General features: G+C 48.5%; 3 protein-coding genes across 7 annotated transcripts; all 3 read left to right on the top strand.

Annotated features, from left to right (window-relative positions):
* Positions 1–18,524: 18,524 nt before the first annotated feature.
* On the top strand, positions 18,525–22,780 carry Krt14 (keratin 14). Of its 5 annotated transcripts, none has more exons than XM_036196695.1 (8): positions 18,525–19,092; positions 20,282–20,364; positions 20,893–21,049; positions 21,206–21,367; positions 21,451–21,576; positions 21,671–21,891; positions 21,983–22,047; positions 22,534–22,780. In XM_036196695.1, exons 1-8 carry the CDS (start codon positions 18,574–18,576, stop codon positions 22,629–22,631), a joined length of 1,431 nt encoding a protein of 476 aa, XP_036052588.1. In that variant the 5' UTR covers positions 18,525–18,573; the 3' UTR covers positions 22,632–22,780. The 5 variants fall into 5 exon arrangements, with proteins under 5 accessions (XP_036052588.1, XP_036052590.1, XP_036052591.1 ...); XM_036196698.1 differs by lacking the exons at positions 21,983–22,047; positions 22,534–22,780 and adding an exon at positions 22,173–22,185 and having other exon boundaries at positions 18,574–18,764; positions 18,867–19,092; XM_036196699.1 differs by lacking the exons at positions 21,983–22,047; positions 22,534–22,780 and adding an exon at positions 22,173–22,185 and having other exon boundaries at positions 18,935–18,949; positions 18,982–19,092.
* Positions 22,781–31,887: 9,107 nt separating this feature from the next.
* On the top strand, positions 31,888–36,534 carry Krt9 (keratin 9). Its single transcript, XM_036195310.1, has 8 exons — positions 31,888–32,149; positions 32,198–32,508; positions 33,653–33,735; positions 33,865–34,021; positions 34,279–34,440; positions 35,043–35,168; positions 35,280–35,503; positions 35,850–36,534. The coding sequence occupies exons 1-8, from the start codon at positions 31,888–31,890 to the stop codon at positions 36,532–36,534; spliced, it is 2,010 nt and encodes a 669-aa protein (XP_036051203.1).
* Positions 36,535–36,918: 384 nt separating this feature from the next.
* LOC118588763 (keratin, type I cytoskeletal 9-like) lies at positions 36,919–41,399 on the top strand. Its single transcript, XM_036195309.1, is given in 9 exon segments — positions 36,919–37,005; positions 37,112–37,194; positions 37,324–37,485; positions 37,740–37,902; positions 38,507–38,632; positions 38,744–38,967; positions 39,315–39,510; positions 39,512–40,136; positions 41,380–41,399. Coding segments are annotated over 9 exon segments (1,686 nt in total).
* The last annotated feature ends 19,549 nt before the right edge of the window (positions 41,400–60,948 follow it).

Below are 60,948 nucleotides of genomic sequence, written 5' to 3'. Positions count from 1 at the left end.
TCCCTTGAGATGGAACTTCTTTGGAAAGGACATCTCTAATTTCCTGTGTAGGTCGTAAAAGCTACATACCAGCTTTCTGGGAGACATGTGGGAGCAGGGGGACAGGAACATCCCAGTCTGTCAATCTGTGATGTTTCAACTGATCATATCAGTGTGTTACTCCGGTTCTTGGCCCTGGTTGTTGCTTTTGGTTTCTACCCACTGGGGAGTTTTTTGTTTTTTGTTTTTTGTTTTTTTGGGTTGACATCCAGATTCTTCTGGTCCAAAGCTAGAGTAGTCGGTAGCTATCAGATGTGAGGAGGGAAAGAGGACCTATGGAGACTTCCCTACTGCTTAAGACTTCTAATCCATGGCTGGAGAGATGGCTTAGTGGTTAAAATCACTGGCTGATTTCCCAGAGGACCTGGGTTCAAATTACCAACATCCACATTGCAGCTTACAACTGTTTGTAACTCCAGCTCCAGGGGATCTGACATCCTTACACCAATGCACATAAGATAAGTTTAAATAATAATAATAAAAAAGACCTCTCACCCTTCCTGCTGTTTTCTTGAGATAGGGTCTCACCATGCAACCTAGGCTGGTTTGAACTTGGGATCCTCCTGCCTCAGCCTCCTGGATACTAGGATTGCATGAATGCACCACTGCAGGTGCCTGCCAGACTCCTGTTTCCAGCTCACCCTTACCTCATTTTCAGAGATGTCTCAGGTCTTCGCTGGCAGTGGCCTTCTGGGCTTCTGATGTCTGATCTGTTTCATTCTTGCTCTCTGCCTGGTGAACACTCCATTTTCTTTGTCCAGATTCTGACACTTCACTGCTGTAAGCCCCTTTGCCCTTTGGATTTTTTTTTAAACATTTTATTTTAATTTTTTTACATTTATTTTTATTTTATATGTGCTGGTGTTTTGCCTGCATGTACATTTCTGTGAGGGTTTTGGATCTCCTAGAACTGGAGTTACAGACAGTTGTGAGCTGCCATGTGGGTGCTGGGAATTGAACCCGGGTCCTTTGGAAGAGCAGCCAGTGCTCTTAACCTCTGAGCCATCTCTCTAGCCCCCATCCTCTGGATTTTTCTCTTACTTTTTGTCCTCATGGATTTTACCCAATTACAGTCATCCTAGTGGTGCTTAGAAGGCGAAACTGAACCATGTATTTAGTTTGTCATTTTAATCTGAAATCCCTGCTTTGCGTGATGAAACCATATTCACCTTTCAAGGTTGCTGAGCCTGAGTCACTATTTTACAATAAATAATTTTTGTTAATTATTCAGCAAACACATCTCTCTCTTTATGGTCACCAACCCTGTCTCCTAGATTATAGGGTGAACCTATGAGTCATACTGAGCCCTAAACCCCAATACCCCAAAGCAACTACCGGTAACAAGTTTCTTATTTTTACACACATATGAAAACACTTATGTATGTTATAATTACAGCTACAATCCACTGAATCCATTTTGCATTCAACTTTTTTTCCCATGGTGCTGTGTATTTACTTTGAGAGCCTAAGAATGCTAAGCAAGCAGTCTAAGACACGGTGACATCCCTGGTCAATTTTATTAATATTATAAATGAAACACATTCCTGTATTACTAAAAACTTTATCCATTTTTGGTGTTCTTTCCACCATTTGTGGCTGCTGTTGTTATAGGAAGAGCACAGCAGTGAACATCTTTCTACATAACACTTTCATAAGTAAATACTTTTGGATCATTCCCTTAGGCTAGTTCTCGGAAATGTAATTACTGAATGAGCAGATAGAAATGTTTCGAGGTTCTTGATTTGTATTGCCAAATTGATTTAAAGAGGCATTGTGCCAATCCACCTATTTGCCAGCAGGGAACAGGAGTGTCATTTTCAAGACATGTCTGCGCCAACTTTGAGCATTGTCTTCCAAGCACTTCCTTAATCAAGAGATTCATCTATCCCTTTCAGAGCTGATATATTCAGGGATCCTTATACAGAGACACAAACGTGGACTGTTGAACAGCTCCTGGCCTGGTGCACATGCTCAGGAATTGTTCAGAACGAGACGACAGAACACAGGCTGTGGGTCACACCTTACCTGGGTGCAGTAGCTATTGTAAAGAGTAGCAAGTACCACTGTCAGACAGTTTGCCTCTTATCCCTGGACCCTTGGGAAGTTCGTGGGAAGGGCTGCCACTACACAGACAGGGAAACCGAGGTTTGTATTAGCTAGTTTTGCATTATTATAATGAACTATGTGATGCCAGGTAACTTCATAAAGGTTATTATTTTGGCTTATGTTTTTTTTTTAAGCTGAGGAAATAATTTAGTTGGGTATGGTGGTGCACACTATTAATCCTTTTTTAAAAAAGATTTATTTATTTATCATGTATACAGCATGTATGACTGCAGGCCAGAAGAGGGCACCAGATCTTGTTACAGATGGTTGTGAGGCACCATGTGGTTGTTGGGAATTGAACTCAGGACCTCTGGAAGAGCAGCCAGTGCTCTTAACCTCTGAGACATCTCTCCAGCCCCTGGCTTATGTTTTTAGGGTTCCATTGGTTCAGAGTCCTATTGGCTCAACCTCTGGTGATGACATTCTTGCAGGTGGAAGCCCCAAGTGGCACAGGACTTCACTTGGTAGGACACTCAGGAGTGCCTGTATTTATGTCTGTGCATCTTGTCTCTCTTCTTTTCTTTCTACAGCCACTAGAATTCAATGATGACCTTATTTAAGCCTGGTCATTTTGCACAGATGCCCACCTACAAATACTGTAGTTGAGTTTAAGTGTCCACCTTCCTAATACCATCACTATGTAACTGCAGGAGCTGAGCTCCTGCCCGAGTCCGGGAGAGAGGTGGCATGGACAGTATTCAAATCACAACAAGGCCTAAAATAATCATGAGGGGTGGGGGATGAAGCATTCTTGGGGCTTGGCAGTTAATAAAACTCCGTGAAGAGCTGGAATGGCGTTTTCCCCATCCATTGCTGCATTTTGCAGACATAAAATAGTTGTCTTCTAATGAACAGTAAAGGCTGGGCATATAGCCTGTTTGGTAGAGTACTTGCTTAGCACACACAGAACCCTGGGTTCAATCCCCCAATAACACATAAATCAGGGCTCACCCTTGTAATCCCAGCACTCAAGCGGTAGAGGCAAGAGGATCAGAAATTCAAGGTTATTTTTGGCTATGTGATTTGAGGCCAGCCTGTATCAAAGAACAAACAACACACACACAGCAGAAATAGGGCCTTGATTCTAGAAGCTTCCTTTAGACAAGGGAACCTGCTTTTCCACCTGGAAATGCCTGCTGATCCAAGTCCTAAATCAGCCCTAGCTGCTTCTTGAGCTCCTGGGCCTGGATGAGGAGACTGAATACTCACGATGTACGTTGTCACTTGTCTGTTTGAACACACCCTCAGATTCCTTACGCCTGAGTTAGTGTCAATGTTTGTGAAACACTGTTTTAGATAATTGCTAAGACAAAGACTCGCGTAAGAGTTAATGATAGCTCGCAACTCTCCTCTGCTGGCGCAAATTAATGAGTGGTGAGTGTGTGAGGTTTACTTTCTTTGGGTCTTTTGTTTCCAAGAGCTATAAAAAGTTCAGTGTTTCTTCCCAGTGTCTGAGAGAAGCAATTTCTTATGCTAGACCGCCTACTGCTGTGTCTTAAGACCTCCGACGCTCTCTAAAGACAAACAGAGGCGAAGCTTGGTGTTTTGCTAGTCAACAGCTAGTCAACAGCCGCCTTAGACTGTATCTAGCAAGTAAGGATGGCTCATTGACAATGGGTGGGGTGAAGCCATGGGGCTGTGGTTTAGAAGTCTGTTCTCTCAGGCTTTCATGGAATCTTCTCAGAGGAGTTTCTGGAGGGCACACTCATCACACGGGCACAGGGCAGCCTCCATGAGATACTGGAGTTGTAGAAGACAGGTGCTCATTGAGTCCTGGGGGATGGAGTTCTTGACCTGGCCCTTCCTCTACTGTGTCATCTGGGTTGCCATGGAGACAGCTGTAGCAGCTCTGTGTCCATTTCCCTAGCAGTTGAAGGCTCCTCATGGGGATCTTGTGCAGATGCAGGGATGACAGGCAAAGACGGCAGCTGCTCTGGAGACTTCCCTTCTGATTCCGCTTCTTGTTAACACATCTGGCCTCATGGGTCCTTCTTCTCCCTCCAACTATAACATTTTACACATAAAGTGGAATCACCTTTCCTCTCCCGCTTTTCTCTATGACAAAATAGAACATATAAAAAAGGAAATCACTTATCTGTCGCTTGATGCCCAGAGTTTTAAATTCCCCCAGACTACTTTCCATTATCTATGAATATGTACAGAAGATGATTTTCAAGTTGCTCAGGGGCTTCATTGAATGTCACATAAATAGAAAAAGAAATCAGTGCAAAAGGACTTAGGAGCCCGGAGCTGTGGCTCAGCTGCCATCCCCCTAGTCAGGAGGCTGAGGCAGGAGGATCACTTGAGCCCAAAGTTGTTTGGCTGGTTCGTTGGTTTGGTTTGGTGTTTTTGTTTTATTTTTGTTTGGAGGTACTGGGCGTTGAACTGAGATCCCCACGCACACTAAGCAAGCATTATACCCAGTCTTTGTTTTTTTTTTGAACTGGCCATAAACTCGGGCTCCTCCTTCTGCCTCTCAAATGCTGGGATTATAGGCCTGAGCCATGACACCCATTCTCACAGTCTCCTTTAAATCAGGAAGCTGACGTGGCCTTCAAGCAATTGATGCTTTTTTTTTTCTTTCTATTTTTAGTATTTTTGGAGACAGGGTGTCATGGGGCTGAGGCTAGCCGCACTGCTCTGCTGAGGAAGGCCTTGAACTGATCTTCCTGCTTCTATTTCTTAAGGTTTAAGATTATAGAATGCATCATTCTGCTTCATTAGCTAGTTCTTTTGTTTTCAAATTTTTTAAATTTCTTCTTTTTTTATGGTGTGTGTGTGTGTGTGTGTGTGTGTGTGTGTGTGTGAGTGAGAGAGAGAGAGAGAGAGAGAGAGAGAGAGAGAGAGAGAGAAGAGAGAGAGATGTGGAATGAAGGAACTTAGCTAGAGCTTTGAACACTCTGGATTCTATACCGAGCTCCATTCCAGACCCTGTTAAATGTCTGTAGTCTATATTCACATGCAAGATTTTGCGCATATATAGAGAATATGTTTACTTTCTCCTCTTCCTGTCTCCCTTGGACCACATCTTCCTCTCTACCGGCCCCTCCACTCACATCGGCCTCCTATCCCATTCCCGTGTTAATCTGCACTAATAGCCTTGTGTGTGTCCTTTCGTTCTTTAGTTCTTCATACAACACATACAATAAACAGCTACATAAGTGGGGGGGCAGTTGTTGTTTATTTCACACAGGTGAAGTCAACATACCACAGGGGCTTTTCACAGAATGTGTCCCTTTCCACAGCACTTAGAGGAATCTCTCCTTGCCATCTGATGTCTGTCCAGGACTATTGCTTAATACTCCATACTAAATCAATCCTTCTCTCTCTCTCTCTCTTAGTGAGGTTTGTTAGTCACTTTGGGCTACACAATGAAACTTTGGTTCTAAAAACCAATCAAGGATTGGGGATTTAGCTCAGTGGTAGAGCGCTTGCCTAGCAAGCGCAAGACCCTGGGTTCGATCCTCAGATAAAAAAAAAAAAACAAAAACCCCCCCCCAAAACACAACAACAACAACAACAAAAAACAACAACAACAACCAAAACAAAACAAAACAAAACAAAACAAAACAAAAACCCAAAACAAAACAAAAGAAAATCCAATCAAACACTGGTTGTAATGCCTGTAATTGTAATGCTTGCTTAGCACACAGAAGGCACTTGGTTTAGTTCCTAGTACCTCAGAACAAAAACAAAACAAAATCGCCAAACCAAACCAAACCAATTATCCAACCAAACAAAAACCCAACCAAAAGCAAAACCAAAAACAGTTTGGCTGAACTAATATTCTGGCTTGCCAATCTACAAATATATATATTTTTTTAATTTACGCATGTGCATGTGTGTGCACCTGAGTACATGTATGTGCCAGCAGAGGCCAGAAGAGGCTGTCAAATCCCTTGGAACTCTAGATACTGGCAGTTGTGAGCTGTCGAGCGGGTGCTGGGAACTGAACTTGGGTCTTCACAAGAGCAACAAGGGCTCTTAACTGCTGAGCCATCTCTCCGGCTCCTGCCTTGTCAATAGAGTGGATTTTTTAATTTGTGTTGTGCTCAGTATGACTTTACAACCTAAAAATGATGCCCCAAGCAAAAGAATAAAGCTGAACCAGGAATGTAGACCTCGTAGGAGCTGGTGTGGAGCAGGGGGGTGGGGAGTCTGAGACAAGCGAGAACGTGGTAGACCCAGCACCTCTCTGAGTCTGTCTTCTCACCGGTACACGTCAGGTATTTAACCTACAGGGGCCCACATGAGGATTCAGGCTGCAACAGGTGGGCAAAACCCACCAGCTTATTCACTGCTTCCCGCTCCTTTTTGACAGTTTCTCGATGGCCCAACCCGTTATTGCCTCATTTGATTCTTGCAGCAAGGCTGCAGATAGATATCTGTGTCCTGCTTTCTAACGATGAGCCAGAGCAAGCACCTCCTCCCTGTTACCACCATCAAGCCTCGCTGCCAACTCACCAGCCTGATTCATCCCTTTTTACAGGTGGGGAAACTGAGGCTCAAAGAAGTTGAGCAACTTACCCTAGAGTTCATGACTGGTAGGCAAACTGAATTCTGGCCTGGCTTGATTTGATTAGACTTGAGGAGAAGTTAGGTTTGTAGAAGCAGACTGGTGACTCCGGTCCAAGTCCACTTCAGGTTGCTCCGGGCAGGTGGTGTGCTGGGCTAGGACAGGTGTAGAGTGGGGCTACAGTGATAAATCAGGTGCCACCCCGGCCTCAAGGAAAGATGCTTACAGCATCACACAGGTAAGGTGCTCTTTGTCCTCCTGCTTCAGGTGCCTCCTAGTGTGGGGGTGGGCAGTGCCCGAGGTGGCTGGACTTTCTCAACAGTCTCGCCTGGGTTGATTGTCCCTTTCCCACTCCTCCTCGGGCGAAGTGGTGGGGGCTGGGCGCTGGAACTCACCAAGGACTAAATGATGGCTACTGTTTGCCTCGTCTGCTCGGATGGTCACAAGAATACTTGCAAGCTTAGTTGGGTTCTAGGTGATGGTAATAAAAACCTCCTATAAGCTGACCTGCCTGGGCTGGGTTCCTCCTGCCTGCCTTCTGCTGTGACTCTAGGATAGGAAGGGGGGGGGAATGAGACGTGGTACAATAAAGCCTTGTGAGTGCTAGCTTTTTGGAGAGAGACCCTAAGAGAGTAGTTTTACCTCTAAGCTAGCCTGAAGGAGAACTGTTCAAGTTGGGTTCACTTTGCCCATCAAAAAATTGATGAATAGTTGTCAGTTTTATATTTCCCTTTCCCACCACCTCTACCATCTCCACCATCCCCATCAATAAAACCTGTCTAACCTAGTACCATTGTCTCATCACCACTACCACCACCATCATCACCATCATCACTATTCCCTCCCCCACTATTACCACCACCACTACCATCACGATCACCACCACAATCACCACCACCACCACCACCACCAGCACCATCATCACCACCACCATCACTATCACCACCACTATAATTACCACCACCACCACCACCACCATCATCACCATCACCACCACAACTACCACCACAATCACCACCACCACCACCACCACCACCACCACCATCACTATCACCACCACTATCATTACCATTACCACCACCACCACCACCACCTCCCCCACCCCCACCCCCACCACCTCTAGTACCATCAATACCATCAGTACCACTATCTCTAGCTCTTTCAAATGCATTCTTTGTGGGTTAAGTAAAGATGTAAATAAAATCTTGGGACACCAAGACGTCACCCACACTAGGACTGATGAAGAACAGATGCACCATGCGTGTGAAAGCAGAGGGGTCACCAGTGCATAGTGACAGAGAAGGTAACTAATAGAATACTAAGGTCAGAGTCCTTGGAAAAAGACCAGCTAATATCATAAAGGAGGAACCCCACCAGCTCCCTTGGGACTTCCTGTATAGTGCTTGGTGTATCCGGTGAAGGCTGGGTGACTTCTCCTTCCTTTCATCTAGATTATCTTATCACTAAGGCCACCAACTCTTCTCGCTCTCTTTACTTGTACCTTCTCATCCTTCCCTTTATTTGAGTCAGGGGCAGAGCTGTGTTGTTTGTGACTTGTTTCCCTCTTAGTCTGTTTATGGCCTGAGCACAAGGCTCCTGGGCATGCTGGAGCCTGCTTATACTGACTCTTCAGAGCCAGGGGTAAATCCTCAGGAACTTTGTGAACCGATTATTAAACATGGTCAGCACTAGCAATTAAATTATGTAAACATAATTTAAGTAAAATATACTAAAACAAAGGTAGTAAATCCTTGGAACATATCGCTTCTAATTTATTTTACTAGTATCTATGCTTCCAAGGTTACTTACAACTATTTTTTTTTAAAGATTTATTTATTTATTATGTATACAGCATGTATGACTGCAGGCCAGAAGAGGGCACCAGGTCTCATTACAGATGGTTGTGAGCCACGATGTGGTTGCTGGGAACTGAACTCAGGATCTCTGGAACAGCAATCAGTGCTCTTAACCTCTGAGCCATCTCTCCACGCACCTTTTTTTTTTTTTTGGTTTTTCGAGACAGGGTTTCTCTGTGTAGCTTTGAGACTTTCCTGGAACTCGCTTTGGAGACCAGGCTGGCCTCAAACTCACAGAGCTCCTCCTAGCTCTGCCTCCTGAGTGCTGGGATTAAAGGCATACACCACCACCACCTGGCTACTTACAACTATTTTATTAATATAGCAGACATGATATATAACGGCATGCACTGTACATCTCTTCCCAACTTTACCTTGACTACTTCAAATTATCCACGGTGGATATTAATCACAGTGAAAACAACAAACAGTACACGTTGAGGCTTGAGTTACTGTTTTATTTTTTTTAGATTTAGAAGTTGGATAGAAAAGTGTTAATAGTGAAAATTATTCTTTTTGTTCTGTTTTGTTGTTTTTAAGACAGTGTCTCATGTAGCCCAGGCTGGACTGGAATTCACTATGTAGCTGAGGATAACCTTGAATTCCTAATCCCCCTGCTCTCACCTCCCAAATGCCATGAGCCATCATATCTGGCTTATTGAAAACTGATGGGGCTGGAGAGATGGCTCAGAGGTTAAGAGCACTGGCTGTTCTTCCAGAGGTCCTGAGTTCAATTCCCAGCAACCACATGGTGTCTCACAACCATCTGTAATGAGATCTGGTGCCCTCTTCTGGCCTGCAGTCATACATGCAGGCAGAACACTGTATACATAATAATAAATAAGTAAATCTTAAAAAAAAAAAAGAATTTGCTCTGGGTTGGGGATTTAGCTCAGTGGTAGAGCACTTGCCTAGCAAGCACAAGGCCCTGGGTTCGATCCTCAGCTCAAAAAAAAAAAAAGCAGAAAACTGATCTTAGAAATGTGTCATGTCTGTTGCCATTAAATTGGAAACAATAAAAATTACCAGAACCAGTCGGGTGGGGGTGGCACATGCCTGTAATCCCAGCACTTGGGAGGCAGAGGCAGGTGGATCTCTGGGAGTTCAAGGCCAGCCTGGTCTACAAAGCTAGTCCAGGACGGGCTCCAAAGCTACATAGAAAAATCCTGTCTCGAAAAACAAAAACAAACAAACAGAAAAAATTACCAGAACCATTTTTTTCCAGCATTCAAGCTTTTCTGATTACCTGTAGAAGCCCTTTAGGGTTTTTTCTTTTTCTTTGTATGTGTATGTGTGTTTTCCTGCATATAGATCTGTGCACCACATGTGTGTATGCTGCTTGCAGAGACCGAGGAAGGCATCAGATCCCTGGGACCAGAGTTACTTCTGCTTGTGATCTGCCACACGAGTGCTGGGAATTGAACCTATGTCTTCAGGAAGAGCAGCCAGTGCTCTCAAGCTCTGAGCCATCTCTGCAGCCCCATCACTCAAGTTCTTGACAAAGGATACATGTGTGGTGGTATTGTGTTCCCCAAAATATTGTGCACCCTAATAAACTTATTTGGGATCAGAGACAGAACAGCCGCAATATTAAACATAGAGGATAGGCAGTGGTAGCACATGCCTTTAATCCTAGCATTCCAGAGGCAGAAATCCATCTGTTCAAGGATACAGCCAAGCATGGTGACTCACGCCTTTAATCCCAGGGAGTGATGGTAGAAGGCAGAGAGATATATAAGGCGTGAGGATCAGAAACTAGAAGCGTTTGGCTGGTTAAGCTTTCAGGCTTCTAGCAGCAGTTCAGCTGAGAGCCATTCTGGATGAGGACTCAGAGGCTTCGAGCCTGAGGAAACAGGATCAGCTGAGGAACTGGTGAGATGAGGAAGCTGTGGTTTGTTCTGCTTCTCTGACCTTCCAGCATTCACCCCAATTCCAGGCCCTGGGTTTGTTTTATTAGTAAGTACCTTTAAGATTCCTGCTACATACATGTCCACTGGCATTCAGGTCAGAACTACGTTTGGTAACCACAATCACAAGTTGCAGGAGTTTGGAAAGGTGTGGCAACATAAGCTGGTAGAAAACCGCAATGGCATCCACCCACCTCTTCTAGTAATACAATTTACCATAGATGTATGATCCAAGTGTAGATTCCTTTCTTTCCTGGGTAACTGGTTGTTAAAACACTTTTCTGACACACAACTGACTTTATTAAAATTCATAGATTCAGGTACCTTGGTTTGGGCTTCCCCAAAATTGACCTTTGGTACCCAGCCTTGGACCTCAGCCCTTCCGACTGCGGACACCCTGCTCCCCCACAGTCCTAAGCAACTTCCCTCAGTCTTGGGGAACAGATGGACTGCAAGACTTTGGATCTGCTCTCAAAGTCCTGCCTGGTGGAAAAGACTCCTTTACTTTTTACTCTTGAGGTAAAACTACTGAGCTTCTGTCTCTCTGTCCCCATCCTCCAGTCCTGGTGGCTCAGGATTCCTGACACAGCCATTCTGACCCTGGTGCTGACTCTCTAGCAACTCACCCTGTGGTGCTGGAGTTCCCACAGCCCCACCCCTGGCTGAAATGCCCTCCCTGCTCCACCCTCCAGAGCTTTTCCTGCTTTCTGACCCTGAGTCAACGTTCTCTCTTCCAGATGCCTTCCATGTGCCACCTACCCCACCTGGCAGCCTCCCGACTCTGGCCTCCATTCAGCCTGCAGAATAAAGCTTGTTCATTCTCTACCATCAGTCTGCCTCAATGGCAAACAATGGGGCTCCCGCATTAGACCAGAGTAATTACAGTGAATTAATATACTAAGTACCTACCAGGTGAAGCACTTTTGCAGCTCTCTAAGGCATTAAAGTGAGCTGTAGGAGGACTCAGGTCACAGAGACAGTAGCAAGGCTGAGACTGGGGAAAAGCCAGGTGGCCTGAACTGATAGGGTGAGCCCTCTTGGGAGAGAGGTCTGAGCCAACACCATTCCTTGTCTGAATAGTGGCAAGTCCTCTACCTTTTCCTTTCTACTTGTCCCTCCAGGTATGTTCCATGAGGACACCATGGCGGTCTCGGTCAACAGCCCAATAACACCACTTCCTAGAGCCCTGAGGGAGTCCCAGTGTCGTTAAGATGGAGACTGAGAGTCTCACCACCTTCTTCATTCCCAGTCTCTGCTCTCAGTTTCATCAGGCAGGTCCAGCTCTAAGCTGAGAGCTGCAGCCAGGCTTAGCTGCTTGTAATTTCCATCCGGTGAGTTTCTTGTCTCCTTTTCTCAGCTTAGGTGCTTCCCTGAGCAAATGAGACGTCATTCTTCATGTGTTCTGCTGGTTTGGTACTCCACCGATCCTCCAGCATCAGCAAAAGACCCTCATTCCCTCTGACCTTGACTGGTCAGACTGCCTCCCTTCACTCATCTACTCACCCACTGCTCTTGTCTCTTCTGCCTGTTCATCCATCTATCCATCCATCCTCCATCCATCCATCCATCCATCCATCCATCCATCCTCCATCCATCCATCAACCATCCATCCATCCATCCATCATCCTTCCATCCATCATCCATCCATCCATCTATCCATCCATCCATCATCCATCCATCCATCATCCATCCATCCAGCATCCATCCATCCATCCATCCATCCATCCATCCATCCATCCATCCATCCATCCATCCATCCATCCTACTTTCACTCGTTTACTTATTCTTGTGCTCCCTGCCCCCACACAATCAAACCCAGAGCCTTAAGCATACTACACAAACATTGTAACACTGAGCTAATCACCTGGATCCCCCATCTCATCCTAACATTTCTGCTTCGTTGCATTTATGCATCCATCTGCCCACCCTTCATCCATCTACCCATCTGCCCACCCTTCATCCATCTACCCATCTGCCCACCCTCTATCCATCTACCCATCTGCCCACCCTCCATCCATCTACCTATCTGACCATCCATCTGATCACTTATTTATCATCCATCTTACCTATCCACTTTTTCTACACTCCCTTTTCTTCTCTTCTTCCTTGATACCTTGCCCTCCATCCCTCTGTCCTTATTTAGCATCTGCTCAATGCGAGTAGAAATCATATCTTAAAGCCAGGCAGAGCAGAGGTTGGGTCCTAAGGAGAGTGAGGGAGTTGGAAAGGGGGACAGGGCAGGTGTAGAAATTAAGACAGAGGCTGGGAGGTGGATGGGGATGGAGGTGCCTGCGAGGAGCCTGGCCTGTTGGAGGCTTGGCTCACAGTGGAGTATCATGGCTAATGGGTTGGAGAATGAAAGCTGCATGTTCCCTGTGCTAGAAACCAGTGGGTGGTTAGTAACCAGATCTGTTGTTGGATCTTAGTCATCTGACCACCCGTGTTCTTAACCTTGATATGATCCTGGGGTGCAGGCAGAGCACTCTATGTATTGTTACCCTACCTCTCCCAGACCCTGGTGGCATTGTTAAAGATTTTCACTTTGGAAGTGGAATCTTCTATATGTCTTTGGACACATCCCTTTAGCCCTCTGAGTCTTATATTCCCATTTGTAAACTTAAGAGGTTGGTCTAGAGTCTAGGCTGAGGTCTCTTGGGGGAGGAACCTTCTAGCAGAAGAAAACCTGCCCTTGACAAATGGGGTTTGAATCCAGGCTAAGCAGGAGTTGAACCATATGAGGCAGAAGTTGAGATGTCCTCACAACCCCAATCTTCATCTTTAGTGTGAGGCACAGTCTCTGTCTCACAGCCTTTGTAGCATAGTTAGGCAGCCTGGACAGGCTTCAGGTGCCAACGTGCTTGGCCCAGCATATTTGCTGAGTCAGACCAAGTTCTTATAAGGACATATGACTCAGATGGCCAGGGTGACCTGGGATACCAGCAACCAGCCAATGGCAGAGCTTGCTGGAGGAAAGTGGACTCTCGGCTTTGGGGGAGTTACTCTAGGCTTCTGATTGGCTCCATGCCTACATCCCTGTCTGCTGGTCTGTTCTGGGCCAAATGTTTTAGCCATCCCTGTCCTCTGCAGTAGGGGCTGCTTGGGTCCCAGGTTCCCTGAAAACGAGAGTCCTGAGTGCTAGGAGACCTCTCTCTGAGGCTTGGCAGGGAGGGGGTGGTGGGGCTTAGGGGCCTGGAAGAGAAGGAAGGTCCTTTTATCAGGAAAAATAGGGAAGGCTAGCCTTGGGACTGGGGACCATATTTCACACCTGTGTCTGTAGAGGACTTTACTATCTATTTCTTTCCCATGGGGCTGGACAGGGCCAAGAGAAAACAGAATGAGGAAAATGCTTGGACCAGACATGGTGGTTGTCTATAATCCCAGAACTAAGAAGCTGAGGCTGGAGGATCACTGTGACTTCAAAGCCAGCCTGGCTACATAGTTAGAGCCTGTCACAAGCAAACAGACAGTCAACTAAATACCAACAGCTCTACCACCCCCAATCTACTCCCCCACTCCTGCCTTCCACATAACAAAAGAGAAATAGGTAGAATTTCTCTAAAAGGAAGCCAGCATGGGAATGTTCTAGAGTGGGCAGTGAGATGGTTCCAGGACACCCAATCTGACTTGGGGTAGAGGAGGGAGCCAAAGAGTGTTTTCTCTAGGTGTGGACTTCTGCCTCCCCCAGGTCTGTTCTGGAGCCACAGCTCTTTAGGGAGTCCAGAACAAGTCAGATTCTTGAGCCCAATGCGTGATAAGAGTTCTTTCCCTTCATTGACAGAACCATATGCTAGAGGTCAAAGATGAAGGGGAAATCAGACTCGTGTGTAGCCTCTAGGCCTCTCCTTCACAATGTTTATTAGGATAAAATAGAAATTTTCCAGGCCTGTGTACACCATGAACTCAGCGGCAACAAGACACAGCAAGGTATCTATCTATCTGTCCTCTGACCTAATACGATGCTTGGAAGGATGCCGCAACGTCTGTGTGGGTTTCTTGGCAAATGCACCCATCTGGTCATGAGAAACCAGGGAAACAGGAACAGAGAGATTCTACTAGAGAGCCAATCAGTACTGTTCAAAAGGTGTCCAGGTCATGGAAGACAGGGAAGGTGGAGGAGCTGCCCTAGACCAGAGGAGGCTCAGGAGACCGGATGAGTGAATGTGTCATGAGATCCACAATATGTAGTATGTAACAGAGAGGGAACACTGTTGGAAAAGCCAGCAAAAGTCCAGGAATGTCTGTGCTTGACTAATGACACTGTTACTTATGGCTTTGAAAGCTGTACAGTGCGTGTGTGTGAGGTGTTCACATCAAGGGCAACTGGCTGAAGGGTATGAGTGTATTCTCTGAACTCTGTTTTGCAATTTTAAAATGTATTATTATTATTGTTAAAGAGATGGAGTCTTATGTAGCCCAGGCTAGCCTCGAACTTGCTGTGTGGCCTTGAGGGTAATTCCCCTACCTCCACCTCCCAAGAACTAGAATTACAGGCATGCACTACCAAGCCTGATCAAGTTTTATATCTTTTTGAAAACTTCTGAGAATCTAAAATTATTTAAAAAAAAAATAGCCAGGCGTGGTGATAAGGGATTACAATCCCAGCACTGGGATGTGAGAAACAGAGGCAGAAATTACAAATTCGGGGTTAACTTGGGCTACATGGGGAGACCTTATCTCAAACAAAACAAAACCAGAAGAAAACAAACAAACAAACACAACCCAAAACCAGAATAAAAATAAAAACAAAAATAAAGTTGCCCTATCTCAGAGCAGCTGTGTATCTGTGAAGGAGCTAAAGGAGGGTAGTGGGAAGTCCGGAGCAGTACTGAGAAGCCCACATCTCCCTGCTGCCCTGCACCCAGCACAAAAGTTCAGCTCAAAGCTACTCTCTCCAGAAACCTCCAGACTGGCCCTGCCCACCTCTTACCGTAATTATCTCTGCCAAGTTTCCCCTGCCTTCTCCACAGCTGGCTACTGGCACCCAGTCTGCTAACACAAGGTTTGAGTAGAGTCCTCCCAAAGTCAAGGCTACATGCAAATAGGGTCTCTGCAGGGACAGATGAGGTAAGGACTGAGATGACTGTCACACTGGATTGGGGTTTTGTTGCCATGAACCCAGGGACTCCAGGAGATGCCTGGTGGAGGTCAGGAAAGAGCCTCCCCGAGATCTTCAGAGGGAGTGTGGTCCCTCCATCTTCTCTGGGGGCATGTGGTTCCCAGAATGGGGGAAATAGGCATTCATTGTGGAAGCTGCTGAGGCTGCAATGACTTGGGACACACAGCCCTGAGAAACGGGTGGGCAGTACTCAGTTCTCTCAGGTACCGTATTGCTCTTGTATTGTGCAACTTTGAAGGTCTTTTCTCTTTCTTCCAGGCCAAAGACTTCCAAAGGTAGGGACAGTCTCTTCCAGTGTCTCTCTAGACTGTGGGCTTCTAGTGCAAGGCTTGTGTCTCCTTCCTTAGCCCTGGCTCCTCCTTCCTGAAGGTGTAATCCCTTAGCTCCACCCAGGCCTCAGCACACAATGAGGCAGTGTGGGGGCTGCCTGGCTCAGTCCCTTCACCTGTTTGGATTGGCATGGGTCTCCCCACCGCAGGGAGGTGTAGGAGATTCACTAACCACAGAGTGCTGGCTGCCTAAGCTCCTCCTTTCTTCCCTGTTCCCGGGCAGGCTGGAGGGAGGGGCAGATACGGTGCTCACACAGAACATGCTTACAGGAGGTAGGGGTACATCAGGTCCCAGCAGACAGAGGTGCCTATCTGATGCCCATTCCAGCTCATTAGCCCTTGCTGCCTCGGAGACTGCATGTCCTGAAAATGTCATCATCATCATTACCATGGGGACAGGAGAGGACTGTCTGGTGCCCATTCCCCAACTGGCTAGGCCTTGGGCAGCCCTTTAGCCTTGGAGTCTGGGTCTGTTGACCTTGATGTATTCTCCCTGGGGGGACTAGAGCCTGGGGTGGGGAGGGCTGGCAAGGGGTCTCCTCTTAGACTGTGTGTGTTTATCTGACATTCATTCCCTGCCGTCTCTCTGTTTGGATAAGATGGAGGAGCAGGGTGGGAGAGGAAGAGGAGCAGGGTGGGAGAGGAAGAGGAGCAGGGTGGAGATGAGGATCAGAGGAGGAGGAGGAAGAGCAGGGGAGAAACTAGAGGAGCAGAGGGGTAGGGGAAGAAGAGGAGGGGGAGAGGTAGGTGGTGGAGGAGAGCACTGGCAGGGAGGCTCCTTGGAGCCCCACCGACTGACGGGGGAAACAGCTTTTCTTGGTCAACGACGTCAGGTCACTAAAGAAGCTAGAGTTGGGCTCTGCACCCAGCTCTTCTCTGGGGACCTCCCTGGATTCTGTCTTTTTCTCCAGGAAGGAGACCCCTACCTCTTGTCGCACCCGACAGCAACACAGTTTCCAAGAGAAGTATCCGTCCTTCAGTCCAAATCCCCTCCTCCTCATGCTGGGGAGATTGAAGGGCTGGGTCACGGTTGTGGAGAATATTCTCTGCAAAGAGATTAGAAGTGTCTGTCAGGGGTGGGTGGAGCCAGGTGGGGCTCCAGGTTACTCATATCCTTGCTAGTCCTTAGAGAGGCAGATTTGGGGGAGCCCTCAGCCTCAATAGTATGCCTTAGCATTGTCTTCTGAGCTCTTAAGCCCTGTGGTGGGGAGGGTGTTGACTTCTGCATTGGTGGCAGGCAGGGTCAGGTGGGGTTGGCTGTCTGAGGCTGCTTCCCTTCTGGGAGCAGGTGATACTAGGAAGAGTGTAGGAGCCTCAGCGGGGGCTGTTGGGACCTGTCTGGGAAGATAGGACATGCCAGGCAGTCCCAGACAGGACCACATTCCTCCCAACATGCCTGCTGGGGTCCGTGTGGCTGAGGGGCCGGCAGGAGGGTGTTGGGGGCAGGAAGTGGGTGTTCTGGGAGTTTGTCAAGCATGTTAGATACGGGATAGCTGAAGCTTGGTATACAAACCTCTGAAGCAGAACTAACTGGGCTCTTGGAGATGTCCCTGTCCCTCAGGGACTCAGGAGTCAGGGACCCTATGTCTACTTTGGAAATATCCTTGACTCAGTCCCACCCCACTCCCAGGTGCCTGCACTTCTCCTTGATACATGTCTGGGGTGAGCTCCACAGGGGATCAAGTGAGGGTGTCTGAGATAGCTCTCTGTCTCTCTGCCTCAGCTCTCTAGACATCTGAGGCTAGAAACAAAGAAGTTTGCTTTGTCCTGGGCATGTGGCCTCACGTGCTTCAAGACCAAAATAAGCACTAACCTTCCGGCCAGACTCCATGCCACATAAAGTTGACAAAACCTTCAACGCCATTGTCTCGTTGGGCGAGCCCCCCATTCTGTGTCTGCCATAGAAACAGTGGGTGGGTGTTCTTTGCTCCCACTTTTCAGAAGAGCAAACTGAGGCTCTGAGAAACGTCATGTCCTGGGTTGTACCTGACTCTAGGCTCTTCCCCAGTGTCTCTGTCTGTGTCCATGAGACCTTTGGTGACTCAATAGCTAATGTCACTGGTCTGTGTGCAGATGCGTGGTGGATATTAGGATCTGTACCTAGGGGCTGAGGAGAACTGCCTGGAGTCTGAGCCACCTGGATGGCTGAAGCTGTGACAGACCCTTTATCATGGCCAGTCCTTAGCAGGTAGTGCTGAGGGTGGCCATTCTGCTGTCTCTCCAGCTAGATGCCTCTTTCTTGCTATGGTGGGCTTTCTCTATGTGTACTAAAGACCCCCTCCATTTAATGGGAACTAACAGGTAAGCAGGTTTACAGTGTGGTAAGGCCCTACTCTGTCATTCTGGTTGAGCCCAGAGCGCGGGTTCCTAAGGGCTGTGGCTCCCAGGGCCTCATGGGAAAGTGTAGCCTGCAGGCCCACCCCTCCCCTGATGAATCATGCCTGGCGGGACGAGAAAGCCCCAAACACTTTCAAACAATGAGTTTCCAGTAAAATATGACAGACATGATGAGGCAGAGGAGAGGAGGGAGCTGCTGGGGAGTTGGCGCTGGCCTGTGAGTGATGAAAGCCAAGGGGAATGGAAGATGTCAGGCCCGCCCCCTACTCCTGACTATAAAGCACTATCATCCTTTTCTGACTTACCTGAGCAGCACTTTCTTCTCTCTGCAGACTCACTTGCTCATTTGCTCACCTCTCGCAAAACTATGACCACCTGCAGCCGCCAGTTCACCTCCTCCAGCTCCATGAAGGGCTCCTGTGGCCTCGGTGGTGGCTCTAGCCGCATCTCCTCCGTCCTGACTGGAGGGTCCTGCCGGGCTCCCAGCACCTATGGGGGCATGACAGTCAGCTCCTCTCGCTTCTCCTCTGGGGGAGCCTGTGGGATTGGGGGTGGCTATGGTGGGGGCTTCAGCAGCAGCAGCAGCTTTGGGGGTGGCCTGGGTAGTGGCTTTGGTGGTGGCTTTGGTGGTGGCATCTTTGGTGGTGGCTTTGGTGGTCTTGGTGGTGGCTTCGGTGGTGGTGATGGGCTCCTGGTGGGCAGTGAGAAAGTGACCATGCAGAACCTCAATGACCGGCTGGCCAGCTACCTGGACAAGGTGCGAGCCCTGGAGGAGGCCAACACCGACCTGGAGGTGAAGATCCGTGACTGGTACCAGAGGCAGCGGCCCACTGAGATCAAAGACTACAGCCCTTACTTCAAGACCATCGAGGACCTGAAGAGCAAGGTGGGTTAACTGGGCAGCAGGAACTGCCATTGAGATTTCCTCCAATGCTTCAGGTCACCTTTAGACTCCTAGGCAGGACAGCCTCCAGTCCCAGATCCCTCTCTTTGCGGCCCTGAATATCCCCACTAGGGCTGGTCAGTGAGAAGATGGTGTCCCTTCCTGGATTTCCTCAGCTCCAATTCTTAGCCAACGTGAGACCAATGGTTCCAGCCCTTAACATTTTGCAGAGGAAGAAGTGAAAGCTTTAAGAGGTGCTGTGATATGCTAAAGATCACACAACAGTGGAGGGACAGTGCTGGTGGCCCACCTTGTGCTGGAGGAGGCAGTTATCTCTCCAGCAGAAGGGAGGAGTGAGGCTGTAACGGGACCGCCACGCTAGACACCCAAACCGCTCATTAGCTTGTTAGTCTGGGCTGAGGCTGCCTCCGCCCATGAGCTTTGGCTCCAGCTGGCCTTTCCCTATAGCCAGACATCGGAAACCCACAGCCACAGCTCCTCACAGCCCGTCTATTTACCCTGAACCAGAGAGACCCTGGTAGGGTTATGCTTTCAGAAGCCTCTTCTGCTCCTGTTTAACCTGCTCTAGTGACTCGCATAAATTATGGAAATTAGACAAGTCCCTGGCAGGAACTCCAGCCAGGCTCAGGGATCCATCTGTCTGCTTTTCTTCTCCAGTTTCCTTTTTTCTAATCCCCTGGGCAAGTTGGGTTTTGTCTCTTGGGAAAGTCCCACCTAAGGTTCATGCCCCATGGGCTTAGAAAGGAATGTGTGTGTGTGTGTGTGTGTGTGTGTGTGTGTGTGTGTGTGTGTGTGTGTGTATAGGGCTGATAGGGCTGTCTTGTATGGAGAGGAGGATCCAGAAGATGGAGGGTGTGTAGGGAGCCTTAGGGAGACTTTGAAACACCAGGACCCATCCTAGGTTTTACAGGTGAGTGATAGTAATAAGACCTGAATTCTAGGGCTTTTGAGTCTGGGGTCTGACCTATGCATGGCTCCTCTGTTGACCAGGAGTCGAAGTCTTGTGTTGAAAGTGACTATGTGAGGTTGTCTCTCAGGCTGCTGTGGTGAACATGGGATGAGAAGAATAAGTAAGAGTGAAGCAAGAGAAAGGCCAGTCAGCGAAGGCTGCAGAGAAACCTGTCTACAGATATCTGTTTAACAAATGGCCCGTGGCTTTTCCATCCTACAGATCCTTGCAGCCACTGTGGACAATGCCAATGTCCTCCTGCAGATCGACAATGCCCGGCTGGCTGCTGATGACTTCCGCACCAAGTGAGTTTTCAGTGTGGTGGCTCAGAGCTTCCAACATTTGTAGGGTGGGGCATTTTGGATCAGTGCTTCCTAACCAGAGTGAGATGGTGCCAGGAGAACCCCTTGGGGTGCTTGTAAAAATACAAGACTGTTGGACTCCACCCTGGGAGTTCAGTTCAGTTATTTGTAACCTAGGTGATTCTGATTCCCAGCCAGATGTGAGAGCCATCACTTTAGGGAGAGGTGCTCGACACTCCTCCCACCTGTCCCTAAAATGCAGTAAGCCATCATATTTGGAGGCCTTGAGCCTTATTGGCTATAGCTGGAGGTGCCTTTTTCAGGTGAATGCCTAATGATGATCCTTATTCCGTGGACTGTAGGAATGTTCAGACCTAAGCACTCAATGGGCATTGTGTCTAATACTGACTCTTCACAACACCCCTGGGTGCCAACTCTGGGAATAATACACATAGGAAGAGAACAAAGCTTTCAGTGTGGCTGGGATGGCTTGGATGGATAGCTCATTCCTTTTCTCTTGCCTAATTCCAGGTATGAGACAGAGCTGAGCCTTCGCATGAGTGTGGAAGCCGATATCAATGGCCTGCGCCGGGTGTTGGATGAGCTGACCCTGGCCAGAGCTGACCTAGAGATGCAGATTGAGAGCCTCAAGGAGGAGCTGGCCTACCTGAAGAAGAACCATGAGGAGGTGAGAGCTAAATAGAAAAGCCAGCTTAAAAGGGTGGATGCAGAGAAGCAATAGAATGGCAGATGGGGAGGCAGTGTTCAGGCCAGGATCACCTCTTGCTAGAAAGCCCTGTCAGCCACGAGGCTTCTGACTATGGGACCTTTTCTGCCTCTGCAGGAGATGGCCTCCATGAAAGGCCAGGTGGGTGGAGATGTCAATGTGGAGATGGATGCAGCACCTGGTGTGGACCTGAGCCGCATCCTGAATGAGATGCGTGATCAGTACGAGAAGATGGCTGAGAAGAACCGTAAGGATGTCGAGGAGTGGTTCTTCACCAAGGTGGGTGTCATTTGGAGAGGAAGGGATGCAGATCACCTGCCTTCCAGGGATTTTTGGTGTGAATGGTGTTCTCGTTTTCACAGACAGAGGAGCTGAACCGTGAGGTGGTCACCAACAGCGAGCTGGTGCAGAGCGGCAAGAGTGAGATCTCTGAGCTCCGACGCACCATGCAGAACCTGGAGATCGAGCTGCAGTCCCAGCTCAGCATGGTAGGGATGCTGCTGCACACAGGGGTTGGACTCATGGAAGGGGCATGGCCATTCCCAGTGATCCACTATCCCATTTCATTTTTCTCCTTCACAGAAAGCATCTCTGGAGAATAACCTGGAGGAGACCAAGGGCAGGTACTGCATGCAGCTGGCCCAGATCCAGGAGATGATCAGCAGCGTGGAGGAGCAGCTGGCTCAGCTGCGCTGTGAGATGGAGCAGCAGAACCAGGAGTACAAGATCCTGCTGGATGTGAAGACCCGGCTGGAGCAGGAGATAGCCACCTACCGTCGTCTGCTGGAGGGCGAGGATGCCCAGTGAGTGCCTGACCCACACTCTAGTCCACACCCCTTCTCTTCAGAAATGTCCCCCAAATGTCTAAAGTTCTACACTGTTCTGTCTTTACAGCCTCTCATCTACCCAGTTCTCCTCATCTTCCCAGTTCTCCTCTGGTTCTCAGTCATCAAGAGACGGTAAGACTCTCCTTCCATGGTGCCTGGGCTCTTGAATACCTTCAGATCTTCCAGCAGATCTAGGACCTAGATTAGGACTTCCTTGGGAGTTAAGCTAAATGTTCTTGCTCACTATCCCCTATGAGTCTCTTCAGATAGAAAGAGCCATTTCCTAACTCTCCTCAGGGCTAGGACTGGTGACCTTCATCTTGTTTCTCCAATGGGTATCTGGATAGACACCACGATAATGGAAATCAGCACCACGGACAGCACCCTAGATGGCCGATCTAATCTAGTTGGGTTTAGTTGGACAGCACCAGTTGAGTGCTCCAGTCTGAAGACACAGACTGTGCATGACTACAGAGTGCCCTGGCAGCTGTGTGTGAGGTGGCAATCAGGATAGAGGGCATCAGGAGGCAGTTCACTCCTCAGCTTCTTGGCTTCTCGCCACTTCAGAACCCTTCATCTGTCCACCTCCGCTAACGCCTTCTCTCTCCCATTCTCCAGTGACCTCCACCAATCGCCAGATCCGCACCAAGGTCATGGATGTGCATGACGGCAAGGTGGTCTCCACCCACGAGCAGGTCCTGCGCACCAAGAACTGAGGCTGCTAGGCACTGCTCAGGCTTAGGAGGCCCCCCGCGTGGACGCAGACACTGCTGAAAGAACCCCTCTACTGTCCCACACACTTCACCCTTTATGTGACCCTCATCCCTCCTGGCAATCAATAAAGCTTCTTTTCTGAGTTGCACAATCACTGTCTCCCTGGTCATTGTGGGGGTGGGAGGAATGTGGGTAGTGTTCCTTTGGAGCTTAGGCAAGCACCTGGCTCTGGCCTGTGGGACTGGGAGAAAGGGCCCGGGGGTGGGCTTGGCTCAGATCCCAGGTTGGCTCTCACCACCTCAGAAGATATAGATGGCTGTGTGTGTACCAGGTCATGAGATCTCTTAAGGCAGAGGCGTATTTCTTCATTCATTCATCGGTCCACAGATTCACCAGATAGGGAGTGCCTTTAGGTGCCAGGCAGTGTACTAGGTGGATTCTTTAAAATAAAATTATAAACTTATCATCATCATCATCATCATCATCATCATCATCATGATCATCATGTGTGCGCACGATATGTGTGCAAGTGCAGATGTACCTGTGTCAGAGTGTGTATGTGGAGGTTGGAGGACAATTTTGGGGGGTTGGTTCTCTTCTTCTGAGGTGGGTTCTGGGGATTGAACTCAGGTTGTCAGGTTTGAGTGGTACTTCTACCTGCTAAGCCATCTCACTGGCCTTTGGTTAAGGATTCTTAATGATTTTGTGATCCTTTAAGATGACTCTGTATTGGAACTTACAAATTTTCTTTATATCTCCTGTTTCCAAATAAGTATTCATCTTGGTGTGCATTGTTCCGGGGTTCACTAGTTCCCAAGAACTTTGTGAAGTCAGAGTAAGTAAGAAGTCATGTTCTGTTGGTGGTCTTATCTGCCTGGTCTGAGTCAGTCTAGAATTGAGTCTAAGTCAGTTCAGAGAGGTGATTCTCAACATTCCTAATGCTGTGACTCTTTAAGACAGTTCTTCATGTTGTGGTGACTCCCAACCATAAAATTATTTTTATAACTACAATTTTACTACTTTTATGAATTGTAATGTAAATATCTGATATTCAGGATATCTGATATGTGACCCCTGTGAAAAGATCACTCAACCCCCACAGGGGTCTTGACCCATAGTTTGAGGACCTCTGATTTAGAGGAAGTAGATGACCCTTTCCAAGCCTCAGTTTCCACATCTGTAAAATGGGAATGATGATAGCCTGTCTCCTGGTCTTGGGGATGTTGACTGGAAACACAACCTGTAAGAACATTGTCCAGCACAGCGCCTGGAGTCTGTGAGCTCAAGGCACAGGTGTGTTAGTAATGCTGGGTACCATTCATGACAAGCACATTTCCAGAGGCTTCCAGAATAGGCCAAGTGGTTTCTAACCTTGGCGCTGCACTGGATTAGTGACCTTGGAGAGCCTAGCTCTCAGTTTCCTCATTGTGCAATAAGAAGGATGGACCCTGTGTCTTGTTGCTGATACACAAATCTAACAAGTAAATACACCTTCAGATCCAGTCTGACCTCTGAGCCTGATGGGTCACACATGTAACCTAGCACTAGGGAGATGGATCCAGGAGGACTATTGTGAGTTTAAAGCCGGACTGGGCTCCGTAGTGAGGGCACAAGGAGCCACTCCTTGGTGGAGGGGTGACTTTTGCTTTCTCTTGTTGATGACTAAGGAGTAGAAGGGGAGGAGCATTATCTGGGTGTGTGGCAGAGATGCCAGTGGTGGGGAGGGCTCACTGCCCCCGGGTAGGAAAAGAGTTGTCTGGCTCTGTATCCATTTCAATAGCTTGTTCATTTGTCTGAGTAGAGCTGAATGTAGGGGTGGGAATGAAGAAAGACAGTTTGGACAAAGGTGCTAAAACCTTGGACCTGAAAATCTTATCTTCACCAGCTTTGGAGAATTGGGTCAGGATGCCGAGTCCACGTTCCTCTTTCACAAGATGGAGGATAAATACCTTTACTACACAATGCCAAAGGGTTAAATGATTTCATGGAGCCAATGAGCTTAGCGTGGAGCTTGGAGTATAGTGTTCTGTCTGCGGTAGTTCAAGACGAGGCATTATTAATGAAAGGATTGAAGTGTGGTTGGTGTCTCTTGTCCCTACCTACAATGCCAGGAAAGTCAGGACTGGCCTGTGACACTGAAACTTTTGGCATTCTGCAAGGCTGAACTGGGATGAACCTTATCTGAAGGTGTACGTCCTGGAGCTGAAGGACTGGCACCTTAGAGGGGAGGAAAGGCAAGAGAGCTATTTTAGAGATAGGGAAAGGATGGTTCCCAGGCCTTTGAATGGTGGGAACCATGTGAAAATGGGTTTCATGAGACTTGTATGGATGTCGAGCCCCAGATATCAGGATGCCTGTCAGAGCAATAAACTCTCTGTCAAGTATGACATAGACTATAGGGGATGGTTCACACTTGAAGGGTAATCGGGGTTGGACAGAGAGCAAAACACATCCACACTCACTAGTGGAAATGAAAGCCTAGAATGCTACGGATTACTTATGGATCTCTAGTCAACACTCTTCCTGGGATACTTGAGTTTATCCTCCAAAGCAACACACTTTAGAGGAATATGGATGTATGAGTTCTGTAGGCTCTAGTGTGCTGAGAGACACCCTCTGTCCTTGCTTGGATCGCTGTCACTGCTGTTTGGAAGGAACACAGGGAAAAGGCAGACTTGCTTGGGGCCACTTGGCTATAAGCAAGCTCAGAATTGGGGAGTGGGGAAAGGTAAGTGGTGGGCTTGGATTCCAAGGGCCCCAGGAGCAAAGGGCAGGCAGGCATCACAGCAGTTCCGGGATCTCACATGGACACCCTCCCTCTCCTGATTTTTGCCACCATGTTCAGTGGGAAAGGTTAGAGCCAACAACTGATTTCTACTGACGACTAACTCTCTTATTCACAGGGCTAAAAGGCTACAGCATCCACTGGAGACCTGGACTCTGCCCCCACCAGTGAAACAGACCAGAAAAGTAACTTGATAGCACCGCCTAGTGGAAGCAAGAAGGTTGCTTCTCAGAGTCCTGGGGCTAGCCTGATGAGGGCAATGACGCCACACCCCTTTAATATAATTTGGGAGGAGCTACTTTCTCCACCTACTCTGAACGCAGAATGGGGCTGTACTAGGTGGATGGAGATCATCTGTCCTATCTCCTCCTCTAAGGGAGACCATCCTTCCCCAAGTCATACAGTTTGAACCCAGCTACCTCCAGCCCTCAGGTTCCTTGAGGGAGGGACTATGTGTCCTCAACAACACCTACGACACCTACTTGACACAGGCTGTTGATCTTAATTGGGGATCTGGTAGACTAGAAGGATGACTTGGTAATCAGACACCCCATCATCCAGATGGTCCAAGAGGAAGGGCAGAGGTATGCCCACCGTCCCTGAGAATCAGGATAATGTCTTACAGTGTGCTGGGTCTCAGCCCAGCAGTTATTCAGGAACTCATCTAAGCCTCACATGAAGTTGTAAGCATTTTTACCTTCCCAAATCCTTTCCTTGATGAAGTGTGCTGCACTTCAGCCATGCTGATGTCTGATTTGTGATCACTTTCCTTGTTCCACAGCAGGGCATTTGATCCCTCTCTCAGGCTGATTCCTCTATTCTTGCTTGATCACTGTTGCTCTCCCCTCACTCTGGTGGATCTCAGGTGATGGCCCCTGATCCCTCAGACCACACAGCAGGCTTTACTACATGCTTCCTGTTTGGCTATCAATAACATTTACTTCACTTTGGAGTTTTGTATTGACTGGAGGAGTCTGCTTTGTTCTACGGCTGCTCAAGGAGATAAGACTTGCTTATCACTGGTGTGTGTGTGTGTGTGTGTGTGTGTGTGTGTGTGTGTGTGTGTGTGGTATATGTGTCCACATGTACGTGCACATGTGTGTGAGGGTGCACTTGCATGTGTATACATGTGTAGGCCAGGGGTCAAGGTTAAGTTTCTTCCCCACTTACTTTTTAAAACAACATCTCTCTCGAGTCTCCCTCATTTGACTCGACTGGCTAGGAATCCCCTTGCTTGTCTCTGCTTCAACACTGGAGACATAGACACACACTGCCAAACCTAGCTTTTTTTTTTTTTTTTTTTTTTTTTTGCATGGGATCCGAACTCAGGTTCTTGTGCTTATGGGGCAGGTGCCTGACTGACTGAGGCTTGTTCATCGTTTTAGCCTCAGCTAAACTGTAGAACATAGTAGGAGCTCAAGGACCAATGCATCCAAAACTTACCATGGGGAAGCTGGTTCAGGGGTGAGGGGAAACAATATTCCTTACATAGATAGAAGATGCTGGTTTTAGACTCGGGGTGCCTTTGTCTGGTGGGGTCTAGCTAGGTGGGGTGGTGGCAGGTGACTATTCAACATGAAAGAATCACTGTTGACAGACATATGCAGGCACCTCCAGCTGTGCGTCAACCCAGCGTGCCCATGTGCATTGGTGGTTCACCGAGGGATGAGCCCACGAGCCAGGAGAGGAGCTGTGAGTCATACTTGTGTTCCTCCGGCCAGCATCCAGCCTCATTGTGACTCAGGACCTTCTGGCCCCACCTGAGCTCAAGGACACACAGTGGTGGGGAGCAAACAGGGCTAGAGGGGTTGGGTGACTGGATTCAGGCAAGCAGGAGGCTTCTATAGCCAGAGCCAGGCTGGCCTTGCCTCCTCTTAAGTCCCACATACCTCTAGTACGGGACCTGTTCCCTGAGACCTTTCAGGTAGAACCCATTCAGGGTTCCCCTTTCTGTCTCTTTGGTTCTCAAAGTCCTTCTATTCAGCTCCATCTATGCTCCAAGGACAGGGAGTGTATTTGGGAGACTGGTGTGGGGGCCCAATTGACTAAAGGGATGGGCAAACAGTAAACAAGAAGGTTGAATCCAGGTCATCCAGATGGTCCAAGAGCAAGGCAAAAAACATACTTAGTGCCATTCACAGTCAGGATAATATTCCAAAATGTGTTAGATTTTCCCAATATTAGCACAGTCTGGACATGGGCTATAGAGACAGAATTTGTTTTTATGGGGACCCGGGGCAGGGTATCCTGAGCTACATGAGATCTATTCCTTGTTCATTGTCAGGAGGCATGGGAATGGGGATCAGAGGGCAGACCCTGAGCCCTGAGAGGGTGAAAAAACGGGCCGTGCCACACAGCCAGGGATAGGTCTCTCCCTCAGTCTAGGATGGTCAGCTTCCTTATCCCTGGCACTACCTTTCCCATGCCAGGCAGAGCTGGAAGAAGGGAGAAGATGGTGTAAAACTGTAACACCAACGTATGTCTGGCTCACGGGAGTTATCCAGCATGGTTGACTCCTCTTTGGGTTGGAAGTAGATCCAGATGTGGAGAGGAGAAGGAGAACAGGGAGGAGGAAGGAGGGGAAAGAAGGTGGATGTGAAGAGGAGGGTAGATGCTGGGGAGGAGGGGGAGGCAGTGGGGGGAGGGAGACTGGAAAGGAGGGTAGATGAGGGAAGGAGGGGGAGGGGAATGCATGCACACAGACAACTGGGCTTTCCCATCAGGGTCCCTCCATCTTGCAATGTGTTTATGTCCTGGCAAGTCAGCATGCAAGGACTTCCCATGGGGAAGCAGGTGGAGGCCACAAGGATGGGGAGAGTGAGGTTGATGGTGGCCCAGCCTTGCCTCCCTGGCAAGCCACTGATGTCTTCACTGTGCTGTCCCGGGCTGCTCAGTGGGGAGGACTCCATCTCAGGGGTAGAGGCTTTGGAGCCACATACAGAGATGGCCCAGATGGGAGGGGCTGCTTAGGGATTCCTGGATCCAGGCAGAGCATGGTCCAGATAGGTGTAACCTTCAGGGAAAAGCAAGAAGAAGCCAGTAATCCCAGAACTTTGGAACCTGAAGCAGGAGAATCATGAACTCAAGGTCAGCTATACTAGCTAGACCTAACGACAAAACCAAGCCAAGCCCAGCCAAGCTAAACCAAGCCAAACCAAACCTAACAGAATGCATCTGCTAAGATCAAGGTCACAGAAGGGATGCTCTCTCTGAAGCTACCCTCCCCAACTTGGCCCAACCTGTCCTCTACCAGCTCAAGCCCTGGGACTTGGAGTTTCTGTCCAACTGAGATTGGTGATGCCAGTATACCTGTGGCAAAGCTGGGAGAAAGGACACCAGAGTGGGTCTGGGCCTTGGGTCACTTTGAGGGCAGGCCTCGGGTGTTTCCAGTGGAGCCTGTCAGGAATGTGGGCTGAGGTTCAGAACCGTCATGAGGACAGTGATCAGACTCCCCACTAGCCTTGGTCTAAGAGTTTCTCAAGTGTTAGGCTTGCAAAAAAAAAAATGCTATTACCATTCAGTTCTAACCTACTTCATTGTCTATTTTAATTAACATGCTCTGTACCATCCATTTAAATATTTACTTCACTCATTTTGGTAAACTAGCTCACCTTCTGTTCAACAAGCATATTTGTAGCAGAAATCCTGTATTACTACAGAAAAAGAGGAACGTGAGAATCAATTGTCCTTCACAGAAGGCAACGAGGCAGACAGGTCTAACTAGACGCTGTTGCTTCCTGCAGGTTCTGAGCCAGGGTGGGCTTGATTTGCTTGGCTAGAATGATTGACAGGTGTGGAAGCTGCTAAGGGGACTGACTGAGATTTCTTTTCTCAAGAATCAGGAGACTGGAAAACAGAAAGGAGAATGCTTTTCTTACCACACGATCAGTGTTTCTGTTGTTGTCTTGACAGGACCTTGCTATGTATCCTAGGGTGGTCTCTGACTTGCAATTCTAATGCCCCAGCTCCTGGACTGTTCCACCCTGTTATTGGACATAGTCCCCATGCATCACCCAGAAGCATCTCTCATATGCTACTCTTTCTATACCTACCATCCAGAGACCCTCTTCTAGACCCTTGCCAGGAGAAGCCTCGTTACCCATCAGCCACACCTCCAAGGCTTCAGGCCTTCGTCGACCTTCATGAACTTTCTTCCTGTCTTCAGTTCTCTTCTAGCCCTGGGCATCTGTCTGGATTAACTGGTTCTTTCTCTTTCATTCTGTTTTATTGGGATCTTACTTGGAGCAGGCATGGGGTCGGGGCACTGGGGCATGTGCAAGATGAGCCGGTACTGGCTTAGAGAAGACCCTGCTGAGGTTCTGGGAGGAGAGGCATCCTTGCTGCAGTGGGGTGGTGCTGCCGGTGGTAGAGGCCATAAGAGGCAAGGTGGGAACTCAGAACTGGACAAAGGACTAAGTGGGAGTTCAGAGGAGGAGTGCTCAGGAAGAGGAGGCACACAGGTTTGCCAGGCCTGAACAGAGAAGATATGAAAGAATGTTTCAGTGGGAAAGGAACTGCAGGAGTTTGAGGGTTGTTTAGGGAGCACTTTATGACTTGATAGGTGGTTTAGAGAACAGAGAGAAACAGGACAAGGATACCAGGACTGGAGACTGACCATGAGTACCAGGAGCATAGATCTTGTCTTAAGAGTAGAGAGACGTCAGAGGAGACATATTAGAAGGATCATCTCAGGGGCAGTTCAAGAGGTCAAGGGGGCTGATAAGATAGTTCAGTGGGTTGAGGGCACTTGCTACACAAACCTGGAGATCTGAGCTTGAACCTCAGAACCAGAGTGAATGTGGAAGAAGAGAACCCACTCTATAAGCTTCTCTTGACTTGTGTACCAAGGCAGGTGCATCTTTCCCATCATAACACACATTGATTAATTAATGGTTCAAAGATTTAAAAAAGGTCAAGGGGCATGACAGGAGCAAGGAGAGCTGTTGGAAATTGATATCTCAGAGCTAAGGGAGGGGTTGAATGATCAGAAGCAGTCTGATATTTCCTGAGCTGTTTTCATGCCTCCTTTCCTGGGATAGGCAAACCACATTTTGGAGGACAGAACAGGGGCCCAGCATAGGAAAGCAAGTTATCAGATAGCCAGGGAGCAGAGTCTGGGCTGTGCCCAGGTGATCTGGCAGCAGAGCCCACAGCCTCTTTTCCAATCTCTTTTGGCACTGGTGATCAGAATAAGCATGGGGTTTTATCAGGAGCAAGGGAAAGCCACATCCTGGTATCCTGCCAGCCCCAGGGCTGAGCATATGACAGGTACCCAACCAAGGGAAAGTCTGTACTCACTGCGGGACCCTGCAAAAGAATCAGTTCAGAGGCTGAGGAGATGCCTCAGTGGGCAAGGTGCTTGTCATGCAAGGACAAGGACCTGAGTCTGATTGCCAGCACCTAGGCAGAAAGCTGGGCATAGCAGTGTAATCCTACATGGATGCACTGTAATACCTTCTCCTGTTGAGGAGAAGGATCCCTGGGGCTTGTTGGCCAGGTGGTTTTGATGAATCAGTGAGCTCCAGGGATAGTGAGAGACCCTGCCTCCAAAAATAAGGTGGGAAGTGACAGAGGAAGACACTTGACAACTCTGGCCCTTCACATGTGTATATACACATGTGTACACACACGCATCACACCACACACACACACACACACACACACACACACACACACACACACACACTCCTACTTTAAAGCCACCCAACATTGACAGGGCTGTATTTATTGGGTTTGCTATCTTCTCATAGTCTTCTGTGTGAATGCTACACGCTGTTCCAGAACCCTGGAGAATGCACAGCTGTGTACCTATCCCCATCTTTTGGTCACAGCACCCTCTTAGCAAGCTGGCATGTCCTAAGAGCAGAGCCCTGTTTTTCCTGTCAGCCTAAAGGATGCTGACAACCGGCTTTCCCATCTGATAGGGGCTTCACCAGAGCAGCTGTTGGCTTTCTGCTTATCCTGGCAGCTCCCCATGGGCAGGGTATGAACTTTCCCTAGCCTTCACAATAACTTCTGTACCGAGTTGCAGCTCAACCCACAGTGATGACCACCAGGTATGGGCAGAGCGAGTTTAGAGAGTGAGTTTTGATCTTAGATACTGAGAAGGCTGTCTCAGACCTATTGTCAAGGTCAGTCAGACACCAGACTGTAGGATATAGGTCACCCCCTCAGCAACAGGGCTGATTTATGGTGCCCTTGACAGCCTAATATCATCAAATTACCCCACACAATGGAGAGAGGCTGGGCTGCTGACGGGCAGTCACCAAGGGACGCAGAGCCTGGGGCTTCCCTGCTGCTCCCATACCCTAGACCTTTTCTGAGTCCATGGCGGGGGGGAAGCTGGCACAGAGTGAGGGCACACCCAGGCGTGCCACCTTTAGCAGGGGGTATAAGTAAGCAGCTCCAGGGATGGCTCAGTACCCAGCAACCCTGAGACCGCTTCCTGCCTACGGACTCCAGCAGGCAGCATCATGAGTTGCAGACAGATGGCCTCAACTTTCTGGGGTCGCAGCAGCAGCAGCAGCAGCTGCGGTGGTGGCGGAGGAGGCAGATTGGGCAGTGGAGGCAGCATGCGATCTTCTTTCAGTCGCTCCTCCAGGGCTGGTGGAGGAGGGGGCCGCTTTAGCTCTTCCAGTGGCTTTGGTGGGGGTGGCCTTTCGGCCTGTGGCAGTGGAGGTGGTGGCAGCTATGGTGGAGGATCTGGAGGGGGCTTTAGTGCAGGGAGTTCAGGTGGTATGTTTGGGGGAGGAGGTTCTAAGGGCTTTGGTGGTGGCTCTGGAGGTGGCTTTGGTGGTGGCTTTGGAGGTGGCTTTGGTGGTGGCTCTGGAGGTGGCTTTGGTGGTGGCTCTGGAGGTGGCTTTGGTGGTGGCTCTGGAGGTGGCGAAGGTGGTATTCTGAATACCAATGAGAAGGTCGTCATGCAGAATCTCAATTCCCGTTTGGCCTCCTACATGGATAAAGTACAGGAACTGGAGCAGGACAACACCACTCTGGAGAAACAGATCCAGGAATGGTATTCAAAGAAGGGGTCCAGAATCTTCCAGAAGGATTACTCTAATTTCTACAACACTATTGAAGACCTGAAGGACAGGGTATGTACAAGGATCAAATCTCTGTCTCTCTCTCCTTCCTTCCCTCTCTTTCTCACCCTCTCTCACAAAAAGGTAAGATGCTAGAATCCAAGCAAAGCCATACCAGGGAACCACTTTTTAAAAACTACACTTTCATCACAAATGAACTTGTGCTTGGTTTCTAAGGTCTTAGGGACTTGGGCTTGGATTTGAACTCTGGTATTTCATTTTGAGTTTGGACAGAGCAGGGAGGAAGCTTGGATTAATACAAGTTGGGCTGGGACCTGACCGGAGCTTCCTTTCGACTTGGTTTTAAGTCAGCCTTACCCTTCCTTTTCCATTCATCTTGGGCTCTGAGGGGCCCTTCTTAACCTTTCCAGGTCCTCAGGACTCAGATATATAGGCTGATTGATCAGTGATGGAGAGAATCTCTAATTGTGAGGATGATACCCATCTATCCAGCCGTTCATTCATCCATCCACTCATCCATCCATCCATCCATCCATCCATCCATCCATCCACCCACCCACCCACCCATCCATCCATCCAACCAACCATCTGCACACCTACTTATTCATCCACTAACTTAAGTGGTTGGCTACCCTCTGTGTTTCGCTGAGTAGCCAGAGGTAGCCCACACTCAGCCTCCACCCTAAAGGAGTCCACAGTTGGGTTCCTTGCTGTTCTCACTTACCCCTTCTGCTCTTAGATCTTTGTATTTCTGAATGTGCTCTTTCTTCAGCTGCAGATCTCTTTCATCCATCTACTTACATGCAATCTTAGCTGTCTTTCAGGACCTGGTTCAGAGGTCATCTCCTTTCTAAGGTCTTTCCTGCTTTCCCAGGACAGCCAAAGCCATCTCAACTTTTCATGACTCTTTGGGATAATTTGGAATCTGTGAGCAATGGTGAGCTCCTTGGGATTTGTCCTATACCCTACACTGCCTTTGCAGAAGATCTTCAAATATTTGCTGAATGAGTGAAAACCACACTGTGCACATCCAGTGTGGGGGCCATGCAACATACACGTTGATGGAAAAGTCCTCTTGCTCCCTGGACACTGTGGATGGGATTATCTCCTCTGCTGACTATGTCTGGCCTCTTCTTCTCTCTGAAGTTGGTCATATCAAGGGAGCATGGCCCATTCATGCAATCTTCTCTTTCAGATTATAGACCTCACAATGAGGAACAATAAAACACTCCTGGACATGGACAACACTCGCATGACTATGGATGACTTCAGAATTAAGTGAGTCTTGCTCCCCTCCTCCTCCCTCTACAGTTGTTCTCAATTCCTTGGCCCTGAGTTGCAGAGCTCTGGAGGTCCCAGTAGGGTTGGTACCCTCTTGATCATTCTCTACCCATGGCTGGCCTGCAGATTTGAAATGGAGCAGACCTTGCGGCAAGGGGTGGAGGCTGATATCAACGGCCTGCAGAAGGTGTTGGAAGGTCTGAAGATGGAGAAATCTGATCTGGAGATACAACTTGATACTCTGGAGGATGAGCTGAACGCTGTTAAGAAGAATCACCAGGAGGTAGGTTAATGCTCCCTTGGCTTAGTGGGTGCAGAGGGGAGCAGAAAGCTGGAGATAGCAGGGGGTGCTGTGGAGCACTGACTGCAAGATCTCTCTTCTTCACTCTCCCAGCTCCTGACAGCTAGCTGGCCTTCAGTGGCAGTCATGCTTTGATTTTACAATGGTGTTCTTTGCACTCTGAGAAGACTTGTGGGAGAGGGTTGAAAGATGGCAGGAAGGATCCCACTCCATCCTCATGTGCTCTTCTTCTTTGGCAGGAAATGAAGCAACTGACAGGTCAGAATGATGGAGATGTTAGTGTGGAGATAAATGTTGCCCCTGGCACAGATCTCACCCAGGTCCTCAATAACATGCGTGAAGAGTACGAGCAACTCATTTCTAAGAACCGGCAGGACATTGAGCAACACTATGAGTCCAAGGTGAGCAGAGTGCGCTGCCTATTCTGTTTTCTAACCCTCCTTCCACATCCTTCCCCCCTTTTCTCATCCCTCATCCTTCTACCTCTTCATCTCTCAGCATAGCTCTACCTAGCTATCCATCCTCCGATGGATGCCACACATCCTTCTTCCTTTGTCACACACAGATGCAACTGTGGAGTGGTTGTTTAGAGCATGGGCAACTCACTATAATCCTATGTGATGGAAGCCTCTAGTAGAGACATACAGCATCTTCCACAGTTTCATGACTTTACACTGAGTTCCATGCCTGCTTCCTTCCTCCCTGGGTCTCCAAAGTTTGGCACAGAGCTTGGTAGAGAAAGGCATGCCATTCTGCATGTATGCAAGGAAATAAGATTACAAGATAGTTCTGGGACATAGTATGAAGGGCCTTGAAGCCTTGTTGAAAAGGAATATGATGTTTAGAGGATTGGGCAACCTGGCTAATGGCACCCAGAATCCAGTGGCTTATCCTTGGCTTGGTCTCAGCCTTGGTTTTAAAGGTGAAGGTCCTGGTGAATGAGGCACGGTCTTTTCCACAGATCTTTGCGCCACCTGTTCCTAACTGAGCCTTTGGTTTGCAGATGACCCAGATTGAACAAGAGGTGACCAACAGTGGCCAAGAGATGGAGACCAACATGAAGGAGGTGTCCCAGCTCCGGCACAGCATCCAGGAGTCGGAAATTGAGCTGCAGACTCAGCTTAGCACGGTTGGTAGTCCTATTCTAGATTTGCTGCCAGGGCAGGGCACGGGATGGCTTTACAGAATCCTCAGGATGGGACAGGATCAGAACATCCTAAAGTCTCCTCTTGCTCCCTAGAAATTGGCCTTGGAGAAGGCTTTGGAAGACACAAGGAACCGCTACTGTGGCCAGCTGCAACAGATTCAGGAACAGATCAGTCAGGTGGAGGCCCAGCTTGCTGAGCTCCGGGAAGAAACTGAGTGTCAGAACCAGGAATATGGCATTCTGCTAGGCATCAAGACACGGCTGGAAAAAGAAATTCAGACTTACCGCAGCCTCCTTGAAGGCGGCCAGCAAGACTTGTAGGTTCAGGAGTCTGTAGACTCTACATTGTGGAATGTCATAGGAATCCTTGGGCTTCTGGTACCATTTCTAGCCTTCTTAATAGAAGCCACTAGATAAGTTCTTGCATGCAAGGGTCTGATGGACTGGGGCCTTCATCCCATGTGTATGTAATTTGGGGGAGCACTCGGGGCTTTTGAGCATTGGAAAGGAGAATGGTAACAGTGTGAGAGAGGGGTTACTACTGCTCCAGGGAGGGAAGGGTACTCTTCCCCCCCAGCTGGGATGCCTCAGTTCACACTTGAGTCTTGATTCTGTCCAGATTCATTCTTGTATATGTACCTATGTATTTTCCTTTATCCTCAGTGAATCTTCTGGAGCTGGACAAATTGGCTTTGGAAGTGGCAAAGGAAGACGAAGAGGAAGTGGAGGCAGCTATGGAGGAGGAAGTGGAGGCAGCTATGGAGGAGGAAGTGGGGGCAGCTATGGAGGAGGAAGTGGGGGCAGCTATGGAGGGGGAAGTGGAGGGGGAAGTGGGGGCAGTTATGGAGGAGGAAGTGGAGGGGGAAGTGGGGGCAGTTATGGAGGAGGAAGTGGAGGCAGCTATGGAGGAGGAAGTGGAGGGGGAAGTGGGGGCAGTTATGGAGGAGGAAGTGGGGGCAGCTATGGAGGAGGAAGTGGGGGCAGCCAGGGTGGAAAAAGTGGAGGCAGCCATGGAGGAGGAAGTGGAGGCAGCCATGGAGGAGGAAGTGGAGGCAGCCATGGAGGAGGAAGTGGGGGCAGCCATGGAGGAGGAAGTGGAGGCAGCCAGGGTGGAAAAAGTGGAAGCAGCCATGGTGGAGGAAGTGGAGGAAGCTACGGTGGAGGAAGCAGTTCTGGGGGAGGCAGTGGAGGAAGTTATGGTGGAGGAAGTGGATCTAGGGGAGGAAGTGGAGGTGGCCAAAGTAGAGGAGGTGGCTCTAAGGGAAGTAGTGGAGCAGCTATGGTGGAGGAAGTCATCCATCCATCCAACCAACCATCTGCACACCTACTTATTCATCCACTAACTTAAGTGGTTGGCTACCCTCTGTGTTTCGCTGAGTAGCCAGAGGTAGCCCACACTCAGCCTCCACCCTAAAGGAGTCCACAGTTGGGTTCCTTGCTGTTCTCACTTACCCCTTCTGCTCTTAGATCTTTGTATTTCTGAATGTGCTCTTTCTTCAGCTGCAGATCTCTTTCATCCATCTACTTACATGCAATCTTAGCTGTCCTTCAGGACCTGGTTCAGAGGTCATCTCCTTTCTAAGGTCTTTCCTGCTTTCCCAGGACAGCCAAAGCCATCTCAACTTTTCATGACTCTTTGGGGATAATTTGGAATCTGTGAGCAATGGTGAGCTCCTTGGGATTTGTCCTATACCCTACACTGCCTTTGCAGAAGATCTTCAAAATTTGCTGAATGAGTGAAAACCACACTGTGCACATCCAGTGTGGGGGCCATGCAACATACACGTTGATGGAAAAGTCCTCTTGCTCCCTGGACACTGTGGATGGGATTATCTCCCTCTGCTGACTATGTCTGGCCTCTTCTTCTCTCTGAAGTTGGTCATATCAAGGGAGCATGGCCCATTCATGCAATCTTCTCTTTTCAGATTATAGACCTCACAATGAGGAACAATAAAACACTCCTGGACATGGACAACACTCGCATGACTATGGATGACTTCAGAATTAAGTGAGTCTTGCTCCCCTCCTCCTCCCTCTACAGTTGTTCTCAATTCCTTGGCCCTGAGTTGCAGAGCTCTGGAGGTCCCAGTAGGGTTGGTACCCTCTTGATCATTCTCTACCCATGGCTGGCCTGCAGATTTGAAATGGAGCAGACCTTGCGGCAAGGGGTGGAGGCTGATATCAACGGCCTGCAGAAGGTGTTGGAAGGTCTGAAGATGGAGAAATCTGATCTGGAGATACAACTTGATACTCTGGAGGATGAGCTGAACGCTGTTAAGAAAGAATCACCAGGAGGTAGGTTAATGCTCCCTTGGCTTAGTGGGTGCAGAGGGGAGCAGAAAGCTGGAGATAGCAGGGGGTGCTGTGGAGCACTGACTGCAAGATCTCTCTTCTTCACTCTCCCAGCTCCTGACAGCTAGCTGGCCTTCAGTGGCAGTCATGCTTTGATTTTACCAATGGTGTTCTTTGCACTCTGAGAAGACTTGTGGGAGAGGGTTGAAAGATGGCAGGAAGGATCCCACTCCATCCTCATGTGCTCTTCTTCTTTGGCAGGGAAATGAAGCAACTGACAGGTCAGAATGATGGAGATGTTAGTGTGGAGATAAATGTTGCCCCTGGCACAGATCTCACCCAGGTCCTCAATAACATGCGTGAAGAGTACGAGCAACTCATTTCTAAGAACCGGCAGGACATTGAGCAACACTATGAGTCCAAGGTGAGCAGAGTGCGCTGCCTATTCTGTTTTCTAACCCTCCTTCCACATCCTTCCCCCCTTTTCTCATCCCTCATCCTTCTACCTCTTCATCTCTCAGCATAGCTCTACCTAGCTATCCATCCTCCGATGGATGCCACACATCCTTCTTCCTTTGTCACACACAGATGCAACTGTGGAGTGGTTGTTTAGAGCATGGGCAACTCACTATAATCCTATGTGATGGAAGCCTCTAGTAGAGACATACAGCATCTTCCACAGTTTCATGACTTTACACTGAGTTCCATGCCTGCTTCCTTCCTCCCTGGGTCTCCAAAGTTTGGCACAGAGCTTGGTAGAGAAAGGCATGCCATTCTGCATGTATGCAAGGAAATAAGATTACAAGATAGTTCTGGGACATAGTATGAAGGGCCTTGAAGCCTTGTTGAAAAGGAATATGATGTTTAGAGGATTGGGCAACCTGGCTAATGGCACCCAGAATCCAGTGGCTTATCCTTGGCTTGGTCTCAGCCTTGGTTTTTAAAGGTGAAGGTCCTGGTGAATGAGGCACGGTCTTTTCCACAGATCTTTGCGCCACCTGTTCCTAACTGAGCCTTTGGGTTTGCAGATGACCCAGATTGAACAAGAGGTGACCAACAGTGGCCAAGAGATGGAGACCAACATGAAGGAGGTGTCCCAGCTCCGGCACAGCATCCAGGAGTCGGAAATTGAGCTGCAGACTCAGCTTAGCACGGTTGGTAGTCCTATTCTAGATTTGCTGCCAGGGCAGGGCACGGGATGGCTTTACAGAATCCTCAGGATGGGACAGGATCAGAACATCCTAAAGTCTCCTCTTGCTCCCTAGAAATTGGCCTTGGAGAAGGCTTTGGAAGACACAAGGAACCGCTACTGTGGCCAGCTGCAACAGATTCAGGAACAGATCAGTCAGGTGGAGGCCCAGCTTGCTGAGCTCCGGGAAGAAACTGAGTGTCAGAACCAGGAATATGGCATTCTGCTAGGCATCAAGACACGGCTGGAAAAAGAAATTCAGACTTACCGCAGCCTCCTTGAAGGCGGCCAGCAAGACTTGTAGGTTCAGGAGTCTGTAGACTCTACATTGTGGAATGTCATAGGAATCCTTGGGCTTCTGGTACCATTTCTAGCCTTCTTAATAGAAGCCACTAGATAAGTTCTTGCATGCAAGGGTCTGATGGACTGGGGCCTTCATCCCATGTGTATGTAATTTGGGGGGAGCACTCGGGGCTTTTGAGCATTGGAAAGGAGAATGGTAACAGTGTGAGAGAGGGGTTACTACTGCTCCAGGGAGGGAAGGGTACTCTTCCCCCCCAGCTGGGATGCCTCAGTTCACACTTGAGTCTTGATTCTGTCCAGATTCATTCTTGTATATGTACCTATGTATTTTCCTTTATCCTCAGTGAATCTTCTGGAGCTGGACAAATTGGCTTTGGAAGTGGCAAAGGAAGACGAAGAGGAAGTGGAGGCAGCTATGGAGGAGGAAGTGGAGGCAGCTATGGAGGAGGAAGTGGGGGCAGCTATGGAGGAGGAAGTGGGGGCAGCTATGGAGGGGGAAGTGGAGGGGGAAGTGGGGGCAGTTATGGAGGAGGAAGGAAGTGGAGGGGGAAGTGGGGGCAGTTATGGAGGAGGAAGTGGAGGCAGCTATGGAGGAGGAAGTGGAGGGGGAAGTGGGGGCAGTTATGGAGGAGGAAGTGGGGGCAGCTATGGAGGAGGAAGTGGGGGCAGCCAGGGTGGAAAAAGTGGAGGCAGCCATGGAGGAGGAAGTGGAGGCAGCCATGGAGGAGGAAGTGGAGGCAGCCATGGAGGAGGAAGTGGGGGCAGCCATGGAGGAGGAAGTGGAGGCAGCCAGGGTGGAAAAAGTGGAAGCAGCCATGGTGGAGGAAGTGGAGGAAGCTACGGTGGAGGAAGCAGTTCTGGGGGAGGCAGTGGAGGAAGTTATGGTGGAGGAAGTGGATCTAGGGGAGGAAGTGGAGGTGGCCAAAGTAGAGGAGGTGGCTCTAAGGGAAGTAGTGGAGGCAGCTATGGTGGAGGAAGTAGTTCAGGAGGAGGAAGTGGAGGCAGCTATGGTGGAGGAAGTGGTTCAGGAGGAGGAAGTGGAGGCAGCTATGGTGGAGGAAGTGGTTCAGGAGGAGGAAGTGGAGGCAGCCGTGGTGGAGGAGACAGAAGGCCATCTCAGTCCCAGTCTTCCTCAAAATCTGCTGACTGTGATGACGATTCACCTGGTAAGGAATTATTGAATTCACAGTCCTGTGCACCTAGGCGACTCTCCTTTTTTTTTGTATGTATCTTTGGACTTTTTTGGGGGAAATTGCAGGTTCTGAACAGGAACAGATTTTAGGAAAGTCTCTAGTAAACTAGTCTAGACCCTTACTTGGTTCTTAACTGACCATTGTATGAAATTAAATCTGCACATGGCCTGAGTCTCAGTAATTAGAGGAGATGGATTGAAAATTGTACACTGTCATACTATTGCAGCCTAGAGATAGGGTTACTTATGGAAAATGAGGTTCAGAAGGAGCAAGTGATTTTCTCATAACTGTACAATTTCCACATGATGGGTGCAGCTGGGACTCCATGGCCAGTGCCTTCAGTCATCAGTAGATGGGAGGCCTAGATCAACACAAGGGCAAAGAGATTCAGAGGTCTTAGTCAATTGCCAGTGAATACAACCAGTGCATGTAACACCTGTTGAAGGGAGTCAGTAACTGGTGCCATGGCCTGCCTCTAAAAAGGACGCATGTAGGTGAGGTGGTCTCCAGGTCATGGAATAATTTCTACATACAAATTGAATTTAATGCTGTAAAAATTCAATATCTGGGCTGGAGATATGGCTCAGCAGTTAAGAGCATTTGCTGCTTTTGTAGAGGACCAGAGTTCAATTCTCAGTACCCATGGTGGTTCCCAACCATCGAGAACTCCAGTTCCAGGGGATCCCATAGCCTTTTCTGCCTTCTGAGAGTGCCAGGCACACAGACGGTGCATAAACATCCTTGGAGGCAAAATACCCATGTACATAGATAAGTAAAACCATTGAGCTTTAAGCTAGGGTTTCATCTTTAAAAAAATCCAACATGATGTTATAGTAAATGTCTGGATAACAACTCTGCATTGTATAGCTCAGAGAAGTCTTTTGGTATCAGGGAACTGCTCCTTTACAAGGTGTCTTGTGCATTTTGCATGTTCAGTTGCTATGCAGGGGCATGGATGTGCACCTAGGGATGAGGTTGGGGTTATCTTACTGAATTTACTGACAAGGCTGTGGGATGGTGAATGGGGCCAGTCCATGGACTCTCCATCCTCGGAGTTGCTGCAGGAGAGATTGGGAATTGGATTGGGCCACAGTTCTTCCAGCTCAGGGTTCTCCAGCTCTATGAGATCCAGGCTTCTTGCTCCTAGTTTCTTCATCATTTTGTAAGTCTCTACCCAAAGCCTCTCTTCTTACTACTGTCTCTCTCCCCCCTACAGGCTACCATATGCGATACTAGAGCCCTGGTCAACTTTCTCCACCCAGCCCCAGCTGAGACTGCCCCAGGAGGGCAGAACCTACATGAAGCACGTTCACTGAATCTCAACATCAAGATGAGCTGGCAACAAGCCGGGGTCCCTGTTTGGAACTGGATGGAGTTGGCATTGTGCCTCTGGACATCTATTGGCTGTGTCCCTTGCTGGGGAGGCTTCATGGCTGGGGAGAACTTAATTCTTCCGTGTGTCCTGGGGGTGGCCCCACTCCCTTCCTTATCCTGACTTCCTAATAAAGTTCTCCTATTGCAAATTAAACTTGGACTCTGACGTGTTTGTCATCTGAGTGTAAGTAGTGGGATGTTTTGATCTCGGTTGTGAACTTGATTGGATTGGTAATCTCTTGGGAGGTAGTAATGCTCCTTTGGGTGTGTCTGTGAATACATCTCCAGAGATAATTGACTAGGGGGATGAAGATCCATGTTGAATATGGGTGACACCATCCTGTAGGCTGAGCCCATGGATGGAATAAAAAAAAGGAGATGTCCAATTAGCATATACAGTCTGTCTGTCTCACATACAGTCTACCTGTCTTCCAACTACACCTTTGTGCCATGATTTGAGCTACCACATGCTCCCTAAACTCTTTCCTCCTTTTATCTTTTCTTTGTTTTTATAAAGATTCATTATTTTTATTTATGTGTATGTTATGTGCCTAGATGAGTTACATGTACCACATGCCTGCAGGTTCCTGTGGAGACCAGAGGGTGTCAGATCCTCTGGAACTGGAATTAGAGGTGGCAGATAGCCACCTGATATGGGTGCCAAGAACTGAATCTTCGCCTGCTGCAAGAGTGGTAAATGCCCTTAACCACTCAGCTATCCCTCCAGCCCCATCTTTTCATGTTGTCCTCCTGGAGACTGGACTGCTTTGCTCAGGCTACACAAGCACCCTACTACTGAGCTACAGCCCCAGCTCTCTGGAGCCCAGGCAGGCCTTGAACTTGTGACCTTCCTCCTTCAGTATCTTGGGTAGCTGGGATTTATAGGCTCATGGAGACTGACCTTGAGTTCTTTATGTTAGGCCTTAAGTCACAGGAACAAAAACCTGATGTAAATAGCATCTCAGAGGGTCAGGGAGAAATAACTGAATTTATTTTTGAAAAGAGCTGGTTAACTTTTTTGTCAGGTCACTTGCGTTCAGAATAAAGCAACTCAGAATGAAGTTCCTTAAATGACCAATTATTTGCCTTGTGATTCTGCAGTTGGCGATTTAGACGGAGCAGTTCTGTTTTACTTTATGTTTCTGTGGCCAGCTACAAGGCAGCTAGGTGGTTCTGTCCCTGGGATTGCCTGGGAGCTGGCTGGGGTCATAATGAGTGAATAGGTGATTCTCAGCTTCTAGCCAGCTAGCTTGAGCCAGTGTCCCAAGGCAACTGGCAGTTATGCAAGGTCCTTAGAGGAGAAGTCACTTTGGTTGCATGGTGTTGGTCAAAGCAAGTCACAACCTAATGTAGATTTGAGAGCAACAGACTTCTCTTGAGATGGAAAAGAACTGAAAAGTCACACAACGAAAGACATCTGTATATAGTCAGCAATAATGGAGGCCGTTTTGTGCTTTATTAGGAGGTCACATGCTCACTATGGAGTGAAACAAGACAAAAGTGGTGTGGCTTATGCAATAGGAGACTTCACAAACGGTGAAATATAGGCATAAACCAGGTACTCCAAGGGACAGTGAAGAGCATCCCGCAAGAGTCCCAAGGACTCTGACTGGGTCTGGTGGTCAAAACTCCTTCGCAAGCGAGGGACAGACCTCCCCTTTAGGCAATTCTTCAGGTACTATGGCTGCATATCAAGCCACCTGTAATGGTTTGGATTTGAAATGTCTCCCAAAGCCTTTTGTGTTGAAGCCCATCCCCAGATAACCTCACTGTCTGGAGGTAGCGGAAGCTTCAGAACAGTGGTTCTCAACCTACTTGATGCTGCGACAGTTCCTCATGTTGTGGTGACCCCAATCATAAAATTATTTTCATTGCTCCTTCATAACTCTAATTTTGCTACTGTAAATATCTGGTATGCAGAATATCTGATAAGTGACCCCCCCAGGTTGAGAATCACTGCTTTAGAAGATAGGGTATACTAGAAGGAAGCTAGTTCATTGAGTGCAAGTCTTTTTTTTTTTATAAGAAGGTATTCATATTTTTTAAAATTTAATTTAATTTTACATATCAGCCATGGGTTCCCCTGTCCTCCCCCCTCCCGACCCTACCTTCCTCCCAGCCCACCCCCCCATTCCCATCTCCTCCAGGGCAAAGACTCCCCTGGGGATTCAGCTCAACCTGGTGGATTCAGTCCAGGCAGGTCCAGTCCCCTCCTCCCAGGGTGAGCAAAGTGTCCCCTCATAAGCCCAAGGTTCCAAACAGCCTGCTCATGCACTAAGGATGGGTCTGGGTCCCACTGCCTGGGGGCCTCCCAAACAGTTCAAGCTAATCAATTGTTGAGCGCATGTCTTTGAACGGGGATTTTGGTACCCTGATCTATCTTTCCTTTTGCTTTCTGACCACCTTGAGGTGGGCAGGTGTCCTCCACGACGCTCTTGTCATGGTTCACAGTCTACCGGCCAAAGTCAGTCTTTTCTCCTTTGAAGTTGTCTCAGGTCCTTTGTCAGAGTGATGTGAATTAGTCAAAGCTTAAATGTGTGTCCAGCCTTTTAAAAGATGAAAATGTTTATGTGTTCATGTGTATGCACATAGACAAGAGTGTGAGTGTGCATGTGGAGGCCAGAGGACAACCTTGGATGTCATCTGTAGGAACACTGTCCACCTGCTTTGGGACTGGTAGCCTGCTACCCACAGAGTATATAGCCTGCAAGTCCCAGGGCCCTGGAAGAAGAGGAAGGCCTGAGTGAAGGCCTGAGTGAATGTGTGTTGTTGACATGGGCATGACCGTGTCAAGGGTCCTCGTCTCAGACCTAGAGGGAAATGGCAAGCCTCTCCTCTCCCACCTTCCCAGAGGTGAGGCTCTGAGGGAAATGGTAAAACCTCTTCTGATCCATATGGAGATGTTGATGGTGTTTCCAGAAAATGTCTACCATAGCGTTCTCCTTCCAGATATTTACAGCCTGAAGACTGCTCCCCTACAGACAATGCTCCTGCTGAGATGAGCTGAACATCTCTCCTTGCTCCAGTGGTCTACCAGAAGAAATCCTCCTTTTTTTTTTTTTTTTTTTAAGATTTATTTATTACATATACAGTGTTCTGTCTGCATGTATCCCTGCAGGCCAGAAGAGGGCATCCGGTCTGATTACAGATGGTTGTGAGCCACTATGTGGTTGCTGGGAATTGAACCAGGACCTCTGGAAGAGCAGCCAGTGCTCTTAACCGCTGAGCCATCTCTCCAGCCCCCTGCCTCCTCTTTTATCTGTGTATAATTGCCCTGCCTCCTTCAGCTGATGGAATAACCCTGCCTCCCGTTCAAGTCTTCATATTAAGTGTGCTGAGCTTCTTGGGTGCTGAGGTTTCTCAAGCTGAGATTTCAGTCGGTCTGACAAGCTCTTCTGTGTGTTCGTGTGTCTCTTTCTCTCTCTTCTTCTTTCCCTTGATGCCCCCTGCCCCCAAGTCGGGTCTATCAGGGATCTAGCTATCTCTCCCTCTCCAGTGCTGGATTTACAAGTGTGGGCCACCATGCCAAGCTGGAGACAGATTCAGGTCCTCATGCTTCTGAGGCAAAAATGTTACTGACTGAACTATTTCCCTAGTCTAGTGCTCAACCTTTTTATATTATGAATTGACTTTATCATCTATAAACTTCATGTTAGAGAACCAAGCAATTTAGTTACAAAGAAAAAAATTTCCCAAAATTATCTCATGGTTTAAGGAAGTTTACAGTTTTTTTGTTGAGCCTTAGTCCATGCTGTACTGGAGTGCATGTGGTCCTGTAGGCCACAGGTTGGACATACTTGGCCAAGGCTTAAGAAAACATATGGCTCAAGAATGTGCAGTCTTGACAGGGCTTAGCAAGGACAGCTCCTGTCAGCGTCCGGTGTCACTGGGACTCGAAGGCTCCTTGGTGGGCATCTGTCCCTGTGACGATTCTCCGTGGGATCCTCTGGTGGAGGGGTAACTTTGAGGCAGCCGAGCTCCTTTTGTGGTGGCTCTAGAATCTGAAGACTTACCTTGAGTCAGAGAGAAGCTGCTTCATTTCAGCATCTGCATCTGGAAGGCACACATGCAGATCTCACTTCGGTCTCAGGCCTGCCTGATTCAAGGGGACTTTGAGTAATTTTTTTTTTTTTCGAGACAGGGTTTCTCTGTTTCTCTGTGTAGCTTTGTACCTGTCCTGGATCTCGCTCTGTAGTCCAGGCTGGCCTCACACTCACAGAGATCCATCTGACTCTGCCTCCCAAGTGCTGGGATTAAAGGCATGCGCCACCACTGCCTGGTCCTTGAATAATTCTTATATTAGGTGGAATCCTAAAATGATCTCCCCATGATCCTTGGCTTTAGTATTCCCATACTTCCTCCCATTTAAACATGAGCCTATATACTGCTCCAAATGGATTTTGTTAATTAAGATGTCAAACATGCCGATCTTTTGAAACAGAGATTTTTTTTTTTAAATGGGTCTGACTGAACACAAACAGGGCGGGTCCTAGAGAGATGGTTCAGTGGGTAAAGGCTTTTGTATGGAAGCATGGTGACCTGAGTTCGATTCCTGAAACTCACATGGTAGAAGGAGAGAACCGATCCAGTTGCCTTCTGACCTCCACACATGTGCTGGACACATGTGCCCATGTACACACACACACACACACACACACACACACACACACACGCACGCACGCGCATGCACGCACGCACGCACGCACGCACGCATGCACACCAATAATAAAGAGTAAACAAAATTTCTGCATAGTCATAGAAGTCATAATTTGAAGAATGAAACTTTAAAAAACTCTTTATGACATTTACTAACTTACTCTCTCTCTCTCTCTCTCTCTCTCTCTCTCTCTCTCTCTCTCTCTCTGTGTGTGTGTGTGTGTGTGTGTGTGTGTGTGTGTGTGTGAGGGAATAACTTGGAAGAGTTGATTCTGTCCACTATGTGGGTCCCAGGCACCAAACTCAGATGGTCAGGGATGGAGGCAAGCATCTTTACCCACTGAGCCATCTTGTTGGCCCTGAATCATGAGATTGCAATGGTGGTTGAAGATTGAAGGGACTATCTGGTAAGAAATACAGAGGAGCTCCTTCTGAAGGCCTTCATCAGGAAGGGACTTTTAGCCCCCCAGCTGCAAAGAACTGACATCTTCCAAAAACAAGAAAGCATTTGGAAGTGGATTTGACCTCAGTCCCTAGGTGAGAACTCACCTTGACTTTGGCCTTTTGCTACCCTGCAGAGACTCTAGTAGCAACTGTGGTTCTGCTGAGTAATAATTAAAGACTTTCCTAAAGTCCCTGAGTTTGTGGGATTTGGTAGGAAGAAATACAAATACAGACTCTGTGATGGTTAGTGCTAACTGAGAACGTGACAGAGTCTAGAACCATCTGGAGAAGGGCCTCTGGGGATTCCTTTGGTGGAGTATCTTGACTGTGTTAACTGAGGTAGTGCGATGGTTTGAATGAATGTCCCTCATAGGCTTGGGTGCTTGGACACTCGGTCCCCAGTTGATGGTGCTCTCTAGGGAGTTTAGGGAACTGCAAGGGGTGGGGCCTGGATGGAGTATGAGTGTTCATAGCTGGACCCAGTTTCTAGTTTGTTCTCTCTGCTTCCACTCTGCCATTGAAGATGTGATCTCGCAGTTAGCTTCCTGATCCAGCCTCCCTTTGCACTGTGGACTCTCCCTCTGGTGCTTTAAGCCCAGATAAACTCTTCCTTCCGCAGGCTGCATTTGGTCACTTGGTCATGGTGTGTTTTATCACAGCAACAGAAAGTAGCTAATACAGATGGAAGACTCACCCACTGTGGGCGGTGTTATTCCATGGCCAGGGAATCCTGGGTGATGTGAAAAGAGAACTGTGGAGGTTGAATAAGAATGGCCCCCACAGGCTCATATATTTAAATTCTTGGTCATCACGAAGCGGCACTACTTGAGAAGGATTAGATGTGACCTTGTTGGAGGAGGTGTGTCACTAGGGGTGGGCTTTGATGTTTGAAAAGCCCATGCCAGGTCCAGTCTCTCCCTCCCTCCCTCCTCCTCTTTCTCCTCTTCCTCCTCCTCCTCCTTCTTTCTTCTTCTTCTTCTTCTTCTTCTTCTTCTTCTTCTTCTTCTTCTTCTTCTTCTTTTCTCTCTCTCTCTCTCTCTCTCTCTCTCTCTCTCTCTCTCTCTCTCTGCCTATAGATCAGGATGTAGCTCTCAGCTACTGCTCCAGTGCCTGCTGGCATGAGACCATGCTCCCCACCATGATGACAGTGGACTAAACCTCTGAAACTGTCAGCAAGCCCCAATTAAATGCTTTCTTTTGTGAGAGTTGTCATGGTCCTGGTGTCCCTTCAGAGCAATAAAACAGTGACTAAGGCAAGAATCAGCTTGTGTTCGTCCCTCTCTACCTCCTCCCCACCATTGTGGATGTCATGTGACCAGCCGTGTCAAGCTGCCTTGACTCCCCTGCAGGATGGACTGCACCTTGAACTGTGAGTTAAAGTGATGCTTCTCTCCCTCATGTTGCCTTTGTCAGAATTTTTTATTGGAAGAAGAGGAGAAGAATTAAAGACAGCCCATTTCTTTCCCACCCAGACCCCATCCTGTACAGGAAATATACGAAGACATAGACGGACCGAGGCATGCCTTTGTCCCATGGAAGGAGAGCATATGCAGCTTGTCACAGGCTGGGTCAGGTCCCTGGGGGAGGGACTAGAGAAGGGGACAGGGCACTCATGGATACAGAAGCTCAGAAATAGAGGAGACCTTGGGATCTATGCAGGTGGAAGGAGAGTCGCTTTTGCACAAAGTGACACCTAGCGAGCTTGATCAGGGAGTTTGGGGTCCTCCCCCAGTGTTCCACCTCAGCTTTCTGAAGATGTCCCATGCCCTCTTCTGTGTATTTCCTTTCCTTCCTTTTTTCCCATAGGGTCTCATGCAGCCCAGGCTGGCCTCCAACTTGCTCTGAGCTGAGGGTGACCTTGAACTCTGGATCCTGTTGCCTTCACCTACAAAATGCTGGGATTACAGGCATGCACTGTCACACCCAGCTGCCTGTGTATTTTTCACAGCCAGAGTCTGGATCAGCAGTTCTCAATCTATGGGTATTGACCCCATTGTGGGGATGTGGAACAATCCTTTCACAGGGGTCAAACATCAGATATCCTGTGTGTCCGATGTTTAGGTTATGATTAATAACAGTAGCAACATTACAGTTACAAAGTAGCCATGAAAACAATTTTATGGTTGGGGGTCACCACACCAAGAGGAGCTGTGTGAAAGGGTCGCAGAGTTAGCAAGGTTGAGAACCACTGTTCTGGATGGTGTCTTCTGGGCTTTCACTGTTAGGGAATGAGAGAGCAGGGTTCTGTATGAAAATTTCACTCAGTGTCCCAGCTTCCCTAGTACTCAGAACCCTGATTTTTCATGATGACAAGGGTTCTCTGGATTCCTGTCGCTCAGCTGAGCAATCGTTTAGACCTTCACTTACACTCCCAGGCTGGAAGCTGATCATCTGGTCTCCATGTCTCTGTTCTGATGAATTCAGCTCCGGTCAAAAATCCATCACCAAAGCCAGCCTTCACACTCTGCTGGTCGGATCTCTCCAAGGGCATCTTGAAGTTCCCGTGTTGTGCAAGTCTTCCTCTCCATGCTTGGACTTTGAAATCGGCCTCCTCCTCCAGGCAAGTAGGATCTGGCTTAGTTATACTTTTTCAGACAATTTCAGGGTGGATCTTGGGAATAATTTGGAGCTTGGGGTACTGTGAGTCAATTAATTTCCCTAAGATATGGGAAATGTTCCAGACAGTGTTCTCAATTTGTGGCCTCATCCTTCCCAGTCTGTGGTCTAACTTTTTTTTTTTTTTTTTTTCTGTACTAGGGATTGAATTTCAGGGCCTCAAAAAATGCCAGGTAAGCACTCCATCACTGAGCTGTCTTCCTTTCCTTTTACTTTTTACATTTGAGGCAAGATTTTGCTAATTTGCGCAGGCTGGCCTTGAGTTTGCAATTCCCCTGCCTCAACTTCCTGAGAAGCTGAGATTACAGGCTTGTGCCATCCATGCCTCGCTTGGTTTAAGTTTTCTGTAAGTGAATATTGTGGCTCAAACATTAACTGATGTGACTTAGGAAATTCAAATTTGAGTTTATTAGCTACTTCAGCTTTGTAACTACAAGAAATAAACACAAATTACATATTTATTTGTTTAGTGTGTGTGTGTGTGTGTGTGTGTGTGTGTGTGTGTGTGTGTGCTGCCATGGCACACATGTGGAAGTCAGAGGGTAACCTGTGGGAGTTAGTCCTTCCCTTCTACTATGTAAGTCCCAGGGATGGAACTTGGGTCATTGTGTTTGGCTGCAGATGTCTTTACCTGCTGAACCATCTCAAGAAATTTAAAAAATTCTGGACGAATTGTGGAAGGTATGTGCTCCTCTGCTTGTAAAGTCGGTAGCTCAGGTCTTTGAGTACACGGCTTCTTCTCTAGATCTGCAGATGTAGTCAGGAGAAACTAGCCAACACCTATTCAACCACAGCTGCGTTTTCACCGCTTTAAGAGACCTTGAGACTGATCTGATTCTCCTGTTGTTCATTCAATTCTTTTTGCATGTGGGGGAGGCGGTTGCACAGGGTCTCATGTAGCTGAGGTTGACCTCAATCTCCCCAGGTAGGTAAGTGTGACCTTGAACTTCTGATTCTCCTGCCACCACCTCCCAAGCACTGGAGAAGGTGGGTGTGTATCAACATAATAGATTATATGGTGTTGAGAGGATCAAACCCAGGGTCTCATGCGTGCTAGGCAAACACTCTATCAGCTGAACTATATAGCCAACCCTCATTCAGCAACTCTTAGCAGATAAATATTCACTAAGCTCTTTCCATGCCGGCCTCTATTCTCAGTGCTGGGAAGACATCACCGATTGGCTGGAAGAGGCAAATAGGCTACCATTATAAAAATTATATTATAGGTAAGGGAGGGGAAACTGTACTTGAAGTAGATAAAAATAATACAGTTATTTAGTGAGATAATTTATAATCGGTATAAAATAGTTACATGTGTGTGTATCTGTCACTTTCTATTTGGCCAAGTCATTCAGTATAAGAATCAACAAATGTTGGTAATGCCTTTGTTTGAAGCAATGTTATTTTCATTTAATATTAAAAAATGCAACAATGTGATTTTTTTCGGCACCAATCCGATAGCTGTGTTACTTATGTATTTATTTTTTTGGTTTTTTTTTTAAGGGGGGGTGTTTCGAGACAGAGTTTCTCTATAACTTTGGAGCCTGTCCTAGACTAGCTCTGTAGACCAGGCTGGCCTTGAACTCACAGAGATCCACTTGCCTCTGCCTCCGGAGTGCTGGGATTAAAGGCGTGCCCACCACCATCCAGCTGTGTTTATTTTTTAAACCATTGTTTGTGTCCTGGAAATAGCAAACCAGTATAGTAAGAAGGTGGCTCCTCTATCTATGCACACACACACACACACACACACACACACACACACACATACATACACACATATGTGAATGTATGTATTTGAATTGATAGTTGCATATAGAAGTGGGCAGTGGCAAGGGGACAGGTGTACATTGGAATGAGACTGGAGGAGTGCGGTGGTAAATAAGTGGCCAAGATCAGGCTCATTTTGAAGGTGAAGTCTACGTGAGACTTAGAGTTGAGTAGGCAGGTATGTGGTCAGGGGTTACTACCGGCACACATCTCAGATGTAGATAGCCCTAAGGTGAGAATGTACTTGATGTATTCAAGGGAGACTAACACCGTCCCAGTAGCCAGAGCAGTGGAAGAGAGAAATCAGTGGAAGCTGATGAGGTCGGAGTGGGAGAGATCACCTTGGAGAGCTGTCTAGGGAACTTGAACTTTGCTCTCAGGGAACCTCAGAACACACAGACAAAGGCAGACAGTTCTGAATGTGAGGAGAGGAGCCTGCCTGTGAGTGTGCTGCTTGGACAGGGATCTTCAAGAGAGCTGCCCATCCAGGAACAGCTACATCAGCATCTACGTGATCAGGAAGGAGATGCTCATCATGGGAAAACAGGAAAGGGGTGTTGAGGTCTTTATGGCAGCTGGGGTGATGGGTATGACTAACACACAGGGCTCCGAGCAGAGGAGTGACATGCCATTTGAGAAGAGGCTGGGGCAGAGCTGAGAGAGAGAGAGAGAGAGAGAGAGAGAGAGAGAGAGAGAGAGAGAGAGAGAGAGAGTCCCTGGCGATCAGAGTGGAGATGGCAGGCGTGGTTAGATTATGGACACGATCTGCAGGCAGGACCCATTGTAGGATTTCTTGAAGAACTGCAAGGCACCAAAAAGAAGGAAGATATCTGGGAGTCTCAGAGTAGCTGTGGTCTTCTGGGAAGGAAGATTAGGGTGGAGGACACTGGTATGGAAAATGGGGAGCCAGCTTTGGATGTGAGGAACATAGTCTGTTGTTAGACACCCAAGCCTGGATCCCAAAGACTCTCTCATCAGCCACACCCATCCCCGAATTCTGTGCCCATCAGCATTTTCCCTTGCAGGGTCAGGAGCCACATCCTCAATTGAGGTCCCGAAGTGACGTTAGGCGAGTCCTAGAGCCTTCTGGAAGAATTCTCAGAGAACAGAGCCAGAAGGCAACAGTCCCGAGGAAGCCAATTTTTGGCACCAGCTGCAGGTGTGGATTCGATAGTGTGTCCCACTGCATGCCACCACTGAACCTCTGGCACTGCCTCTGTGGAAGCTGTGTGTCTGTCTCATAGTCACTCTCGCCAGGACAGATTTCACTGGGTACTTCCTTCTCCAGGACATTAGTACCTGGCTTGCTGGCTTATGCCATGTGTTGGGCTTGGAGAGTCTGGCCACAAGCCTGCACTCTGTCTAGAAGGCTCATGGATGGCTTCCATCTTGGGGGAGGGGTGCAGACTTTGGATGAAGGTTCCTTTTGGACAAGCCGTGTGATCAAGGTTAAGAACAACTATGTATAAGAGGAAGGGGCAGGGACTGACATTTATTGAGTACCAACTATGTGCATGATGTACAGGGTACTGTGCTAAGTACTGCACACATGTCCCCCTCATTGTGTTCCCATAGAAACCTCACGATATTGTTCATACTTTCTTTTAAAATTATTCCTCTCTTGTGTATGTGTATGTCCGGTGACCTTGCACAGATGGATGTGTGAGGCCCTGGGTCTGTCAGAGCTGGAGGGAGGGTGGGTGACTGCTTGAACAGCAGAAGAATGAAGGTAACAGCTAGATCACTGAAAACTCTCAGGACTCCCCGCTGCTGTTATTCTGACACCCATAAATCTCCAGGGCTTTGATCTCCGAGTCTCCTCCCTTTGGACTCTCCTACTTGCCAAGGCTCTGCCTGGCTCAGTGAACTCTCATAGCCACAGGCTCTGTGCTCTCTCCAACCTCATGCCCAAACAAGAATGATAGTGCATGCCTGAGATCCCAGCACCCAGAAGCCGGAGACTGAAGAATCAGAAGTTCAAGGATGTCTTCTTCTACATAGTGAGCTTAAGTCCAAGACCCTGTCTCAAAACAAAATAAAACAATAACGATGATAACAACAACAGTAACAAAACCCTTGTGGGGTATCTCCTCCGTCAGGGGTTGGACAGAGAATTATGACCTGAATAGGTGGGTTCTTCTTCACTCTCATAAACTCACAGCCCAGCGCTGGAGGCAGCTGTGTGGTTAGTGGGTACTGAATCTCACAGCAGATGCCTTTGGAGATGGAGGGGATGGGTTGTGAGATGGGACAGGCTCTCCTGACTCAGCCATAGTGGTCAGGAAGGCTTCCTGCAAATCATGTCAGGTGCGTAATGCTGTCATTTACTGATTAGGCTCAGAGGAGGCAGAATGTGATTTACCCAAGTAACCGCTCAGTCAGGTGGACATGGCTCCAAGTTCACCCTCTTAGCATAGATTCTTTGGTCTTTTAACAACTTTTCACTCTTCCTAAGATCGGATTTCTGGTATCAGTGGTAAACAGGCCTGAAGGGCCAATGAGGAACCAAACCGCTTCTTAGTGCTAATTGAGTAGAGAGTAGGGAGCAGCTAGTGAGAGATAATGGGGTAATCTGGAGAGGGTGGGAGGTCAGGTTGGAGAGCCTGAACATCCTGAAGGCCACAGACAAGCCTATGCCATCTCTACACTCCCCTTTGTCTTTGTCTGTGGTGGAGGGCAAGACTCCATTGGCTGAAAATTGCTCACTGTCTGGGGTGGCTTGAAAGAAAATGGTTCCCTAAGGGAGTGGCACTATTAGGAGGTGTGGCTTTGCTGGAGTAGGTGTGTCACTGCAGAGGTGGGCTTTGGGGTCTCATATATGCTCAAGCCACACCCAGTGACATAGACCATTTCCTCCTGTTGCCTATCAGTCAACATGTAAGAACTCTCAGCTCCTTCTCTAGCCCCATGTCTTCCTGTAAGCTGCCGTATTGGTTCCCGCCATGATGATAATGGACTAAACCTCTAAACTGTAAGCAAGCCCCCTCAACTAAATATTTTCCTTTATAAGAGTTGCTGTGGTCGTAATGTCTCTTCACAGCAATAGAACCCTAGCTAAGACACTGTTTGTGTAACTACCAGCCATCTTTGCTGTGGACCACCCTAGTGGAAGATGGCTCTGGTAAGCACAGGAGTGTCTCTGTTCTGATGCTCCAGGGCTGGGAGCATGGCCTGTCACACTTCCAGCGCTGTTTTCTCTGAGGAACCCCAGGGCTGCGGTGTCAAGTGCCTTGTGTATGCTGATCCCACCCCGTCTTTGGGAGCCTCCCTGTAGCTAAGCACTGTGCCTCAACTGGTTCCCTTCTCTACCAAGGAGTGTGGTACATGGACAACAGTTGTGGCCATCACTGTCCCCGATGTCACCCCAGCCTCCTCACCACTGCAGCGGCACCTCTTCTGTTGAGGACAGAAAGTTTATCGCTGTCACACCAACGACTTCACAGCTAGCAAAGGATCTGGTTTGATCTGCCTCCCGGGCCCACCCTTACTTTACTCATTCTAAAACAACCACAGGACACAGAGGTAGATCTCCTCCCCCGCACCCCAAAAAGGAGCGAGTTGGAAATTCTCCTCTTGGGAAGTAGGCAGCCTTGGTGGGAATGGGGAGTCCTCACCCCAGTTACTTCTCATCTCTGGGTTTTGGTTTTCTTGCCAGAGATTCTAATTGTTTATGGAGTAGAAAGGAGGCAGATGAAATTTGAGGGCACTGGGTGTATTGTCCTCACTGACTTTTGAGCCACGGAAAATCCATGGTGCTGCCCAGCTCTTTGGAGACAGGGTCTCTCACTGGCCTGGGATTCACCAAGTTTACTAGGTTGTACACCTGGCCACACTTTTTCATCTTCTTCCTCCTCCTCCTTCTTTCTCATCCTCTTCCTCCTCCTCCTTTTCTTCTCTCCCAACTTCTTCTTTAAATGTGGGTTCTGAGGGTTAAGCTCCCATCCCTGTGCATACAAAACAAAGATTAGAACAACTGAGCTCTCTTCCCAGTCTAGACACACAGCATCCTGGAATTATCTCCCAGCTGGGCTGTCATAGCCCCCATCACCCTCAGGGCTTTGCTCTCTTTTCTCAGACACAAGTATGAATAAAACCAAGTTCTTTCCTGCCACCCCCTTAAGCCCCCCCTCCCCACATGACTTCACATGCACTGGAATTTTCCAAAGGTGCTTCCATCAGTTCTAATAGAAATCTTGGGTAAATACCAAGAAAACAAAGGAAATTTAAAACCCATAGCAAATAGCTATGTTTAAGGTGTAAACAATGGGTGGAGGAGGGTGGAGGAGGGTGGAAAAGGCTGGAGGAGGGTGGAGGAGGGTGGAGGAGGGTGGAGGAGGGAGGAAATTGAAGAATCCCTTTCATAATGGTCCGAGCCCCTTCCTGAATTTCTTGGGCCTGTGGATTTTTTGGTGTACATTCTTTTGGGTGTTAATGAAGAAATAGCTCTGGGGCCTGGAGAGATGGATAAGAACACTCTTCTCTTGCAGAAGACCCAGGTTCAGTTCCCAGCACTCACTTGGTTGTAACTCCAGTTCCAAGGGATCCAAGGCCCTTGTCTGGCCTCCATGGGTCCTGAATGCATGTGGTGTACATAAACACACACACACACACACACACACACACACACACACACACACACACACACAGCCCGCAATTAAAAATTTTTTAGAACAACCAAACCAAGTGAAATCTTTTAGAATGAGAAGTCCAGGGAGGAGTACGATTATTGTTTCTATTTGAATTCATGAATTCATTAAGACATTTACTTAACTGCTTCTTTTTTGTCTTTTTGAGACAAGGTCTCACTATGTGGCCCTGGTTGGTCTATAACTTGCTATGTAGACCAGGCTAGTCTCCTGAGTGCTGGGACTAAAGGTGTGCTCCACTAGGCCCAGCTCATTGAGGCATCAGTTACCATACACTTGAGCTTTGTGGCTGGCCATCATTTTCCTCTTCTTTTTTTGGCTCCTCAGAAACTTGAATGCTTAAACTTGTATACAGTCTTGTGTTTTGCTATCCTTTGTCCTGTGAAATGTAAATATTTTAAGGGATACTTAGATTATAAATGTAAAAGCATTTCTCATCTAAAAAATAAAATAAGCAGGGGCTGAGGAGATGTCTCAGTGAGTAAAGTGACTGTGTATCCAAATCAGTGAGCTCCAGGTTCAGTGAGAACCCTGACTCAAAAAAAGAGGGTAGGGCACACTGCTGCCTGAGGCCATGGTGATGTCCAGGCCTATGCTGCCACTGAGGGCCATGTCTGGGTCCGTGGTGGTCCGGGGTCTGCACTGATGGTCCATGGCCTGTGTTATCATCGAAGGCCATTCAGATGTCCATGGTCTGGGCTGCTGCCTGAAGCCATGTTGATGTCTGTAGGCTGTTGCCTCTGGAAGTCATATTGATGTGAGTGGCCTGCACTGCCACCTGAGGCCAAATTGATGTCCACGGTCCCTGTTGCCTCCAAGGGCCTTGTGTGGGTCCGTGGTACTACTGCAGTGTGGGGGGGGGCCCTGTTCATGGTCTGTGTTGTCACCAGAAAACGTGAAAGCCCATGATCCGCTCTCCCGCTGATTATAAATAGCCAGGAAGCTACTTTTGCAGGAATATCGATGATTGTAATGCACAGTTCAGAAAAGAGGGACGTGGATGTCTTCTGTGACAACCCTTACCGCCCCCCCAAAAGTAACAGCCAAAACAGGAATCTGTTAAAGAGGACTCTTAAGAAGTGTGGTAAAGTTACTGAAGTTAGCTCTCCACAATTGACGGCTTCCGGTGGGGGTGCGGGAGGGGAACGGCTCACTTCTGTTTAAGGGACCGGCCACTGAGAGTTTGACCATGCTCCAGTGAGTATATAGAAAACACAAATTAGACTTGTTTTTTTTAAATTTAAATTTAAATTTTTTTGGGGGAGAGGTCATAAGGAGGGGGGCTGGACATTGAAGGACTGGGAAATGAGCGTGATTGGGGTGCATGATATGAAATTCCCAAAGAATCAAAAATATTTAAAAAAAGAAAAAAAGAAAAGAAAAGAAAAAAAGCGAGGAACAGCCGAGGAAGACACTTTGTATTGACTTTTGGTCTCCACATGCTCATGCACAAATGAGCACACTTGCAGACATATGCAACACACACACACACACACACACACACACACACACACACACATTATGAAATTCTTGAACAGATCTAGTAGGAAATATGAAGTAAACGAACAATTCTTTTCTTGTTTATAGGACTCTCAAAAGGCTTCCGTTTCCCAAGAAGAGGAAACAGTACCCAGAGGTTCCCAGACTTACCTGAACACAGGTGTACTGCTGCATCCATCTGGGGAATGATGGCTTCCGAAGAATGTTGTTGGGGCAACCAGGGTGTCTTGACTCACTTTGCTTAGCTGGGTGGGGAATTTCTAGGCTGCTCAGGGTCCCCCAAGAAGAAGGTCACAAGATCATTCACAGTTCCCAAGAAGCTCTTACCCATGGCAGTGTGCAACAAGGGAAGACACTGTGTCTTGACTTGTCCTAGAAACTCATCATGAGGAACAGGGTTGGGGGAGGTCTCCTACCCCCACCCCCAAATCCTTAGCATCTCTTTCCTTCCAGCAAATGATCAGACAAGAACTGTGTTATTGTCCCACGTGCCCAGGCCAGACCATCAGCCTTGGTTTTCTCCCAGTCATGCATGTTACATCCCAGAGCCAGCATATTCTCCTTTGCAACAAGCACAGCAAGGACCCAGTTGCTACCCTGGAACATCCAGAAGAAATTGGTTGCTACTCTGGAATTTCCAGAGGAAAAGTTTGGCAAACTCAGGAGGACTCTGGGAACAAACAAGAAACAAAGCCCATTAAATGCATGAGGTGCAGTCGGGTTGACAGGGAAGAGAGATTGGCTTAGAGCCACTGTTGTTGTTGGAAGGCGACACTACTGTGCCCTTCCAGATGACTCACATATTCGACAACTACTCAGCACACAGGTCCTGTCCCCATGGGCACCCCATGCCACCTGCCGGTGACACAGAAACCGTGTCCAGCGAGCATAGGCTGTGGTGGGGGAAGATATTACAAACGAAGGAGCATGGAACAGGGTCACCAATCTAGACTTGGGGTGGGGGAGGTGGCCAGGGGAGGGGGCTAAGGAAGGCTGGTAAGACAGGAGAAAAGTGAAGGAGCAGGTGCAGGTGGGAGAGGAGGTGAGGCTACACAGGCCCAGAGACAAGAGGGTGAATGGTCCCTAAAGGCCATGTTGGAGCTGTGGACCCAGGGGCTTCCTTCCGCCTTTCAGGCTGTGGATGCCAACATCAACTTTCGCGTCTCAGAGTCTTGCCCATGCCCACGCCCACATTTCTGGTCTGCATAGGGTGACATCAGAAAAGGGTTGTGTTTTTTGGAGGCCCCTAAACTTGAGTTAACCCCTGTTCCAGAAGGCCCCTCCTGTCAGGTGCTCCAGGGAGAAGCTGAGGCTGAAGAGTTTCAGCCACTTTTTAAAGGACTAACAGATAGTTGGGACAGGTGGAGCCTGGATTTGAGTCCCTGTGGGATTTGCTTTAGGCACCTGCTTCAAATCTTATGTGAAGGGGTTAGACGTGCTTCTGGATCTCACTGGATATGTGTTGCTAGTCTGTCCAAGGTGGCTACAGTTTTGCTACCCAAAGGTGGCATTGAACTCTACTCCCAGTAGAAACCAGACACGAGAGTACTGTAGTTTTGAATATGCTGTTGACTATATGATGTCTCTAGCAGGGTAGCAACTCCTAGGCAGGAGGCTTGGCTGTCCTGGGGCAGGCCAGAGAGGCTGGTGTGAACATTCTCCTTTGTTGGCTGCCTCACAGCTATGGCTGCAGTGCCCCCTCGTGGATATATTGTGCACCAGGAAATTGTCAGATAAACTCGTTTTATAGCTTGGGAGGGAAGTGCTCTTTTTTGGAAGACAGCACCTCCCCCATACTTCTGTTGACCAGAGAAGAAGAGACATAAGCCCAGGGCTGCACAGGTGGAACTTTGGACTTCTGGCCCTCCTGGGTTCTTCCTCTCGTAATACTACCAGTTCAATCCTCTTTGCTGCTGTAGGGAGGCCGGGAAGCAGGCTGGAGTGTGGGTTCTGCTGTGCCCAGACAGGCTTGCTCTCCTGAGTCCTCTGGTCAGCATAAGTCTGTGTCAGCAGGGCAGAAAAAGCAGATGAGAGCGGACAAGGCCCGTCGGGCTGCTGAGTGTCAAGTCTCCTGTGACCTCCAGGGGGTGCTGTGGAGCTGAGTTGTTCCAGCCCTGGCTGCATCTGGGAAGACCAGAAAGCTTTGCAGCTTGAGGACAAAGGACCTGTGTTTTATCAGCTGGCTGACCTTGCACCAGGCTCACACCCTCTCTGCAAATGTTTCTCACAGGGATGAAAACCCAGACCTGTTCCCCTTAGCTGGTATTGGAGGCCCAGAGAGAAGTGTAGCTTGGCCCAAGCGCTTGCAGGGTGGGTCAACTCAGTTAGCTTGTGCACAGCCTAGCAGCTGCCTCTCTCTGGAGCAGAGATTGGCCTCCAAAGTGTATATCACTACCATACACAGGTCCCAAGACCAGGCCGCTGGTAAGTGGACACAGACTACACCATAGGGTTTTGGACTCTAAATGCTTTCTTTCCCCTTATGAGTCTCTAGAGTCTGCTTAGGGAGTATGTGAAGGTAGTGGAAGGCAGGGGCTCTAAAGAGTCAGTGCTACAAACACATGAGCCTCTGTTTCCTCACCTGTAAAATGGGTGGTAATCATTTCCCTTGCAAGGCTGTTTTAAGGAAGTACATAGTGGCCGTAAAGAGACAATGGGGAGGGGGCAGGGTAGCCAGGTTTTTATATGTGGGCTCATCCCTGGAGATTGGGTTGGGATAGTCAGTTGTTACTCCCTGAGGCAGGCAGAGAGGTTAGGAGAGGCCGTGTCCTGGACCAAGTGGGGCTGGGCCACGTTAAAGCACTCAGATGGCCAGGAATGGGTGCAGTTCAGGGATGGAGCTAAGAGTGACTGAGGCATGGCAGGGTGAGGGCTAGGGCAGGCAGGAGGGGTGCGGGATGAGTCACTCACTCTCTCAGTTCAGCTTGGTGGGATGCGGGAGGAGTGAGGAGACTCTGCTGCCTGGTGGCACCTGGTACAGAAAACCAGGTGGGGAGGATGCAGTCTGGGGAAGGGCATGGCACCCTGCCAGCCACACCCACTGGCCGGGCCTTGCCCTGCCCTGTTTAACCCATGGGTGGGGGTGGGGCGAAGAAGATGGTGGCCTGAAATCTCAATGTGTGAGGCTGTGTGGGGCTTTGAGATGAGGGCTGGCGGCTTCCTTCTTCCTGTATTCCTTGAACCCTGGTCCTCAAGGCCTCTTTCCTTCCTGTGAGCAGGAGATGGAGGAGGATGTTCACAGCTGCTCTCTACCTCTGCGAAGATACAGGTCGCATGTGTACCAGGTTTCATGTAGACACGCTTTGTCCCATTGGTACTAGATGGATGCTTAGGGGTACCTTATTGGGCTGTGAAAGAAGCACATCTTGTCCTGAGACTTAGACAGGGGTAGGGCCAGCAGAGGGCAGCACCCAGGGAAAGCTCACGTAGAGCACAGTAGGGTTCAGAGGAGGGAGGGAGCCTGGGGCCTAGGCAGAGGGGGACCTGGGAGAAGAGGCTCTGGGTCACAGGCCGCTGCTTTGACAAGTTACCTCAAACCAATACAAACGCACCATCTCTTTGTTTTTGAGGTGGCTCTCTCTAGTATCCCGGATTGCCATCAAATTCAGGATCCCCCTGCCTCAGATCAACCTTCTGAGTGCTAGGACTGCTGGTCTGCCGTCATGCCTGCTTCAGACTTGCTGTCTCACAGTTCTGGGGGTGGGAGGGTGGGTGGGTGGTTTACAAGTCTGAAGTGGGTTGCATGGCTAGAGGCTGGAGTGGGGAGGGAGGGAGGGCTG

The sequence above is a fragment of the Onychomys torridus genome, chromosome 8 (assembly GCF_903995425.1).
Source record: "Onychomys torridus chromosome 8, mOncTor1.1, whole genome shotgun sequence".
NCBI classification, from domain to species: Eukaryota; Metazoa; Chordata; class Mammalia; order Rodentia; family Cricetidae; genus Onychomys; species Onychomys torridus.
The sequence above is the reverse complement of the archived record's forward strand: the minus strand, read 5'-3'. Positions and strand labels throughout refer to the sequence as shown.

Bases quoted from the DNA above. Each gene is read 5' to 3' on its own strand.
- Krt14 (XM_036196695.1), top strand. From the start codon at position 18,574: ATGACCACCTGCAGCCGCCAGTTCACCTCCTCCAGCTCCATGAAGGGC. The intron at 21,050-21,205 runs GTGAGAGCTAAA...CTGCCTCTGCAG, and splicing joins TGAAGAAGAACCATGAGGAG to GAGATGGCCTCCATGAAAGG. The intron at 21,892-21,982 runs GTGAGTGCCTGA...CTGTCTTTACAG, and splicing joins CTGGAGGGCGAGGATGCCCA to CCTCTCATCTACCCAGTTCT.
- Krt9 (XM_036195310.1), top strand. From the start codon at position 31,888: ATGAGTTGCAGACAGATGGCCTCAACTTTCTGGGGTCGCAGCAGCAGC. The intron at 34,441-35,042 runs GTGAGCAGAGTG...TTTGGTTTGCAG, and splicing joins AGCAACACTATGAGTCCAAG to ATGACCCAGATTGAACAAGA. The intron at 35,504-35,849 runs GTAGGTTCAGGA...CTTTATCCTCAG, and splicing joins GAAGGCGGCCAGCAAGACTT to TGAATCTTCTGGAGCTGGAC.